At 34.3% G+C, this 72,089-nt stretch overlaps 1 protein-coding gene and 3 pseudogenes across 1 annotated transcript; all 4 read left to right on the top strand.

Annotated features, from left to right (window-relative positions):
• The first annotated feature begins 25,217 nt into the window (after positions 1–25,217).
• On the top strand, positions 25,218–26,363 carry LOC131618484 (F-box/LRR-repeat protein At4g14096-like). The gene is made up of 2 exons (XM_058889696.1): positions 25,218–26,105; positions 26,202–26,363. The coding sequence occupies exons 1-2, from the start codon at positions 25,218–25,220 to the stop codon at positions 26,361–26,363; spliced, it is 1,050 nt and encodes a 349-aa protein (XP_058745679.1).
• Positions 26,364–48,778: 22,415 nt separating this feature from the next.
• LOC131620129 (F-box/FBD/LRR-repeat protein At3g26920-like) lies at positions 48,779–56,153 on the top strand (annotated as a pseudogene).
• Positions 56,154–59,161: 3,008 nt separating this feature from the next.
• On the top strand, positions 59,162–60,307 carry LOC131618609 (F-box/FBD/LRR-repeat protein At3g26920-like; annotated as a pseudogene).
• Positions 60,308–67,410: 7,103 nt separating this feature from the next.
• Positions 67,411–68,557, top strand: LOC131620043 (putative F-box/FBD/LRR-repeat protein At4g13965; annotated as a pseudogene).
• Positions 68,558–72,089: the final 3,532 nt, after the last annotated feature.

The following is a 72,089-nucleotide window of genomic DNA, read 5'->3' as shown; positions in this document are numbered from 1 at the left end:
TACCTTTAGCAAATTTGAAGGGACGATCATCACTTTTCGTAGGCAACAATCGAGGGACGAGATCATATATTCGTAGGCAACATCGAGGGTCATCGAGGGACTATGATCTTTGTGATGATTTTGAATCGAGAGACTTTTTTCTAATGATACCCTTACGTTCGAGGGACGTGACCATTTTATTCGTAAGGCAACCAAGAGGGTGTTTACGAACAACCGCTAGTCCTCCAAATTATCAAATATAGTTTGGTTACTCGCAGGATCAACTAGATTGATCCTATGACATGTGTTGAAAAATTGCCTTTTATGATAGTTGAATTCATACTTTAGGGTTTTGCTTCTAAGGGAAATATCCTAATCTATGACTTGATGTAAAAAACAATGTAAAATACAATGCAACGAAAGAAATTGCAGAAAGTAATTCGAAATGACTGGGCTGTAAACGTAAATGATTCGATAGGGAGGTGAAATTGGGGCGTCGAAGCCCTGTCTTCAGGATATTATTGGCCATGATCCTTTCGATCAAGGTCGTTAGGTTATTCTCTGCCACCATGTTATCTTGCCTAACTCTGTGGATCATTTCGTCTGCATCTTGTTCCCTATTAACCATGACTACTCTCTTAGGCTGTTCTTCAGGGACTTGCTGCTGAACTCTTTGTTGTTCTACCCCTGCCCCCATGTCTCTTTCGATAACGTTTTGCCTGGGTGGCTGTACCTGGTTAATAGTTGGTTCCTATTGGGTTTCGACACGATTTCGCCTACCATGGCCTGTCGATTGAGGGGCCACAAAAAATCTGCTATACGCGCCATTTGCGCTGATAATTGTCGATATGACGCAATATTGTCCTAATTAGTCCTATTGATATTTTGGATTAAAGGAGAAAAGATTGTGTTCATTTCTCGAGCAAGTACTCCAACCATGTCATGGTTGCTTGCATCCATCTGTTGCCTAAACGCTGCCTGATGGTTAGTAGTCAATGTAGGCAATTTGTTCGACGACCCATGGTTTTGTGCACTTCGACCAACCGAACCTGCATTCTGAATTGGTGAAAAAGTGGCCATGGCAGGTTGCGTGTAAGTAGTTGTTTCGTTATGTAATCCTGCCGTATAAGTGGATGGCATTCCACACAGTTGTTCCCTCGAGGGTCTAAAACTCTCGAAACCTGGTGGCCTAGGGGTTGATGGTTGCACTTGATTTCCAAGATTTGTCGGAAAAAGGACCGCCTGAGTGTTTTGTGGGTTTTCTGTTGTACTCACAAAAGGAGGTGCTGTGGTCGAACTAATTTTGGGTATTGTCCCTGTGGACATTGGTATAGAGGTATTTGTAGCCATGGATCCCGTAGATGTGGGTATGGCTTGGGATCCAGACATAGAAGTCGAAGCATTGGTAGAACTTGCAACAACAGTGCCTGATCCTTGTGGAGGATTTTGTCCTCCTTGATCATTGGTTGAATTGACCATTTTTCTATTATATTTTCGTTTAGGAATTGGTTGTAAACTGTTTGTAGATTTACCACTCCTAAGGTTCATACAGGGTTTTGATATATTCTAAACCTATGAGACACTTCTATAAATACTTAAATGATAACTTTTGACACGGTCCCACTGGGCGTGCTAATTTGATTACGGTGATTTCCGGTAAACAACCACTAGTCCTCCAAATTATAAAATATACTTAGGTTACTCGCAGGATCGACTAGATTGATCCTAGGACATGTGTCGAAAAATTGCCTTGTATGATAGTTGAATTCATACTTCTGAGTTTTGCTTCTAGGGAAAATATCCTAATCTTTGACTTGATGTAAAAAACAATGTAAAATACAATGCAACGAAAGAAACTGCAGAAAGTAATTCGAAATGACTGGGTTGTAAACGTAAATGATTCGACAGGAAACATAAAGGTATTTAAATGACTTTGTGTTTATAAAACAAAAGATAAATATTGAAAATACAACGGTGCTACACGTACATTTCTTAGCGAAAAATATTTCTCTTACGCTTGATACTTGAGTGATTTGTGAGTAATTTGTACAAAATGAACACCCCTAGATCCTACCACTAAGACCCTTATTTATACTAATTTCGACCCTAACGGTCTTACTCTAATGAGATGCCACGTTACTTGTCTACATGCGCTTCGAATCCCTGGAGTTCCACGTGTCTATCTTAATTCAAACTAAACACCTTGAATTTCAAATATTCCCGCTCGAAAATGCTTTGACGCGAAACAACGTGTTTTCGCAAATGATGTCAAAATATCCTAAGTCTTTTAATCTTTTGACATCGAAGACAACTCATTCACCCCTTGCTTCGACTTAGCAACTAATTTTGACATATAGTAAATCTATGAATGGCCCTTAAAAGCCATTCTTCCTTCGAAGATAAATGACTTCGAAGAAAACATCATGTCGAAATCTCCAGCTAACAGAGGGGAGTACCCTAGAGGTGAGTGAGTGCAAGTGTGTTGGATTCGAATATTTTATCTTGAAATTAGTGAGCTAAGTCCAATTGATTAGTCTTGCCATACAATCCTCTGCATACATCTAACAGTTATAAGGTGCGTAAAGTAAAAAACAAAAAAGAAAGTCCTACGCTATTACAAGGCTTCGGGATGGGGGTTACATATCCAAAAACGGAGAATGCGGAAAAGTAAAAGTGCGAGGAAATAAATCTATGCTATTACAAAAATACCCTTGCGACCTATACATCGATTTCTAGAATTTAAATGTAAATGAAATAGTTTAAACAAAATATACAAACAAACATACGACAATCATTGAGGAGAAGACGGGGAGAAGAAGTTAGGGTTAAGAATCGAGCGTTAAAGAAATTAGGGTTAAAAGGTAGAAACCTAACTAATTATTTAATTAACCTAAACTTAAAAGTCTAAATTAAATTAAATTAATTAATCCCTAATTCCAAACTAATTAATCAATTATGGGTTAAAACCCAATTAATTAAATCGGCTAAAAAACCTAATCCTAATTAAATTATATATTTTTTTATGGTAAAAATCACTAAATTAATTATGTTAAAATGAATTTGTTAACTAAGTCTAAAAAATAAGAAGGACTAATCCTAGCTTAATGGGTAAATTGTTGTTAGTGGTTATTTTTTATTTTATATTCAATTATATGTTAATACGTTAGTTGTTAGTAAAGTGGATCGAACCCAGGCTTGGAAAGTCATTGGTCTTCATGCTCCACCATCTGAACCACGTGCTTGAGTTGTTATTAGAATGAGAACGATCGTTAAGTATTAAATAAAAAACTGACTAACACATAAAACAAGAACAAGTCAAACCGGTCCCACGCTTCCACTGATTGGCCAATTGGATGATGAGAGAAGGAGGAATTCGTTGACCATCCAATAGGAAGGAAACACACACGCAGTCCATTTGTCCAAGGCACTATTCATCACCTCCTTCCTTTGGACCTGCAGATTTTTCTATGGGATTTGCTGCAGATTCAGTTGCGATTTCTCTTAGCAAAAATCTGAAAAACATGAAAGCTCAAAATAACACGTTAGCTAAAGACCAAGAGTGCCCATATCTACTAATTTTGATGCTACAAATTCAATGGTGAGGTTTATAGGTCCTGGAATGGCCCGGATTGATGAACACGAAAGCTTCCATTCATGGTGCCCTAATAATGGCAACTCACGGTTTAGGCGCCCAAGCTTCGTTTTAATGATTCAATCTCGCCCCAATAGGCGTCCTTAACTCAACCAAACAATCAAAACGCATTAAAACACAAGAGTGCATGGAAAACGAAAATCAAGAATATGTAATGGATATGTTGAACATGGAATACGAATTAGGGATGCTTTCACATGCTACCAATCATGCATACTTACTCTAACTCACTTGAAAAGTGGAATGGAAGAGCTATTTGGCTTTGAGGACGCTTGAAACAAATATACAATTTTTTCTCTTTCTTTGAACTTTTGATTTTTGGAACCCTAGCCTTTCTCTCCAATTTTCGCCCCCCTTGAGGTCTGATGATGTTGTGAATATATAGTGGGATGAATTAGGGTTAATAGAATGGGAAATGAATCATTCTCTTGATTGGAAAAAATTTGATTTGATTCTTGAACTAAAACTTTCTTTTTTAGTCCAATTTTATTTCCATGCTTTCTTTCACGTTTTTCTCTCTTTGTTTTAGCCCTTGGATTGATTTAGAAGTTGATCATGACTTGGTGAATCAAATATATAATCTTTTAATATTTAATCATGATTTAATTTGATTTATTTTAAATTTAAATGAATAAATCCAAAGATAAATGAAATAAAATCATGAAATAAATAAAAATTGTTTTATGGTCCTCTTATAACCTTGTATCCACGTGGGAAGTTCAAAATTCTAGGCCCATTACTTAAAAATTCAAAATTTACCAATTAGGGTTTTGTGCATTTCTTGAATTTTGACCAACTTGTGAAATTCACAACTCTTTCAATTTTTATCACATGGAGGTGATCTAATACTTTTTGGAAATACCAAGATGTCCTCTACAACCCACTTTAGAACTTTTTTTGCATTTGAAGATTTTATTTTGGTGATATTAGCTTTGACAAAAAATGGCTTTTTGTGAACTTCTAGAAGGACATGTAATGTTTTGGCCCATATCTCTCAAATGAAACATTTCTTAGTCTTGAGCCCAACATCAAAGTTGTGGAGAATTACATTTCCTTGAGAATGAGTTTTTGTTGGAAATTTTTTGATAAAGTACGTGAAAGTTATGGCTGGTCAAAGTTTAATTGACTTTTAGTTTAAAAACCCTAATTTGGAAACTTTCAGTTTTGATGATCTTGGAGCTTTTCTTGATGAATCATGATCAATCCTTGATCAAATGATGAATGTGACCTCATATTATTGATGTTGACCAAAAATCCTAATTTTTGACTGTATTTTAACCATAGTTGACTTTTAGGTCAAACTAGTCAACTATTGATCAATTGAGCAGTTGACTGGGCAATCTGGTGAATCAAAGCTTGGAAGTTGATATGAGAATACTTTGAGAAATATGGGATACCATGAAGTCCTCCTAAATTCTCATATGTCCCATTTCCTTGAAGAACAACAAAACCTTAATTTAGAGGTTTATTTAGGAGAAGATAGGCATGCTTGCTTCTTGTGCCACTCTAGACAGTTGGAGAAGTGTTGAAATATAGTGGGAAAATTTTGGGGTATGACACTATACTTCAACAACATACTGATTCCACTCCAAATGCTATCCATCAGCTGCACATCAAAAACCCTCCCACTTCAGGCACTTCTAATGCATCCCTTAGCTCTATTGACATTGCCTAGATTATGGATATTAGGGCTACTAATCATGTCTCCCACCTCAGTTATGTTTTCACACACCTAATAGAGATTAATCCTATAACCATCAAGCTCCCCAATAGAGCCACCACTAAAACTCGCCAATCTGGCACCGTGTATTGAAACAATGATTTTTATCTTAAAAATGTCTTTTACATTCCTGAAATACATACTAATCTTATCTATATACCTAGATTAGCCTCTGCCCTCAATTGTACCATTCATTTCAACTCTTCTGATTGCTTAATACAGGAAATTCATACCTTGAAGATGATTGGTACAACTGAGTTATCCCATGGCTTATACATTCTCACTTACCCCACTATTCCCACAAACCACCACCTTAATCACCCAATAAATGACAACAAGATTCAATTTAATACTTGTAATAACATTGTGAATCCTTGAGACTTATGGCATAATCGCCTTGGTCACCCTTATGACATTTTGTCCCATATTAATAAAGTTTTTCCTCTACACATTAATTCTAAATCTGCTACTGTCTATGATACTTTTTTTTGGCTAAACAGAAAAGGCATCCTTTGTATAATAACATTAATACATCTTAATCCTATTTTGATCTTGTCCACATGGATATTTGGGGTCCTATTTCGACCCCCTCCCATTTTAGTTATAAATATTTTCTTACCATAGTGGACGATCACAAGAGATTCTGCTGGATTTATTTAATGAAATTCAAATCTGAAGCTTCCCATTAATTGAATGTTTTCTACCTTTTGTCAAAACTCAATTTCAAAAAACTACCAGGACAATAAAGTATGACAATGGCCCAGAATTTCTCATTAAAACCTTTTATCAATCAAATGAGATCATTCATCAAATCTCTTTTCCTGATACCCCTCAACAAAACGGAATTGCAGAGCGTAAGCACCAACATCTTCTCAATGTCACACGTGCTTTACTCCTACAATATCATCTACCTAAAACTTTTTGGGCTCATGCCTTTTTCCATGCTATATATCTCATTAACAGATTACCTTCCAAGCTTTTAAACTTCTCTACTCCCTTTCAAAAACTTTACAACACTAACCTTGTCTATTCCACTATTAAAGTCTTTTGATGCTTAGCCTTCACCTCTACCCCTAGACATAATAAATCGAAACATGATCCCAGGTCTTGCAAATGTTTACATATAGGTTTCAAACCAGGAGTCAAGGGTCATATCCTATTTTATCTCCAATCGAAACAAATCTTTGTTTCTAAGGACACCATTTTCTTTGAAACACGATTTCCCTACTTTCCACTCAACAAACCACTTCTCCTAAACCCACTCCTAGCACTAACCTTGACTTCACCTTTAATTATCGTTCCCCATATCCCTCATCTCCTCATATCACTATTGAACCTGCAACCTCTTCCCCCACACATCTGACACACACCTCTCTAGAGAAATTAAAGGAGTCTGATTTTGTTCCATCTATCCATATTCTATTTACTCCATTATAGTGCAAATATATATGACATCGTGATGATTAAATTGTTAATTAAACGCAAAACCATTGTGTGTTATCGGTGTGATGATTCAATTGCTAATTCTTTTATAAAAAATTATTAAATCTTATTAAACTACTGAATATAATATATTTTACTTTTGTAATTGTTATTTTGTCAAATACCTTCTTTGACAAGTGATTTCCATAATTCTTATTTAAAATAATCATATTTTGCAACTTAAATTTTAAAATAACTATCTTTCTCAACAGTTATAGTATATACTGAACTACTCATATTTTAGACAAAAAAACTCAACAAAGAGTATACGTTAGACTAATTAGCGCGTACTTTCAAAATTGTATTTTAGCATCAGACCAATTGACGCATGCATATAACAAATAAAATAACAATGAATACACATTGGCGTCAAACTAATTGATTCATGCGTATAATAAATATAGATAAATATAGATAAACGTTAATGAAACTGACACATGCATATAGACTCATACGTAGACACCAATTAATCTAACACATGCTTTTTATTATAAAAAAATATTTGAAACATAGATAGTTTAATATAAAATTTGAAAATTACTACTTAAATAAATAAGTCCCTCTTGCCGCCAACCAACACAAAGAAACATTGGAAAATCCCATTAACACTCTTGGACAGTGAAAAGTGTAACACCCCGATATCCGCTGCACGCATCAACCGTGTCGGCCAACCGAGCATGTTACCGGCTTAATCAATAATCCCCTTAGGTCCGCTTGTCGGCTGCCCAGGAAATATTGTTTTTGCCTCCCGCAGGAATCGAACCATGTACCTAGGGGTTAAGTACATATTCATAGCAATTCCTGCTACCAATTGACCATATAGCTCAAGTGGTAGCAGGAATTGCTATGAATATGTTCTTTGTTAGAACAAGATTTGTTCTGATCAATTATCTTAGTTTTGATGATAACAATAATATGAATTTTGCTTAAGATAATATGGTACTCTAATCCATTGCAATTTCCTTTTCAGGAAATATATAAAGAGTACGCATAATTCAGCGCTCAGAAGCTTTGTCTCAAGGGTTCAGCATGCAACATCAGAACATGGTCTGGCAAGACATCAGAAGATGGTCGAAGCAGAATCAGAACATGGGTTAAAACCCAATTAATTAAATCGGCTAAAAAACCTAATCCTAATTAAATTATATATTTTTTTATGGTAAAAATCACTAAATTAATTATGTTAAAATGAATTTGTTAACTAAGTCTAAAAAATAAGAAGGACTAATCCTAGCTTAATGGGTAAATTGTTGTTAGTGGTTATTTTTTATTTTATATTCAATTATATGTTAATACGTTAGTTGTTAGTAAAGTGGATCGAACCCAGGCTTGGAAAGTCATTGGTCTTCATGCTCCACCATCTGAACCACGTGCTTGAGTTGTTATTAGAATGAGAACGATCGTTAAGTATTAAATAAAAAACTGACTAACACATAAAACAAGAACAAGTCAAACCGGTCCCACGCTTCCACTGATTGGCCAATTGGATGATGAGAGAAGGAGGAATTCGTTGACCATCCAATAGGAAGGAAACACACACGCAGTCCATTTGTCCAAGGCACTATTCATCACCTCCTTCCTTTGGACCTGCAGATTTTTCTATGGGATTTGCTGCAGATTCAGTTGCGATTTCTCTTAGCAAAAATCTGAAAAACATGAAAGCTCAAAATAACACGTTAGCTAAAGACCAAGAGTGCCCATATCTACTAATTTTGATGCTACAAATTCAATGGTGAGGTTTATAGGTCCTGGAATGGCCCGGATTGATGAACACGAAAGCTTCCATTCATGGTGCCCTAATAATGGCAACTCACGGTTTAGGCGCCCAAGCTTCGTTTTAATGATTCAATCTCGCCCCAATAGGCGTCCTTAACTCAACCAAACAATCAAAACGCATTAAAACACAAGAGTGCATGGAAAACGAAAATCAAGAATATGTAATGGATATGTTGAACATGGAATACGAATTAGGGATGCTTTCACATGCTACCAATCATGCATACTTACTCTAACTCACTTGAAAAGTGGAATGGAAGAGCTATTTGGCTTTGAGGACGCTTGAAACAAATATACAATTTTTTCTCTTTCTTTGAACTTTTGATTTTTGGAACCCTAGCCTTTCTCTCCAATTTTCGCCCCCCTTGAGGTCTGATGATGTTGTGAATATATAGTGGGATGAATTAGGGTTAATAGAATGGGAAATGAATCATTCTCTTGATTGGAAAAAATTTGATTTGATTCTTGAACTAAAACTTTCTTTTTTAGTCCAATTTTATTTCCATGCTTTCTTTCACGTTTTTCTCTCTTTGTTTTAGCCCTTGGATTGATTTAGAAGTTGATCATGACTTGGTGAATCAAATATATAATCTTTTAATATTTAATCATGATTTAATTTGATTTATTTTAAATTTAAATGAATAAATCCAAAGATAAATGAAATAAAATCATGAAATAAATAAAAATTGTTTTATGGTCCTCTTATAACCTTGTATCCACGTGGGAAGTTCAAAATTCTAGGCCCATTACTTAAAAATTCAAAATTTACCAATTAGGGTTTTGTGCATTTCTTGAATTTTGACCAACTTGTGAAATTCACAACTCTTTCAATTTTTATCACATGGAGGTGATCTAATACTTTTTGGAAATACCAAGATGTCCTCTACAACCCACTTTAGAACTTTTTTTGCATTTGAAGATTTTATTTTGGTGATATTAGCTTTGACAAAAAATGGCTTTTTGTGAACTTCTAGAAGGACATGTAATGTTTTGGCCCATATCTCTCAAATGAAACATTTCTTAGTCTTGAGCCCAACATCAAAGTTGTGGAGAATTACATTTCCTTGAGAATGAGTTTTTGTTGGAAATTTTTTGATAAAGTACGTGAAAGTTATGGCTGGTCAAAGTTTAATTGACTTTTAGTTTAAAAACCCTAATTTGGAAACTTTCAGTTTTGATGATCTTGGAGCTTTTCTTGATGAATCATGATCAATCCTTGATCAAATGATGAATGTGACCTCATATTATTGATGTTGACCAAAAATCCTAATTTTTGACTGTATTTTAACCATAGTTGACTTTTAGGTCAAACTAGTCAACTATTGATCAATTGAGCAGTTGACTGGGCAATCTGGTGAATCAAAGCTTGGAAGTTGATATGAGAATACTTTGAGAAATATGGGATACCATGAAGTCCTCCTAAATTCTCATATGTCCCATTTCCTTGAAGAACAACAAAACCTTAATTTAGAGGTTTATTTAGGAGAAGATAGGCATGCTTGCTTCTTGTGCCACTCTAGACAGTTGGAGAAGTGTTGAAATATAGTGGGAAAATTTTGGGGTATGACACTATACTTCAACAACATACTGATTCCACTCCAAATGCTATCCATCAGCTGCACATCAAAAACCCTCCCACTTCAGGCACTTCTAATGCATCCCTTAGCTCTATTGACATTGCCTAGATTATGGATATTAGGGCTACTAATCATGTCTCCCACCTCAGTTATGTTTTCACACACCTAATAGAGATTAATCCTATAACCATCAAGCTCCCCAATAGAGCCACCACTAAAACTCGCCAATCTGGCACCGTGTATTGAAACAATGATTTTTATCTTAAAAATGTCTTTTACATTCCTGAAATACATACTAATCTTATCTATATACCTAGATTAGCCTCTGCCCTCAATTGTACCATTCATTTCAACTCTTCTGATTGCTTAATACAGGAAATTCATACCTTGAAGATGATTGGTACAACTGAGTTATCCCATGGCTTATACATTCTCACTTACCCCACTATTCCCACAAACCACCACCTTAATCACCCAATAAATGACAACAAGATTCAATTTAATACTTGTAATAACATTGTGAATCCTTGAGACTTATGGCATAATCGCCTTGGTCACCCTTATGACATTTTGTCCCATATTAATAAAGTTTTTCCTCTACACATTAATTCTAAATCTGCTACTGTCTATGATACTTTTTTTTGGCTAAACAGAAAAGGCATCCTTTGTATAATAACATTAATACATCTTAATCCTATTTTGATCTTGTCCACATGGATATTTGGGGTCCTATTTCGACCCCCTCCCATTTTAGTTATAAATATTTTCTTACCATAGTGGACGATCACAAGAGATTCTGCTGGATTTATTTAATGAAATTCAAATCTGAAGCTTCCCATTAATTGAATGTTTTCTACCTTTTGTCAAAACTCAATTTCAAAAAACTACCAGGACAATAAAGTATGACAATGGCCCAGAATTTCTCATTAAAACCTTTTATCAATCAAATGAGATCATTCATCAAATCTCTTTTCCTGATACCCCTCAACAAAACGGAATTGCAGAGCGTAAGCACCAACATCTTCTCAATGTCACACGTGCTTTACTCCTACAATATCATCTACCTAAAACTTTTTGGGCTCATGCCTTTTTCCATGCTATATATCTCATTAACAGATTACCTTCCAAGCTTTTAAACTTCTCTACTCCCTTTCAAAAACTTTACAACACTAACCTTGTCTATTCCACTATTAAAGTCTTTTGATGCTTAGCCTTCACCTCTACCCCTAGACATAATAAATCGAAACATGATCCCAGGTCTTGCAAATGTTTACATATAGGTTTCAAACCAGGAGTCAAGGGTCATATCCTATTTTATCTCCAATCGAAACAAATCTTTGTTTCTAAGGACACCATTTTCTTTGAAACACGATTTCCCTACTTTCCACTCAACAAACCACTTCTCCTAAACCCACTCCTAGCACTAACCTTGACTTCACCTTTAATTATCGTTCCCCATATCCCTCATCTCCTCATATCACTATTGAACCTGCAACCTCTTCCCCCACACATCTGACACACACCTCTCTAGAGAAATTAAAGGAGTCTGATTTTGTTCCATCTATCCATATTCTATTTACTCCATTATAGTGCAAATATATATGACATCGTGATGATTAAATTGTTAATTAAACGCAAAACCATTGTGTGTTATCGGTGTGATGATTCAATTGCTAATTCTTTTATAAAAAAATTATTAAATCTTATTAAACTACTGAATATAATATATTTTACTTTTGTAATTGTTATTTTGTCAAATACCTTCTTTGACAAGTGATTTCCATAATTCTTATTTAAAATAATTATATTTTGCAACTTAAATTTTAAAATAACTATCTTTCTCAACAGTTATAGTATATACTGAACTACTCATATTTTAGACAAAAAAACTCAACAAAGAGTATACGTTAGACTAATTAGCGCGTACTTTCAAAATTGTATTTTAGCATCAGACCAATTGACGCATGCATATAACAAATAAAATAACAATGAATACACATTGGCGTCAAACTAATTGATTCATGCGTATAATAAATATAGATAAATATAGATAAACGTTAATGAAACTGACACATGCATATAGACTCATACGTAGACACCAATTAATCTAACACATGCTTTTTATTATAAAAAAATATTTGAAACATAGATAGTTTAATATAAAATTTGAAAATTACTACTTAAATAAATAAGTCCCTCTTGCCGCCAACCAACACAAAGAAACATTGGAAAATCCCATTAACACTCTTGGACAGTGAAAAGTGTAACACCCCGATATCCGCTGCACGCATCAACCGTGTCGGCCAACCGAGCATGTTACCGGCTTAATCAATAATCCCCTTAGGTCCGCTTGTCGGCTGCCCAGGAAATATTGTTTTTGCCTCCCGCAGGAATCGAACCATGTACCTAGGGGTTAAGTACATATTCATAGCAATTCCTGCTACCAATTGACCATATAGCTCAAGTGGTAGCAGGAATTGCTATGAATATGTTCTTTGTTAGAACAAGAGTTGTTCTGATCAATTATCTTAGTTTTGATGATAACAATAATATGAATTTTGCTTAAGATAATATGGTACTCTAATCCATTGCAATTTCCTTTTCAGGAAATATATAAAGAGTACGCATAATTCAGCGCTCAGAAGCTTTGTCTCAAGGGTTCAGCATGCAACATCAGAACATGGTCTGGCAAGACATCAGAAGATGGTCGAAGCAGAATCAGAACATGGGTCTATGGAAGCATCAGAAGAACAAGAGAACAGAAGCACTGAAGTTCTGATGGAATCACGCTCAGAAGCACTTCAAGGTCAGAAGATCAGAAGATGCTATGCACCAAGCTGTTTGACTCTGATGATATTCAAACGTTATATTCACAAACATCAGATCAGAAGAAAGTACAAGTGGCAAGCTACGCTGACTGACAAAAGGAACGTTAAAAGCTATTCTAGGCTACGTCAGTAGACACAGCGTGAACAAGGCTCGAGGTAGTTGACAAAAGCGTATAACATTAAATGCGATGCTGTACGGAACACGCAAAGCATTAAATGCATTCAACGGTCATCTTCTCCAACGCCTATAAATATGAAGTTCTGATGAGAAGCAAGGTTAACGATCCTGAACAAAAACAACTCAAATTAACTTGCTCAAACGCTGTTCAAATCAAAACTCAGAATCTTCATCTTCATCAAAGCTCACTACATTGCTGTTGTAATATATTAGTGAGATTAAGCTTAAACGTTAAGAGAAATATCACAGTTGTGATTATCGCTTTTAAGAAGCATTTGTAATACTCTTAGAATTGATTACATTAAGTTGTAAGGAACTAGAGTGATCGTGTGGATCAGAATACTCTAGGAAGTCTTAGAGGTTATCTAAGCAGGTTGTAACTAGAGTGATCGTGTGGATCAGTAGACTCTAGAAAAGTCTTAGAGGGTATCTAAGCAGTTGTTCCTGGAGTGATCAGTGTGTGATCAGAAGACTCTGGAAGACTTAGTTGCTGACTAAGTGGAAAACCATTGTAATCCGTGCGATTAGTGGATTAAATCCTCAGTTGAGGTAAATCATCTCTGCGGGGGTGGACTGGAGTAGTTTAGTTAACAACGAACCAGGATAAAAATAACTGTGCAATTTATTTTTATCTGTCAAGTTTTTAAAGCTACACTTATTCAAACCCCCCCTTTCTAAGTGTTTTTCTATCCTTCAATTGGTATCAGAGCGCCGGTTCTAAGGTGAAAGCACTTAACCGTGTTTAGAAAAGATTCAGGAAGAGAAAAACGCTTCAGTAAAAGATGGTTGATGAAAGTGAAAAGTCTACACCTACACCTGCATCTACATCTGGCTCTGCTGAGCAATACAACGGTAACAATGGTTATACTAGACCGCCGGTATTTGATGGTGAAAACTTTGAATACTGGAAAGATAAACTGGAAAGTTACTTTCTTGGTCTAGATGGTGATCTATGGGATCTTCTGATGGATGGTTACAAACATCCAGTAAATGCCAGAGGCGTAAAGCTGACAAGGCAAGAAATGAATGATGATCAGAAAAAGCTATTCAGGAATCATCATAAATGCAGAACTGTTTTGCTGAATGCTATCTCTCATGCTGAGTATGAGAAGATATCTAACAGGGAAACGGCCTATGACATATATGAGTCCTTGAAAATGACTCATGAAGGAAATGCTCAAGTCAAGGAGACTAAAGCTCTAGCTTTAATCCAGAAGTATGAAGCCTTCAAGATGGAGGATGATGAAGACATTGAAAAGATGTTTTCAAGATTTCAAACTCTTACTGCTGGATTGAGAGTTCTTGACAAGGGATACACCAAGGCTGATCATGTAAAGAAGATCATCAGAAGCTTACCCAGAAGATGGGGTCCTATGGTGACTGCATTCAAGATTGCAAAGAATCTGAATGAAGTTTCTCTGGAAGAGCTTATCAGTGCCTTGAGAAGTCATGAAATAGAGCTGGACGCAAATGAGCCTCAAAAGAAAGGTAAGTCTATTGCATTAAAATCAAATATCAAGAAATGCACTAACGCTTTTCAGGCTAGAGAAGAAGATCCTGAGGAATCAGAATCTGAAGAAGAAGATGAACTGTCTTTGATCTCCAGAAGGCTAAATCAACTCTGGAAGACCAAGCAAAGGAAGTTCAGAGGCTTCAGAAGTTCAAAGAAATTTGAACGTGGAGAATCTTCTGATGACAGAAGATTTGACAAGAAGAAGGTCATGTGCTATGAATGCAATGAGCCTGGACACTACAAGAATGAATGTCCAAATCTTCAGAAGGAAAATCCCAAGAAGAAGTTTCATAAGAAGAAAGGTCTTATGGCAACCTGGGATGAGTCAGAAGATGATTCAGACTCTGAAGATGAGCAGGCCAACTGTGCGCTGATGGCGACAGAAGATGACGGATCAGAATCTACATCAGAATCAGATTCTGAAGAGGTATTTTCTGAACTTACTAGAGATGAGTTAGTTTCCGGTCTAACTGAACTTCTGGAACTCAAGTCTCAGATTAGTCTCAAATACAAAAAGCTGAAAAAGCTATTTGAATTTGAAACAAAGAAGCTTGAGTTGGAAAATTCTGAATTAAAAGAAAAACTTTTAAAATTATCCAATAATGTTGGATCTCCTTCTGATTCAGAAAAATCCACTCCTAGTCTAAACCATATTCTGAAAGAATATGATTTAAGTTTCAGGAAGTTCTTATCTAGAAGTATTGGCAGAAGTCAGCTAGCTTCTATGATATATGCTGTGTCTGGAAACAAAAGAGTTGGCATTGGTTTTGAGGGTGAAACCCCATACAAACTTGAACCTGTTGATGAAATGAAATTCACATACAAGCCATTGTATGATCAGTTCAAGTATGGCCACTCCCATGATATTAGGCACACTTCACATGCTCAAAGTTTTCACATAACACACACCAAAAAGCATGTGACACAACCTAGGAAATATCATGAAACTCACATTAAGAATTATCATGCTGTTCCTCCTATTGCTTATAATGTTAAACCCAAGTTCAATCAGAACTTGAGAAAATCTAACAAGAAAGGACCCAAGAAAATGTGGGTACCAAAGAAAAAGACTATTTCTTTTGCAGATTCTCTTGGTGACAAAGAAGATAAAAGTCAACATGACATGTCTCCTGGACTCAAGTTGGTCTCAACACTTGAAGGGAAGAAAGATTGTCTTCCAAGTTCTGGTTCTTAAATCTGTTGAAGAAACTATGCTTGTAGGAGATCAGAAAAGAAAGTTTGTTAGTCCTGGAACCATCTGTTTTGTTTGTTTCTATAGCAATGATGTTAAATGCTACAGAATAGACAACTTTGAAACATTGATTGTGGACGAATCAATAAATATCTGGTTTGATGATAAACTTGTTTCTAATGAAACAAAGCAGCTTAAGAATTTCTGCAGATACAATTTTGTCTTATCAGAAGCTGCAGAACAAAGAAGTGAATCTCCAGAAGTTGGTGGTCTCAAAAGCAATAGATCAGAAGATCAAGTTGCTGCATCTTTAGAGAATCTGAGAATTTCTGAAGAACCAACTAACAGAAGATCACTTAGACTTGCATCAGCTTATCCAGAAGATGTGATTCTTGGGAAGAAAGATGATCCTATCAGAACCAGATCATTTCTTAAGAATGACTATCAGAAGCAGTGATCAGAATCAAAAGGCGTAAAGCCTATTCATATTTTACAGCTGTCATCCATTATCTGATGGTGAACACGTGTCTGTGCGGTTAGTACGAAGCGTGCAGTTGAAAAGACGCCTACCTAGGTAACTGTATTTAATCATTTCATTTACCACGTTCTCTCTCCTCACGTCACTCATCATTTAATAAAATTGATTTCCTTTGATTCTGGAACTGTTCAGTTTATATTTCTTATTATTTTCTTTTTCAAATCCGTCTCTATATATTCTTTTCAAATCTCATCTTACATCTTTTTCGCTCCCTTGTCTCTCTCTCTCTCTCTCTCTCTCTCCTTGCATTCTCTTGTTTGAAAACTTCTTAGCCGTTTTCTAAAAACCCTAATCGAAAACCCAGTTCGCTTTTTCTTGTTCGTTTTTGTTCATTCTGCATCCATGGCTGCCTTCTCATCCCAAAATGCTGAGTCATCTGTTCCTCATCATCTCCAAGAAGAAACTTTGCAACTCACCCCTGTTGTTGCATGCTCCATTCCTAAAGATGAATTGGAAGTTCTGTGTGAACTCATGGTTGATTTTGACAACATTGAAGAAAACCAATTTCACCTTAAAGAAGACATCATCTTTCAAGGATGGACCTCGTTGTTTGCTGAGTTCGTTGGTCCAGTTTATCCGGATCTTGTCAAGGAGTTCTGGGCACATGCTGTGGTTGCTCCAAAACCTATACTTTCTTTCGTCCATGGAAAGTTTGTTGTTATTACTGAAAACATCCTAAGAATGATGTTTGATCTGAAAAACCCTGAAGGGGTTTATGAGTTTGATCAAAGGACAGATTTGGGAGATGTTCTATCCACTCTCTATCTAAATGTCAAGAAAACAAAATACGTCAAGGATTTGAAAGATGTCTACAGAATCTGGACAAAGATCCTTCTTGGGTGTTTCTACCATAGGAAATCAACACATGCCCCGGATTTCATCAATAATGATCAAAGGTACATTCTGTATTGCATTGCCACTCAGAAGAAGGTTGATGCGATTTACATTATCTTCAACCATATGTGGAAAGCAGTAAAGGATTCCAGAAACGCTTTCAGAAAAGAAAATGGTGGAACAATCATTCCTTTTGGTAGAATTATTACAAACCTTCTGGTGCATTCCAAGATTGTTGAGAGTCTGGAGTCTGAAGGTATTATCAAAAACCTTGCTGTCACCTCTGGAGCCTGTCTGAATGCTTTTTCTTTGAAGAAGATGAAAATTATTGACACTATCCTCAAAGTTCCTAAACCTCTAGCTGGAACAAGAATCAGAAGAAAACCAGTACTAGCTGACTTTGAAACCTTCTTCAATAGTGAGGTACCTGAAGTCAGAACTAAGTATCTGAAGTCACAAAAAGAGGATAAGAGTCTTAAAGATCAAGACAAAGGTGCTCCTATTAAAGTGAATCGTAAGAAGGAAGAAAGGACCAAAAGAAAGTTTGATCATCCTGCTGCTACCACCAATAAAGAAATGGTCCCAGAAGAAGTCATTGCAAAGGTTGCTAAGGCTGTCTCTGCTGATTTTGAGAAGAAAAAGAAGGAAGCTGAGAAAAAGAAGAAGAAGTCTAATAACAATGCTGAGATTGTTGGAGTTGTTGAGAAGAAGAAAATCGGAAAAAGAAAGATGATTCTTCAAGAATCTGATGAAGAAAATATCTCTCAAGAGGCTGAGAATCAACCAGAAGTTCTGGCATATGTCAGAAGGAAAGAAATCGCTAGCGGCAAAACAAAGATTTTTGAAGAGCCGAAGAGTAAGAAGCAGAAGAAGACTGAGGATGTGGCCAAAGCTTTTCTGAGAGGTTCCAAAGGTATATGCATTTCTGAACCTAATTCTGTTCCTGCTGTTTGTTCAGAAGGTGCACCAATAGAGGTTGTCCCTACACCTGAACCAGAAAAAGCCACATCAGAATCACCAGTCTTTGTCCATGTTCTTACACCTCCATCTTCTCCTATAACCATTCCTTCCTCTTCACCTACCATAAATCCTGTTCTGGATATACCACCCCTTCAAACTCTCTTTCCATCTCAACCTTCTCTCAATGCCACTCTTGAACATACTCCCCCCACCTCTCAAAACAATCCTTGTGATTCTCCTTTTCCAACCTCTGCATCACATGAGCAGCTGCTCCGTGATTGCAACTACACTCCCAAGCCTCGTCCTGAAGCTGAAGTGGTAGTGTTAGATTCTGATACTGAAGCAGAATCTTCTTATAGGTTGGATAGAGAACCTCATCCGTACTTCACTTCCAACCCTGCCTTTTCAAAAACCCAAATAAAATTCCGCCCTGTATATCCTATTGGTGTAGTTTTTTGAAAACATAAAGAGGAATCTCAGAAGTACCTTTGATACTCTCAGAATTGCTGAAAGTTCTGGATTGAATGATGTTGCTATGCGGAACTTCTGGAGGATTTTTCGAAGAAAATCAGATGCTCTATTTTTAGAACTTCAGGAAGCCTGTGTAGCTGCTGCCCCACGGCCTCGTGGAATTCTGAGGAATTATGAAGACTTCTGGTTTGCTAGTCTCAAAGGAAGACATCTGTTGGAAGAGAAGCCCTTCTTGGATGAGATGGAACAATTAAGATTGGCTGCTGCATTGGAAGCCAATCCTTGCAGGGAGATTGTGGTCTGGATACCTCAATATCCTGTTCTGCTAGGAGACTTCAAGACTCTCTTTGACTTTCTGAGGGAAAACCCTTCTAAGAAAGACCCAAGCTTGGTCATTCCAGAAGTTGTTGACCCACCAGAAGTTGAAGGTCCTTCTGCTCCAAGGAATCTAGCTGCCATTCTTCAGGCACTTGAGAATGGAGACTCAGAAATTCCTGCTGCAGAATATGGAGATGCTTCTATGCAAGAAGCAGATGCTGAAGATCATGTTGCTAAAACCGTTCCTGTTGAGGAAATCCCTGCAAATGATCTATCAATGGAAGCTGCAGATCAACATGCTATTCCTGTGGTTGAAAGCGGTGAAGCTTCTTCTGATGAATCTTCTCGTCTTGCAAGGACTCTGGAAGATATTTAGAAAATACAGGATGAGCAAAGCTCACTCAACGCTGAGTATAGCGCTTTCATGGTGAGGCAAGAAGGACACAACAATATGGTTCAAGAGATGCTGACCAAGATCTTGTCAAGACTAGGGCCATCTTAGATTGAGTCTGTGTTGTTTCTTTCTTTTCGTTGCATCTGTCTTTGTGCATCTGATCTTTCTCATCTTCATGTACTTCCATACCTGCTGTTTGAACTTCAATGAAATCATCTTCTTCCTCCGTGTGTTTCGTTTTGTTTGTCTCTGAATCTTTTTTGCTTTTTGATGATATGACAAAAAGGGGGAGAAGATAAATGATAAATGATCTGATTAATCTATCAGTTGCTGGGTAAAGCTCCCACACATTCACTAACAAGAACTGCAAGTTCTATATGGTTTAAGTGTTTTGCAGGTATAAAGAAGTGAAGAGAATCTTCAAAGCAAACACAAGAAGCAAAACCATGGAAACTGAAGCAAGCTGAATGCTATCAAGCTTCAGAAATCAGAAGCACTGATAATAGAATTTGATCCATATTTGTCTATTTGCTATGACAGAATTCTATTTGCTCTGATACATTATTTTAGCCTATATGGCTCTGATACATATTATGTGTTCAAATATACATTTTATGTTCTGACTCGTTCATGCTGACTTTTGTCGTTTAGTTTTTTGTTCTGTAACATTTCAGGATGTAGAGATGCTCAGATGATGCTCTGGTACATTCAACAATGTTCTGATACAAATCTAGCATGAAGTGATGTTGGTAGAAATTCAAAGCTCTGAAGCTATCCGAGGGAAGCAGAAATCAGAAGCTGCGAAGGTTCTAAAGATCCAGAAAACTCAAGTTCTGAAGCTGTCCTAAATGGAAGCAGAAATCAGAAGCTGTGAATGTTCAGAAGATCAAAGAAATTCAAGTTCTGAAGCTGTCCTAGATGGAAGCAGAAGTCAGAAGCTGTGAATGTTCAGAAGATCAAAGAAATTCAAGTTCTGAAGCTGTCCTAGATGGAAGCAGGAATCAGAAGCTGTGAGTGTTCTAAGGATCTAAGGAAATTCTAGTTCTGAAGCTGTCCAATGGAAGCAGAAGTCAGAAGCTATGAATTCTCTGAAGACAGAAGCTTATATGATCGTCTCTACCGAAATAATCAGGGAAGTCTTTTATTAAAGTTCTTCGAGTATTTATTTCAGGGGGAGATTATTTATCTCAGGGGGAGATTGTTAATCTCAGGGGGAGACATATTCATATGCTTATGCTATAGCTGTGTAATTTGTCTTTTGCCGTCTATTCTTTCTGATCGCAAATTCATATCATTTATATATGTTTTTGTCATCATCAAAAAGGGGGAGATTGTTAGAACAAGATTTGTTCTGATCAATTATCTTAGTTTTGATGATAACAATAATATGAATTTTGCTTAAGATAATATGGTACTCTAATCCATTGCAATTTCCTTTTCAGGAAATATATAAAGAGTACGCATAATTCAGCGCTCAGAAGCTTTGTCTCAAGGGTTCAGCATGCAACATCAGAACATGGTCTGGCAAGACATTAGAAGATGGTCGAAGCAGAATCAGAACATGGGTCTATGGAAGCATCAGAAGAACAAGAGAACAGAAGCACTGAAGTTCTGATGGAATCACGCTCAGAAGCACTTCAAGGTCAGAAGATCAGAAGATGCTATGCACCAAGCTGTTTGACTCTGATGATATTCAAACGTTATATTCACAAACATCAGATCAGAAGAAAGTACAAGTGGCAAGCTACGCTGACTGACAAAAGGAACGTTAAAAGCTATTCTAGGCTACGTCAGTAGACACAGCGTGAACAAGGCTCGAGGTAGTTGACAAAAGCGTATAACATTAAATGCGATGCTGTACGGAACACGCAAAGCATTAAATGCATTCAACGGTCATCTTTTCCAACGCCTATAAATATGAAGTTCTGATGAGAAGCAAGGTTAACGATCCTGAACAAAAACAACTCAAATTAACTTGCTCAAACGCTGTTCAAATCAAAACTCAGAATCTTCATCTTCATCAAAGCTCACTACATTGCTGTTGTAATATATTAGTGAGATTAAGCTTAAACGTTAAGAGAAATATCACAGTTGTGATTATCGCTTTTAAGAAGCATTTGTAATACTCTTAGAATTGATTACATTAAGTTGTAAGGAACTAGAGTGATCGTGTGGATCAGAATACTCTAGGAAGTCTTAGAGGTTATCTAAGCAGGTTGTAACTAGAGTGATCGTGTGGATCAGTAGACTCTAGAAAAGTCTTAGAGGGTATCTAAGCAGTTGTTCCTGGAGTGATCAGTGTGTGATCAGAAGACTCTGGAAGACTTAGTTGCTGACTAAGTGGAAAACCATTGTAATCCGTGCGATTAGTGGATTAAATCCTCAGTTGAGGTAAATCATCTCTGCGGGGGTGGACTGGAGTAGTTTAGTTAACAACGAACCAGGATAAAAATAACTGTGCAATTTATTTTTATCTGTCAAGTTTTTAAAGCTACACTTATTCAAACCCCCCCTTTCTAAGTGTTTTTCTATCCTTCAATTGGTATCAGAGCGCCGGTTCTAAGGTGCAAGCACTTAACCGTGTTTAGAAAAGATTCAGGAAGAGAAAAACGCTTCAGTAAAAGATGGTTGATGAAAGTGAAAAGTCTACACCTACACCTGCATCTACATCTGGCTCTGCTGAGCAATACAACGGTAACAATGGTTATACTAGACCGCCGGTATTTGATGGTGAAAACTTTGAATACTGGAAAGATAAACTGGAAAGTTACTTTCTTGGTCTAGATGGTGATCTATGGGATCTTCTGATGGATGGTTACAAACATCTAGTAAATGCCAGAGGCGTAAAGCTGACAAGGCAAGAAATGAATGATGATCAGAAAAAGCTATTCAGGAATCATCATAAATGCAGAACTGTTTTGCTGAATGCTATCTCTCATGCTGAGTATGAGAAGATATATAACAGGGAAACGGCCTATGACATATATGAGTCCTTGAAAATGACTCATGAAGGAAATGCTCAAGTCAAGGAGACTAAAGCTCTAGCTTTAATCCAGAAGTATGAAGCCTTCAAGATGGAGGATGATGAAGACATTGAAAAGATGTTTTCAAGATTTCAAACTCTTACTGCTGGATTGAGAGTTCTTGACAAGGGATACACCAAGGCTGATCATGTAAAGAAGATCATCAGAAGCTTACCCAGAAGATGGGGTCCTATGGTGACTGCATTCAAGATTGCAAAGAATCTGAATGAAGTTTCTCTGGAAGAGCTTATCAGTGCCTTGAGAAGTCATGAAATAGAGCTGGACGCAAATGAGCCTCAAAAGAAAGGTAAGTCTATTGCATTAAAATCAAATATCAAGAAATGCACTAACGCTTTTCAGGCTAGAGAAGAAGATCCTGAGGAATCAGAATCTGAAGAAGAAGATGAACTGTCTTTGATCTCCAGAAGGCTAAATCAACTCTGGAAGACCAAGCAAAGGAAGTTCAGAGGCTTCAGAAGTTCAAAGAAATTTGAACGTGGAGAATCTTCTGATGACAGAAGATTTGACAAGAAGAAGGTCATGTGCTATGAATGCAATGAGCCTGGACACTACAAGAATGAATGTCCAAATCTTCAGAAGGAAACACCCCGATATCCGCTGCACGCATCAACCGTGTCGGCCAACCGAGCATGTTACCCGGCTTAATCAATAATCCCCCCTAGGTCCGCTTATCGGCTGCCCAGGAAATATTGTTTTTGCCTCCCGCAGGAATCGAACCATGTACCTAGGGGTTAAGTACATATTCATAGCAATTCCTGCTACCAATTGACCATATGGTCAAGTGGTAGCAGGAATTGCTATGAATATGTACTTAACCCCTAGGTACATGGTTCGATTCCTGCGGGAGGCAAAAACAATATTTCCTGGGCAGCCGATAAGCGGACCTAGGGGGGATTATTGATTAAGCCGGGTAACATGCTCGGTTGGCCGACACGGTTGATGCGTGCAGCGGATATCGGGGTGTTACAGCCGACAAGCGGACCTATGGGGGATTATTGATTAAGCCGGTAACATGCTCGGTTGGCCGACATGGTTGATGCGTGCATCGGATATCGGGGTGTTACAAAAAGCAGCGGCAAAAGGTGTCTATCACAATTGCATTCTTTGAAATCCTATTAGGTTTATAGTATTCTTTTTAAAGCAAACATATGAACTGGATTCGGGCTTCAAAACATTTCATGAAGACTGCTAAATATCCACAACATCTTCTCCATAAAAATAGGTCTTCAATAATTAGTTTCCTAAATATTCTCCATATTTAGAAACTATGAAAACCTTCAAAACAGATAAAATATTTTATGCTCAAACTTTGTGTTATATTGGTTTGCATAATATTCTCCAAATATTTTGCATTTGCAATAACTTATGCTCAAACTTTGTGTTATATTGGTTTGCATAATATTCTCCAAATATTTTGCATTTGCAATAACTTAAATAGAATAAAAAAGCCCAACTTATCACTCAGTCACGATGTCGGATGATCCTGCATATGACATCTTGTTTGATATGTTATACCCGTTGCAGTTGGCAGAACATCTTGTTCAATATAATGTTTAGCATATATATTCTACATGTTGAAACATTCTATCTAACATGTTATTATCTAATTTATTTTACTAAAATTAATGTCAATCATACAAACTTAGAGAATTAATAAAGTTTTGAATGCTTAGCCTTCATCTCCACCCATAGACATAATAGATCGGAACTTGATCCTAGGTCTCGCAAATGTTTACATCTAGTTTTGAAACCAGAAGTTAAGGTTCATATCCTATCCTATTTAAACTCTAATCCAAACAAATATTTGTTTCTAGGGACACCATTTTGTTTGAAACACAATTTCCCTACCTTTTCACTCAACAAATCACTTTTCCCAAACCTCCTCATACCCTTGACCTTAACCTCACCTTTAATTATCTTCCCTCACATCCCTCATGTCCTTATATCAGTAGTGAGGTAATAAACGAGTCAGATTTTGTTCCATTTGTCCATATTCTATTTACTCCATTATATTGCATATATGTATGACATCATGATGATTAAATTGTTAATTAAAATGCAAAATCGTTGTATGTCATTGGTGTGATGATTCAATTGCTAATTTTTTATAAAACATTTATTAAATATTATAAACTACTAATACATTTAATAAAAGAGATATAAATAGTATAATATGGAGGAAAGGAATATAATTTACTTTTGTAATTATTATTTTGTCAAATACCTTCTTTGACAAACGATTTCCATATTCTTTTCTAAAATAATTATCTTTCTCAAAACTGTATTTTAAAAAACCTCAACAAAGAGTATACGTTAGACTAATTGGCGCGTACTTTCAAAACTGTATTTTGGATAAACCAATTGATTTATGCGTATAATAAATATAGATAAACGTTAATGAAACTGACACATACATATGACTCATACATAGACACAAATTAATCTAACGCATGATTTTTATTAAAAAAAAAATTGAAACATAGATAGTTTAATATAAAATTTGAAAATTACTACTTGTATAAATATTCCCTCTTGCCACCAAACAACACAAAGAAACATTGGAAAATCCCGTTAGCACTCTCAGACGGTGAAAAGCAGCGGCGAAAGGTGTCTATCAAGACTGTGTTCTTTGAAATCCTATTTTACCATTCATCACAGGTATTCTAATTTCTATAATCAATTAATCATCAACTTGCATAATAACACTTCATTGTTCTTGTTTCTTTTATTTCCCATTTTTCTTATAGAACTGTTCGTCAAAATGAAGAGAGAAAGGCTAGTGAGCAAAGACAGATTAAGTGATTTACCAGATTGCATTCTTCTTCTCATTCTATCATTTTTACCTTCGGAACGTGCAGTTCAAACTTGCATTCTTTCCCCAAGATGGAACCATCTCTGGAAGCATCTTCCTACTCTTCGATTAAACTCCTTCAACTTTAAGTATTTCAAGGATTTCACTCCATTAGTAACTCAGCTTTTGTCTCTTCGAGATAACTCAACCGCACTACATACTCTCACTTTTTACCGTGATGGTGGGGTCCAACCTCGCCTACTCAAAAGGGTCATTAATTACGGAATTTCACATAATGTCCAACACTTAGACATCTATGTCTCATATAACATTCAACATTTTCCTCCAACCTTATTTTCATCTCACACTTTGACATCTCTTAAAATTCTTCACCCTAACTTTTATTCTATCATAGAACTATTTCCTTATTCTCTGAATTTGCCATCATTAACTGAATTGCATCTGCATGCATTCGCCTTTCCTGTTGGCGATGATGGTCGTGCTGAGCCTTTTTCGGCATTACACAAGTTAAATACTTTGATCATTGATAATTGTTATTTAAAAAACCTCTGCATATTGAGTACCTCACTTGTCCGTTTAACTATAGTCACCCGTGATAATCCTCCCGATGATTGTTGTGAAATTGAGTTATCTACTCCAAATCTTTGTATTTTTTCTTTTATTGGTTGTCCTTTTCACAAACTCTATGGGAGGAAAAGCAATTTGTCTTCTATTGAACACATAGACATTGATCTAAGCTTGATGTTAGATTCTGCAAAATATTCAATTTTTCTACTCAACTTTCTGGTTGAGCTTGTTAATGTAAAGTCAATAACAGTTTCTTCACTAACTCTCCAGGTACTTTATGGTATATGTACTTTTCTATTATATTTATAAATTTTGTAAAAGATTTTACTTGTTTTAAACTCATACTAACTCACCTTGTTTGCTCAGGTTCTTTCTTTAGTTCCTGACTTATTAAAGGTTCATCTCCCTTCCTTGTGTAACTTGAAGTCGCTTAAAGTGAAAAAGAAACAATCTTCATTCATACCGGATTTACTAGTGGAATTTTTGCTTAAAAACTCTCCTTCAACAAAGGTTGACATCATAGATTGATTAAGGTTAGACGTGCATTCAATTTTTTGGAGAGATTATTTTTGGTTTAGTAATTTTATTTTTGTATGCATCCTTCAATGTCTTTGATTATAATTACTTTCAGTCAAAAAATTATAAAATTCTAATATCATAATTGTATTTATAAATATTTGTTCATTTTGACTTGTGCAGTGAAGGTATGCAGGCTGGTGAAATGATGACAGATAGATCTTCTTAGTTTTCTCCCTGGATCCCAACTGTGTTTTTGATGCTGCCTGCATAAAGGACTCACATTTAAATTTATTTCCAATGTAAAGATATAAACTACTGGGGTCATCGTGATGTTTAATATTTTGTCACAAATTTGAGCGGTTGAAAGGCTCGTGTGTGTTGGTTGTTCATGCTGAACATTGAAAGGGAGATTTCAAAGGGTTCTCATTTTGTAATCTTAATTCATATTTTATGATTGACAATGAATGAGTTGTTCTCTCCCTGTGAAGACTGAATTCCGTAATCAATTTTTGTGTTCTTGTTTTTCAATTTCTCTGTTGTGCCTGTGTTTTGATTTATGTTTTTGCATAGTCTGCACTTGTGCCTTTATGCTGTTGCGTGATTTTTTTGGTTTATACGATTCTGCATTGCTGCGTGATTAAATGTTTCTGGTTTACTAAATAATTTACGGTATTGGTTTAATGCATTTCTTATTTATGCATTTTTGGTCTGTGTGCGTTTCTTTACAATTGCATTGTGCACGCCGCATTTCTGATTGTGCATAATCTGTTTCATGCCGTGCGCGTAATATTAGAGTTTTATGTTTCATGCCGTGCGCGTAATCTTATAGTTTTGAATAGTGTTACAGTTTTGAATAATATTACATTATATTTTCTTATGGTAAATTCTTCAATATTCTGTCTGGGGTAGATTTTTTTTCCATTTGTACCCTTTAAATTGATTATTTGTAAGATCAAATTCCAAAACCTATAATTTAAATATTTCAAAAAGTAATTTATAGTTTGCAGACGTTAAATGGATATAAAATTTTGAGATGTATTATTAAAATTTTTGAATTGATATCAGTAAAAATTACTCCTGGACAATGAATTTCTAAGGGATTAGACAACAAAAATTTCCTATATTTTATCTTAGTACATGTTAAGCTTTTTTCTTACACAAGTAACTAGCAGAAATTGATTTCAATTAATGTGAACTTTTATTCATTTAGATTTTATTATCTCTCTTAACTTTTATTTTTATTAACTCCACTCATAATTTTGATCTCTTGAAATATCTATTTAAAGACTCTCAATATCTTAGTTCTTCTTAGCTTACTTATTAACTTGAGCAACAAAGTATTTGTGAATATCACCCGGTCATCAATATTAGGAGTTCAATAGTCCACTCACCATCCTTTAAAATCATTCACCAGTCAATATTAGAGCATTCTTTTTAAAGTGCTTTATTATTTTGAATGAATGGTACTAGACACTCGAATTGTGTAGAGATAAATAACTTATGATAAGTTTATTAATATGATTTCAAATAAATTCATATTTTTTTGACATCCTTATTCAAAATAAAAGTTAAATTAGTTTATTTTTTTAAAAAATATCTTAAATTATTTTTTAAAAAATAAATTTAGAAAAAAAATGTTTGTAGAAAGTTTTCTTTTCTTTCTGAAAAAAAAGTTTTAATTGTTTAAAAAATATATTTTCTGAAAATAAAAAAAAAGTTATATTTTTTGAGAAAATATAATTTTTTTACTTTTAGGAGAAAAAAATGTTCCAAAAAAAGTCAATTTTTTTGGAAAAGAAAAAATCTAAAAAAATTTCAAAAAAAAAAAAAATGCTTTTTTTAAAAAGATGTTTTTTTCCTAAAAATAAAATAAAAAATTCTTGATAAAAGTTATTAAAAGAAAAATAAAATCACAACTAATTATAAAATTGGTTGTGAATATAACAGTTATAAAATTATGACAATTGATTTTAATAATCGATTATTATCTAATTATAATTATATATGGTTATGGATTAGTAACGTGAATTAACGATGTATCCATACATATTTCCAATTTTTAATAAATTTAAAAAAGATTGTGATAAAGGAACAAAGCTTGCAAACTTTTCAACTTGTGATTTTCAATGTAATTTCACCATATAATTGATTGTGAGAAAGGTCTAGAAAAATAAGGTTAAGTTCTGTTAATTTAATTCATTATCTTATATATAAATGCAAGGTTGTCATGATGACAACCCTAGCCATGTGTCATCATGATAACAACTCTTGACAACTTTTGACACATGTCACTCTAATATCAATCCTAATTTTACTTTTTTAAAAATTGATTTTATATTAATAATTATTAATAAAAACTCTAATTATAAGTACAAACTTTAATTATACAAACTCTATATTAAGATAAATAATAATTATTATTATAATATTTATAATAATAATAATAATAATAATATAATAAAAATAATAATATTAAACCATCAGTATAATAATAATATAATATCTAACTAATAATAATAATATATTTAATTAACACTATTATATCTTATTATTCTAATTCTCATTTTTATACAAAAAGTCTTTAATTCTCCAATAATAATAATAATAATAAATATATATATTTAATTTAAATATAAATATCAAATAAGAATCATCTACTACAATATTGAATAAGGGGTTAGTCCCTGAAGTTAACTTATGTTTTTTGTGTAGGTACGTATTTTGAAGACAATTTAAAAAAAAAAAAGGAATCGTGAAAAATGGTGGATTAAAAGATGAATCTTATATTCAAGAGCACTTACATGATATGATAGTGATCTCTTTCACCTTAGTCAGAGGTCTTATGTTCGAATTCAATCATAACCACGAAACAATTTTCATTTTTTTTTGAATGTTTTGTCATCTAATAGAATTCTCATCGATTTGAGGGATTAGTCACTATAATTATCCCATTTTTTTCCTATTATTTTCTCTTAGTTTTTTTTCCAATCATTCATTTTACCTTATAATTCTTTATAGGTACAAATTTTTATAGATTTTTTTTTAAAAAATGAATTATAAAAAAATGGATGTTATATTGAAGAATACTTGCATGATATGATAAAGATCTCTTTCAACTTAATCGTAGATTTTTTATTCAAAATAAATCCTAACCACACATCAATGTTAAATTTTTTGAGAAAATTTAATCATCTACTACAATATCGGATCAAAGGATTAGTCGCTGAAGTTAACTAATGTTTTTTTCTATTATTATTTTTCAATAATTCATTTTACCATTTAGTTTTTCTTTTTCAGTGATTACATTATTATTAAAAAATATAATTATTTATCACAGACTAATATGTACTATATATAATTAATCAATAATCATGTAATTTTTTAACGTTCCACTATTATTCCACCTCTGCTATATATTTATTCATGCTAGCATAAGAATTAAACTTTTGAATATTAGGTTAACTTTTGAATATTAGGTTGAGACTATTTTAATCATTAACAAATTATTAAGAGCAAATTATACAAACTTACCCGTGCATCGCACGGGCAAACTACTAGTGAATGTAAAACTTAACTATTTACCTGACGCATTTGAATTATTACTAATTAATAATTATCATTAGAAACAAATATTGTACTATTTTAGCTTAATAAATTTGCATTTTATGTTAAAATTCTTAACCCTAAAAAACTTCTTGCAAAGAAAAGGAAAAAGAGACCATACAACTACTTCTACTTCTTCTTGAGAAAATAAATAAGGTTTAAATATTTTTTTTTTATCTATAAAATTATTAAAATTTATTTTTGGTCCTTATAAAAAAATGATATACGGTTTAACTGTGAAAATTTTGAAGTCATGTGCGGTAGTCCGCCTTGCACATCCTCAAAGACGGTCTTGCGTGTAGTTTTGTTCCTGGTATTAAATTAATATGTACTTTTAAATGATTATGTTACATTAAGATTTCTCTCGATTTCAATCTCAACTGAAACATTAGTTGTGTTATGCGCAACTTTATTTTCCTCTCTCTAAATGGGTAGAAATACGATTTTTCATCTCACACTTTGACATCTCTTAAAATTCTTCACCTTAAATATTATGCTATTAGAGAACTATTTTCTTATTCTCTCAATTTGCCATCATTAAGTGAATTGCATCTGCATGCGTTCGCCTTTCCTGTTTGCGACGATGATCGTGCCGAGCCTTTTTTTTCGGCATTACCCAAGTTGAATACTTTGATCATTGATAATTGTCAAGTACAAAACCTTTTCATATTGAGTACCTCACTTTTCCGTTTAACTATAGTCACCCGTGATTATCCTCCCGGTGATTGTTGTTAAATCGAGTTATCTACTCCAAATCTTTGTATTTTTTTCTTTTGTTGGTTCTCCTTTTCACAAACTCTATGGGAGCAAAAGCAATTTGTCTTCTATTGAACACATAGACATTGATCTTAGATGGATGTCAGACTCTGAGGATTATTCGTTGTTTCTACTCAACTGCCTGGTTGAGCTTGTAAATGTTGAGTCACTGGTGGGTTCTTCATCGACTCTTCTGGTACTTTATGGCATATGTACTTTTCTATTGTATTTATAAATTTTATAAAAGATTTTACTTGTTTTAAACTCATACTAATTCACCTTGTTTGCTTAGGATGTTTCTTTAGTTCTCGACTTATTCAAGGTTCATCTCCCCTCCTTGTGTAACCAGAAGTTGCTTAAAGTAAAAATGAAACAGTCTTCATCTATACCTGATTTACTAGTGGTTTGCTCCAAAACTCTCCTTCAACAAAGTTTCACATCATATCTTGTTGATAGATCTTTAAACTAGTAATAGATAACTTTTTTGTTTTACTTTAAAAGACACAAGTTTGAATTTCTTTTAAATGTAAAGACATAAACTATTGTTGTCATTGTGATGTTTAATAGTTTTGAAATGTGATGCTATCATTAGTTCCAAATTATACTTTTTGAAGCTTTAAATTCAATATGGTCGACGATGAATGTGTTTTTCTTTCCCCGTGAAGTCAGTCTTAATGGACTGAACTCCATAATCAATTCTCCTGCGTTCTTATTTTTCAATTTCTCTGTTAATTTCTCTGCTGTGTTTTGATTTCTGTTTCTGCATATTCTGCTCAACTTATATTGTGAACATACAATTCATGGGAGCAAGCTGGGGTAGCAACCATTGATGCATAATATATGAACATGACTGTATTCAATCTCAATTTGTTACATCAGTTACAAAGTGTATATATAATTAGCTTTTGGTGAGAACTAACTAAATAACAATATGACGTAACTAACTAACTAAACAACTAACTTGTATAAGTTGTACTACATTCTCTATTTTGTAGTATCATAATTATTACATGTACTATCATTCACAGCCCCCTCAAGATGGAGTGAATGTCAATCAATCCAAGCTTGAGTGCAAATGATTGAAAGGACCAGGATGCAAGGATTTTGTGAAGATATCTGCTACTTGTTCTTGAGTGGTGACTGGCATGAGGTGAATAGTTCCATTCAAGACCCTTTCACGAAACACATTGATTTCAATGTGTTTGGTCCTTTCGTGGAACACAGGATTAGCAGCAATATGCATTTCTGATTTGTTGTCACAATATAGCATGATAGGCAAGGCAATTGAAATCTGGAAATTATTGAGGAGAGACAATAATCAAACACTTTCACCAGTGGCATGAGCTAAGGCCCGATACTCAACTTCAGAAGAAGATCTATAAATCACAGCTTGCTTCTTACTTTTCCAAATGATTAGAGAGTCACCAAGAAAAAAACATGTGCCAGAAGTGGATCTTCTAGTGTCTGGGCATGCACCCTAGTCTGGATCTTCATGTTCCAGAATATTTGGAAAAAGTTTGGATCCAAGGAGTCCTTCATCATTGATCAAGTCAAGGGCATATTTCCTTTGGAAGATAGAAATTCCATGAATGTTGCAAGCAACTTCAAATCCAAGGAAATACTTCAGGGTGCCCAGGTATTCAGTGCTGAATTTGGCATCCAATATAGCTTTGGTATGTTGAATTTGTTGATGATCAGTACCACCAAGTACAAGGTCATCCACATAGACCAATATGAATGTAAAACCATGTTCAGTCTTCTTAGTGAAAAGAGAATAATCTGACTTGGATTGCAAGAAACCTGAATCCACAAGGGTATCTAACAACTTAGTATTCCACTGCCTGGTTGTCTGCTTTAAACCATAAAGTGACCTTTGTAATTGGCATACAAGATTTTGTTGGGGTAAATCAAAAATTGGAGGAGCCTTCATATACACTTCTTCATAGAGGTCCCTATGAATAAAAGTTATATTAACATCTAGCTGGAACAAGGGCCAGTTCTGCAAAGCTGCAACAGCCAAAAGAACCCTGATGGTTGTCATTTTTACCACTGGACTGAATGTATCAGTGTAATCCAAACCTTCATTTTGAGTGAAACCTTTAGAAACTAGTCGGGCTTTTTATCTTTCCATAATGCCATTTGTAACACCCTTCTAAACCCCCGCGGAAAATATATTATCATATAATATAATATAATATAATATAATATAATATAATATAATATAATCAAAGTAATAACGCATCAAGGATGCTACAATTATTAAAATAAATAAAAACGTCAAGTCGATTGTCATGCTTTATTAGAAATTAACCAACATCAACCATGTGTTTAGCACAGCGGAACTTAATTCAACAGTATTAGAAAACATCTCCACACAAATACTCAATACATAATCCCTAGCCAAAATGGCAACAAAGTATAACAAGTAACGCTAAGACTAGTCGATCCCAGTGTTACAATCAGAGCATGACTCGACACGAACTACGGGCTAGCCTACAAGCTATCTTCACCCAATCAAGACGCCGCTACATCCTTAATCTGAAATCATCAAAGTAAGGGTGAGTTTCATTCGAATTAATAACCATTATACAATCATAAGCAATAAAATCTCATAGCAATTATCATCCATTCAACATACATATAATCGGAAATTATTATAACAAGCAAACATCAGTACATAGGCATATTCTATCACACCACACAATCATTCAGTCATATCATAGTATAATGCAATGAATGAACTGACACTAATGCATGTGGTACCATCCATGGGATAAACCCATCCAACCGATCTTTTTCATCACCAAGATACAGTTTTAACCAGCACAAATTCCACACAATGGGAATTATGCCCACCATTTTGATCCACTTTCATCACCGGGATCCATCACCAAAAATGTATGCGAATGAATGCAACATATAACATGCTTACACATCACCAACCGATGTAACACATCGTCTCATTATCATCACCAAATCATCACCGATAGCATGTATATACATTCTTAGCATTCATACAAACATATCACACGCATACACGAAAGTCATCACCCAATAAATAATATAATCACAAATAAACAACTTGGACTTACGTCCCTACCACCTATTCATCGTATAGGCCATTAACTCAGCTTCACAATGCTCAAAACGGCGCATAAATCGGATACTCTGATCAAAAGTTATGGGATTTTGAAAATAAAACATTTTGTAGAAAAATGCAGCAGAACCCGGGTTGTCCCTACGTGGGAACCGGTTCCTGGCTGCTTCCAAAATCACGCCTCTGGTTTTTACTATGGGGAACCAGGTTGTCCCTATATGGGAACCGGTTCCCAGAAACCCAGAATCCACACCTCTCTGTTTTTATAAGGGGGAACCGGTTCGTCCCACATGGGAACCGGTTCCTACGTACCTGCACAGCCAATTTCACCATTCTGACAGCATCTACCCTATCCCATTTCCCAAATTTCAGGTACATACGAACATAGCACACAAATACCATCAATTTTCACATCATAACATATTTCAGACAAGTTTTATACAAGTATTAACAACATATATCATGAGTATTAACAAAATCATGTAATTCATACAAATTCATCAAAACCTAACAAAATTCCCAAATCCAACACATACGATTGAAATAGACAACAATCCTAATCAATTCTACTACCTACAATCGCATAAGGATTACTAACCCGAAGAATCCCCCCTTACCTCAGAGTCGAATCTTCGAAGGTCTTCTTCCCCTTTGGCTCTTCTCCCTTTCACGTGTTCTTCCTTTCTCAGAGTCTGTCTCCTTTTCTTCTCCTCCTCTTTTCCCAATTCCTTTTTATTTTATGAAAAATAAAATAAAATATTATAATGGGCTTGCTTAGTTAACACCCCCCCTTTTGCTAACCACCACTCTAGCCCAATGCCAATACTTCATCATTTTCCAAATAACTCCCAAAAATTATTAATTCTAATAATTTAATTAAAAAAAATAATTAAATTAATAAACAAGAATTAACGGGGTGTTACACCATTAGCATGTAAATTTACCTTGAACACCCATTTACGTCCAATAGCTTTCTTTTGTGTAGGTAATGCCACAAGATCCCAAGTCTTGTTTTTAACCAGAGCATCCAACTCAGCTTTGATTGCCTTCTTCCAGTTATCATCACAAATAGCCTGCTCATAGGTATGTGTTTCATGTATGGATGACAGATGCTGAATGAAATGCTTATGATCAGAAGATAATATGTCATAGTTGAGGACAGAGGATAAAGGGTACTTACATGTTGAAGAAAATGTGGCATCAGTTGAATTGGTGATTGTATTTGACATGAGATTGCAATGGTAGTCTTTGAGGTAGGATGGGGGTTTTACATGTTTAGATAAATGTTTGACTAGGCCAGGTGCATGGGACTTATTATTTGGAAGGATAGGGCTGGTATTAGATGAAACATTGGGACCAGGTATAAGGCTGGAACTGGTTTGAGATGTATTAGCAGAATTGGACTCAGTCATAAAGTGATGATCAAAAGTGTCATCTAGGAATTGAGTGGAATTAGGAGGATTTTGTGGTGTGTTATTGGGAGAGGGTTGGCTATGACTATATGGAAAATAATTTTCAGAGAAGCTAACATCTCTAGAAATGAACAATTACTTGAAGTGCAAGTCAAATAGTATGTGACCCTTGACACCTGTTTTGTATCCTAGGTAGATACATTTCCTGGACCTAGGATCCAACTTATTTTTATTTAATTTCAGTGTTCTGGCATACCCCAATGAACCAAAAACCTTAATATAGGACATGTCATGTAAGGTTTTATGGAGGATTTGGTAGGCTGACTTGTGTTTTAAGAAGAGTGTGGGAAGTCTATTTATGATGTGGACTGAATAGCTAACAACATGAGCCCAAAAAATGGAAGGTAATTGTTCTTGAAAGAGAAGGGATCTAGTGGTGCCAAGGATGTGTTGGTTTTTCCTCTCAACAATTCCATTTTGTTGAGGGGTGCCAAAACAGGAAGTTTGGTGTGTGATTCCATATTTTTGATAGAATGCAATGAGTTTAAACTCATGTCCATTGTCAGATCTTATACTTTTTACTTGACTATTTAATTGTGTTATAACCATAGTCACAAAGGATTGCACTAAAGAAGAGGTTTCATATTTCTGCCTCATAAGATATATCCATGTAAATATGCTTTTATCATAAACAATAGTAAGGAAATACATAAAACCTAACATAGAAGGGGTAGCTAATGGCCCTCACATGTCCATGTGTAATAGGTCAAAGGAAGATTGGGAAACATGATTACTTAGAGAAAATGGTAATCTTTTCTATTTAGCATAGAAGCATACATCACAGGGAAAATTCTCACAGACTGGTTTAATGAAAGGAAAGCTTTTATTTAGTTCAAGGATCTTGGCATTTGAAGCATGTTCAAGCCTAAAATGCCAAAGGCTACATTTCGAAACTATAGGAGTATGTACATTGGAGTTAACAAAGTGTGCGAATGGATTGTGAGGTAGGGTAACTGAGGGATTCTTGAGGAGATACAATCAACCATGTAATTCAGTTGTGCCAATCATCTTCTTGGATGACAAGTCCTGTATAACATAATCAATATTAGTGAACATCAATTGGCATTTGAGGGTTTTGGTTAGCTTAGGGACAAAAATGTAATTAAAGGAAAAATTTGGCATATTGAGAACATTTATAATGTAAGATGAATCAGTAAATTTAATAATGCCTGATAAGTTTGTAGAAACAAGGCTGCCATTTGGTAGTTTTATGGTTATGGGCTAAATAGTGTTAAGACATTGAAAGTAGCTTTTGGTGAAACAAACATGATTAGTAGCACATCTGTCTAGAATGAATGTTTCAGGATGAAAAGAATGAGGAAATGCACAAAAGATACCTGAGCTAAGCTTTGTGTTGCATCCTGAAGTAAGGCTAGCAAAGCTTTGTGTTGCTCTGGAGTAAAAGCCAAACTAGGAGACAAGTGAGCATTACCATCAAAATTGTCACTAGATTGTTCCTCTGATTTGTCAGGAACTGCAACATAGTTGTTGATGGATCCATCTGGTTTCCAATTGGGAGGATATCCATATTTTTTGAAACATGAATCAATGGTATGATTAGTCATCCCACAGAGAGTGCAAACACAATTTCCTCTACTCCTGCCACCATAAGATCTACCACCTCTATTGTTACCTCTGTCTCGAGTGTTGGAGTTGGTCTTGACTTTAGAGTCACGATTATTATGATGCCCAATGTTGGGTGTAGCAAGGACTTTGGATTCATCAAGAGGAAGGTTGGTTTGTCTTTCTTGTTGAACAAGCAAAGAATAAACCTTGCAGATGTTAGGCATAGGGTCCATTAACATGATCTTAGAATGAATTGTTGCATACTAATCATTCTGACCTTTGAGAAACCTAATAACTTGATCACTATCTTTATAAGCACGAATCTTAGTAATGGCAGAGCAAGTAACTTCACAATTGCAAATTGGAATAGGGCAAAAAATTATCAAGTTCTTGCCACAAAATCTTCAATTTCGTATAATAGGAAGAGATATATGTATCGTCTTGTTTTAGATTACAGATTTCATCATGAATATCTGAAATACGAAATACATCACCTTGGTAAAATCTTTCCTTCAATTTGTTCCACATATCTGCTGCATTGTCCATCCAAAGTATCATCTGAGCAATTTCCTGGTCTACTGAGTTCTTGATCCATGACATAATCATGGTGTTACACCTATCCCAAGCTATGTGAAGGTGGAGAAAAACACAAGAAAGTGGGGATTGAATTGTGTTCTTTATCAGTTTAAATTTCCCTTTCTTTAATTTCTTCTCTTTCTCTTAGTATCTCATCTTCGGGATATGCTTTTAATATTGCGGAAGCATGCTTGGAATGGAGTTGCATAGCCAATGAGATATTCAATTTAACTTCTTTGTATCATCAGAACTTCTGACTTGTCTCAGTACAGTTCTAAGGATATTCTGCGTGAATGTTCAGAGTAAATTGAACTATGCAGAAAGCAAAAGACACGTTTATTTTTATCCCGGTTCACCTTCTAAATAAGGCTACCTCCATTCCACCTTCTTCAGGTGATTTGCCTCTCAACAGAGGTCTTAATCCACTATAACCAAACCTGATTACATCTGCACGATCCTCCGCCGTGACTAACAACCTGTACAGCCAACTGTTGTGACTAACTCTGCACAAGCTACCCACAAGTGACTAACCCATAGATGACTGAACCGTTCAGTGATCCCATTTGGATATAACGTTCATCAATCTAGTAACCTGCACAACAACACGTTGTGACTAACTCCCTGCACAGCTCTCTGCTGTGACAAACTGCAATGATTTGTTCAGTGATCTCCAAGAGATATAACATCCATTGACTCCTGGAATTTTGACCATCACTTGGTCTCCAAGAGAATTTCCACAATAACCGCATCCACTATCTTCTCAAGCTTCTGACCTTAAATGGTCGCTCAAGGCATCTTCTGGAGATTACATGTGTGCGTGCTTCTGACCATCAATGAGCTGATATCTTTATAAAACCCCTTGCTGAAGATAGGTTTAAGTTCATTCTGAAGAACATTGTCATGGATTTATGCCCAGAATGAAGTTTTGTGATGATCTGATATGTGGATTAGTCTGAAGATTATGCTTTATTTATTTTTTGTATTTTTACCTATCAGATGTTCTGATTATGTATGTTCATATGGATACTCTGAAACTGTTATCACTAACGTTTCATGTGCCTAAGTATGACTCAGAACTTCTGTTAAAGCAAAACAACTGTCACCAGCTACCTCAAGATGATGACCACGTGTTCACTCATTCTGAAGGGACAAGCATGCGTGCAGTTGATGAGACGCCGCCCTAGGTAACTGTGCAAAATCTTTTCAAATATCAAGCTATCCTCCACTAACGTCTTTCAGCATTTATGATAATTGATTCAGATTCTATAACTGTCTCATTCATAACTCCATTGCATCTTCATTTCAAATCCGTCTCTATATATTCCATTTTAATTTCATCTTTTCCCTCTTTCCATTCTCTTTATTCATTTGTTTATGCATTCTCTGTCTCTCTTTTGTCTCTATCAAAATCCAAAACCCAGAAAGCTCAATTGTTCATCAATGGCTTCGTCTTCAGTTCAACCATCTTCGTCTTCTTCTCAGCAACAACAACAACAACCACCACCAACAGTCAACCCTCCCCTAAAAACATGTCTCATTCCTATGGCTGAATTGGAAGTTTTAGGGGAACTTATGGTAGATTTTGATAATCTTCAAGAACACAATTTCAACTTGAAGAACAACATGTTAGTTCAAGGCTGGGAAACGTTCTTTGATCGTCTCATTGGACCAGTTTACCCAGAATTGGTGAAAGAGTTTTGGGTTCATGCTACGTTAACTCCAAAAGCCATTCTCTCTTTAGTTTCGGGTAAAGAGATCTCTATTACAGAAAACCTAATTAGAAGGTTACTAAATCTGGACGGTTACTTTGGTGCTATTGGAGAAATTGTAGGCAGAACAGACTGGGATGCTGTTTATGCTGAAATCTTCGCCTCTGGAGAGATTTCTACAAATATCAAGGATCTAAAGCCTCCTTATAGAATCAAGGCCAAGATTCTTATGGGATGTATCTACCACAGAAAGGCTTTTGTCTCTCCAAACTACGTCAATCAAGATCAACAATACATTCTGTATTGCATTGGGAAAGGCCAAAGTGTTAACCTACCATACATTCTGTTCATCCACATGTGGAATCATGTGAAGGATTCTAGAGAACCAACAAGGCTGAAATCTCAGAAGATCAAAAGAAACATCACCCCTCTGGGAAGACTTATTTTTGATATTCTGACTGAGACTGGTATAATACAAGCTCTGGGAGAAGATGGAACTATTAAAGATCTGGAAGCAACGTGTGGGAGCACTATGAATGCTCACACTATGAAGAAAATGAAACTAATCCAGAGTATTACCTCTCCTCCCAAAGTGGTAAATGAGATTCTGTCCAAAAGGATTCCTGCTCTTGATGACTTTGAGTTATTCTTCAAGAATGAACATCCTAACACCATCCTCTTCTATCTGGAATCTTGCCTAAAAGATGGCTCAGGGTTTGATCCATCATGGCTAAGCAACAAAATCCTTCCTACTATAAATGATTCCGCTCCATCTAAGAAAAAAGAGAAGAAAAGAAAGTCCACTAGAGATGGTCCTTCAAAGCCTCTGAAGAAAAAGAAGAAAACTTTAGGTATCTCTATAGCTGAGTCTGTACCTCCTGAACAACCAGAACACCAACTTGACTCTGATAAACCTAATCATGAACCCCTCAAGGTTCCTAGATCATCTTAATCTCTTAGGCAACTAATAGATGACATAGATAATATAGATACCTCTATTCTTCATGATGACTCTGAACCAGAACAACCACCAGAACAATAACCTAAAACCACCAAACAATCCACTAAATCTCAACCTTTTGTTTCCATCCACTCTAAAGGAAAATAGCCTATCAATTCCTCTTAACCCATTCTAAATCCACAACCTCTGAACACCATTTTCCCACCTCTACCAAATGAAAACATTTTCTCCTCTGCTCAACCTCAACCTTCTGAAACTCAACCACAACCCACCTCTCCATTATCTGATCCCCACCCAGAAGTTGACATTCGCGTTTACTGTAACTTCTCTGACCCATCTTCACCCTCATCATCTGACTCCTTCTTTCACAAACAGCGCCCCTCTGAACCTACCCCCCAAAATCCTTCATCTGAACCAGTTGTTGTAGTCTTAGACTCTGACAACGAAGCAGAATCCTCACCCCTCACATCCTCTTCAAACACTTCACTTCTGTTTGAAAGACCCCCTGCACCATATCTCATCTCTCACCCAGATGAACAAATTTCCTTCATCAGACCCAACCTGTAACACCCTTCTAAAACCCCCACGGAAAAATATAATAAAAATTCAGAGTAAACATGAAATACAAGGATGTCACAACTTCTTTAATATAAAATACTATAGTCATTTGTCATGCCACACGAGGAACCATTTAACATAAATACAATTCATGTTCAACACAGCGGATTATAATTCATAACATTGCATATTCATCATCATTCATGCAAGTTCTCTAATACAATTATAAACAACAAAGACCGACATAATAATTCGTCTCTAAACTAGCGTTCCCCAGTGTTACAATCAGAGCATGACTCGACACGAACTAAGGGCTAGCCTATAAGCTATCTTCACCCAATCAAGACGCCGCTACATCCTTAATCTGAAATCATCAAAGTAAGGGTGAGTTTCATTCGAATTAATAAGCATTATGCAATCATAAGCAATAAAATCTCATAGTAATTATCATCCACTCAATCATACATATAATCAGAATTATTACAACAAGTAAACATCAATCCAACAATATTGGCCATCGGCCCACAACTCATCAATTATACCAATGATCAAGTTATATTAACAACATATTCTTAATACATCAATCATATAAACACACCAAGGCATAACACTGAATTCCATCCAATCATGTTATAACCAATGCATATGATTAAACTGACACTATGCATGTGGTACCATACATGGGATATACCCATCCAACTGATATCCTCATCACTGAGATACAGTTTAACCAGCACCGATTCCACACACAGGGAATCATGCTCACCAAATATCCAGCACCGATTCCACACACTGGGAATCATGCTCACCAAAATATCCAGCACCGATTCCACACACTGGGAATCATGCTCACCATTTTGATCCACTTTCATCACCGGGATCCATCACCAAAAATGTATGCCAATGAATGCAACATATAACATGCTTACAACATCACCAATCCGATGTAACACATCGTCTCATTATCATCACCAAATCATCACCAATAAGCATGTATATATTCTTAGCATTCATACAAACATATCACACATACATTCACCACAGTTCACATGTTAATATTAACAGTATATTAACTTTCATAAATCATCAATCATCACCACGTTCATACATCGTTACATCTAACATCATTGCACACAATGTAACCAATTATCAAAACAACCCAACAACATAATCACAAAACATGTATTCATTTACGACATGTTATAAACCAACATCACCCAATGAATATCACAATCTCATCACCAATACAGAACATGCATCAATAGTCATATATATAAGCACATATACATATACTATCTTTCAATTCATTAATAATTAAATCGAGTTTAAAAAGTAAAGTTGACTATTGTCCATTTTATCAATTCATCAGATAAAGCATCTCATTAGCTTCGCAACGCCCAAAACGGCACATAAATCGGATACTCAGATCAAAAGTTATGAGTTTTCAAAGATAAAACATTTTTAGGAAAAGTGCTGCAGGAACGGGGTTGTCCCTACGTGGGAACCGGTTCCTGGCAGCTTCAAAAGTCTCGTCTCTGGTTTTTACTATGGGGAACCGGGTTGTCCCTACATGGGAACCGGTTCCCAGCTACCCAGAACCCATATTTCTCTGTTTTTACAAGGGGGAACCGGTTCGTCCCACATGGGAACCGGTTCCTACGTACCTGCACAGCAAAAATCACCATTTTGACAGCATTTACCATATCCCAATACCCCAATTTCAGGTACATACGAACATACACACAAATATCATTGTTTTTCACACAATTACACATTTCAAACAAGTTATTGACATGTATTAACATCATATATCACAAGTATCAACAAAATCATGCCAATTCATACAAGATTATCAAAACCTAACAAAATTCCCAAACCCGACACGTACGATTGAACTAGACAACAATCCTAATCAATCATACTACCTACAATCACATAAGGAATACTAACCCGAAGAATCCCCCCTTACCTCAGAGTCGAACTTCGAAGGTTCTCTTCCCCTTTGGCTCTTCTCACTTTCACGTGTTCTCCTTTCTTCAGACTCAGTTCCTGCTTCTCCTTCCTCTTTTCCCCAAATTCCTTATTTTATGAAAAATAAAATAAATATTATAATGGGCTTGCTTAGTCAACACCCCCTCTTCTGCTAATCACCACTCTAGGCCCAAATGTCAATATTTCACCATTTTCCAAATAATTCCAAATAAAAATACTAAAATTCCAATTATTTAATTTAAATCCAAATTAAATTAGTAAACTGAAATTATGGGGTGTTACAACTCTCCCCCACTAAAAGAGTTTTCGTCCTCGAAAACATACCTTAGACGAAAAGTCTCGGGATAGGAGTACTTCATTTGACTCTCCCATTCTCCGTTAACACTTTCTTAGTCGAATCTCCAAGTTCATCTGACATAACCAACATAAGCATGTCTCATGCATTCAATCTCAGCTCTTACGTCGCATTTGACCATCCCCAGGTGTACCACTCGCTATAACTCCAACGGTTAACAACAATGAAACTTCGAGGTGCGTCCCATACAATACGCTCAACAACTGAATAATACAATTACACGATCCATGGTATGATCGCAACTGATCAACACTGTATTAATAGATTCCATTTACTCACGTACCAACCTTAGGCACACTCTTGCAATTGAGCGATAAAGTAATACTTACACTTACTCAGAGCAAATTCCCGAGTTACTTCATCTATTAAAAACATTCCCACTATCGGATCAAGCACACATCAGTAGTTATAATTACATAGCTCATCATCCTCAATATACCATTGCTTACAAGATAGCTCAACTGAGTCCCACTCTCCACTAAGAATCAAATCAACTTCGTCCTTCGTAGAGTATAATCCCTCATTATATTTAGAAATTTACATAACACCTTACAACAGTACAAAATTATTATGGCATTACATAGTATCAACTCGTTGTCTTAACTTCTCCGAACACATACTCATTAACTACATTCAACCATAATAGGATATCCATCATCTCGGCAATTATTCAAAAGGGTTCTAATCCTTTGGCACGACATCCTTATGTCTACGAGATTCCAAATCCAACCTATAGATCAACATATATTCTCCATGTAGAACCCCGACATATTAATTCTCACTGCTCACGAGTAGCACTCATAACACCACTTTACATCATACTTTCGCTGTACGACTACGACTACTCGTCTTAAGTCACCGTCCAATGCTTTGCACCCCTTCATAATCACTTCCTCATAAGTTCCCACAATATGGCGAGTGGTCATTCTCACATCTCAGCATTCATCACATCTTATACCATTAAGGTAACAAGCAATCTTATACTATCTTTATAATTCCGCCTATTATCAACAAGAGATTAAGGGTGATCAAGTCCTCAATTTGTCAATAGATAGCCGACAATCATATTTAAGCATAGACCGTTGTTACTACATAATAGCGTCTTTTCCGAGTTTGCACCCAAACTCATTAACATTGTCATAGTCTAATAATTCTCTATGGTGTCCTTCTTCTAGAATATTCTTTCTCAACCCGGTAACACGCGGAACACAACAGCGACCACCAACCTCATTATACCATCCTCGTCAATTCTGAGTCCGTCATCTTTACCTTGGTAATCCAAAGTCGACTTATCGATCAACTCAACATCAGCTTTCTGACTTTCTCTATTCTCGTCTAGAATACCATTAGTCAGTTTCAGTATACCCAATCTAACATTATTAGGAGCACCTTCTCATACCAAACTTAATTCTCTGAATTGTTCAATTAAATCCAACTCTTTCTCCATCAGCATCGATCTTTTTAGAGGTTCCCTACTCAGTGCATTGACACAACATCTTCCTCACCAAGATGATAATCCAAGAAAAATCTAACCATGTCTATTGCTTCACATTAAGCCCTTGCTGATCAAACAGGTACTCCAGACTCTTATGATCACTAAACACTTCCAATCTCAACCATACAAATAATGTCACTGCAACATCAAAACAAAACCATGGCTGCCAATTCTAAATCATGAGTCAGATAATTACTTTACTGCGCTTTCAATCGTCCCGACGCATAAGTTACTACTTACTGGTTTTACATCAATACACCATCCAAACCCATCAACGACGCATCACAATATACCACAGATGGTTCCAAAGTCTATTTCACTTTTTTTTCTACTGATTCCATCATCGCTCAAATCCATTAATACTTAAATCATCTTTATCATCTTATTCATCAACGACATATTCTACTCGACTTCGTTCCGAACAATCGCGGTAATAGGCATTCCTATTCAACACTTGTTCGTGCTTATTTAACCGACATCATCATATCTCCTCATAGGACCAGTCTATGGTATTTATAACTCTCCCATAAGGTAGAACATAATTTCACCTCTTCGTAGTCTCAAACGACACTCTAATCCGATACTTAGAGCTCAAGATATGAATGTTTCTAATTGTTATCCAAAATACAATACCGACACCATGCAGCGACACCTTAAATGATATTTCCAAAACTCCGCAAATGGTACACTTAATTCCTAAAATTGCTTCTCAACAAGCCTCCTCATTATTCCTTTATTCTGTTCAACTCTGACACTGACATCCCATGTCGCACCAACGAACAATCTAGTTCTAAGGACAAGTGTAACCGTAACTTCACCTCTTTCTAACATCATCCTGACACAATTAAACATGTTACAGCTGCTGCAACCATTTTTATAACAAAGTTCATCTCGTTAGCTTTCCGACGCTTCAAACGGAACTCAAATCGGATGTCCAGAACTCCAGTTATGAATTTTCGAAATTTCATAACAATTCAGCAATCTTCCTGCGATTTGCTTACGGAAATTCTACTCCAAAACTCATTCTTTTCAAATTAATCTCATTATTAACATCATCTTATCACATCTCTTCGCTTCCAAACTTCTTATAACTTAAACAACACATTTCATCGCTGAAGTTCGATTTCTGCAACATCCTGAAACCAAATTCATGTACGCCATCATCAACCTTCTTATCCTTGAGATCATATTCGTCTCTTTGCATTACTCGCACTTCGAAACTTTCTCAACAACATCGATAACCTCTCCCATCATCTCAATTACTTACTAGTAATCCTACGACAAGGTCTACGACAATACTTCTTTTAATCACTGCTTCAACAACAACCTTTTACATAGGGCTACTCATACAACAACATCGCAGTACGTCAGTAGCACTTGAGGCATCACAACTTCCAAATTCCATTTCTCAGAAATAACCATCATCTACTCCGAGACACTCCGACTGAACAACAACCACGGTCTTCAGTCCATGTCACCTTCGCTTCAGAAAACAATAACTCCACACTCTTGTACTACTGCCCCACGCATCTCTCTAACATCTTGCATCTGAGACATATCCGAGAAGCATGACTTCTCCCCCACTAGTTTCAATCCCACTTCAGCAAGCAACAGTTAGAACACACTGAGTACCGACAGTGTTTCACACACATGTCGCATACCGAAAGGAAAATAACAACAAGACTCTGGTCACAAGGACCGACTATGCTCTGATACCACTATTGTAACACCCTTCTAAAACCCCCACGGAAAAATATAATAAAAATTCAGAGTAAACATGAAATACAAGGATGTCACAACTTCTTTAATATAAAATACTATAGTCATTTGTCATGCCACACGAGGAACCATTTAACATAAATACAATTCATGTTCAACACAGCGGATTATAATTCATAACATTGCATATTCATCATCATTCATGCAAGTTCTCTAATACAATTATAAACAACAAAGACCGACATAATAATTCGTCTCTAAACTAGCGTTCCCCAGTGTTACAATCAAAGCATGACTCGACACGAACTAAGGGCTAGCCTATAAGCTATCTTCACCCAATCAAGACGCCGCTACATCCTTAATCTGAAATCATCAAAGTAAGGGTGAGTTTCATTCGAATTAATAAGCATTATGCAATCATAAGCAATAAAATCTCATAGTAATTATCATCCACTCAATCATACATATAATCAGAATTATTACAACAAGTAAACATCAATCCAACAATATTGGCCATCGGCCCACAACTCATCAATTATACCAATGATCAAGTTATATTAACAACATATTCTTAATACATCAATCATATAAACACACCAAGGCATAACACTGAATTCCATCCAATCATGTTATAACCAATGCATATGATTAAACTGACACTATGCATGTGGTACCATACATGGGATATACCCATCCAACTGATATCCTCATCACTGAGATACAGTTTAACCAGCACCGATTCCACACACAGGGAATCATGCTCACCAAATATCCAGCACCGATTCCACACACTGGGAATCATGCTCACCAAAATATCCAGCACCGATTCCACACACTGGGAATCATGCTCACCATTTTGATCCACTTTCATCACCGGGATCCATCACCAAAAATGTATGCCAATGAATGCAACATATAACATGCTTACAACATCACCAATCCGATGTAACACATCGTCTCATTATCATCACCAAATCATCACCAATAAGCATGTATATATTCTTAGCATTCATACAAACATATCACACATACATTCACCACAGTTCACATGTTAATATTAACAGTATATTAACTTTCATAAATCATCAATCATCACCACGTTCATACATCGTTACATCTAACATCATTGCACACAATGTAACCAATTATCAAAACAACCCAACAACATAATCACAAAACATGTATTCATTTACGACATGTTATAAACCAACATCACCCAATGAATATCACAATCTCATCACCAATACAGAACATGCATCAATAGTCATATATATAAGCACATATACATATACTATCTTTCAATTCATTAATAATTAAATCGAGTTTAAAAAGTAAAGTTGACTATTGTCCATTTTATCAATTCATCAGATAAAGCATCTCATTAGCTTCGCAACGCCCAAAACGGCACATAAATCGGATACTCAGATCAAAAGTTATGAGTTTTCAAAGATAAAACATTTTTAGGAAAAGTGCTGCAGGAACGGGGTTGTCCCTACGTGGGAACCGGTTCCTGGCAGCTTCAAAAGTCTCGTCTCTGGTTTTTACTATGGGGAACCGGGTTGTCCCTACATGGGAACCGGTTCCCAGCTACCCAGAACCCATATTTCTCTGTTTTTACAAGGGGGAACCGGTTCGTCCCACATGGGAACCGGTTCCTACGTACCTGCACAGCAAAAATCACCATTTTGACAGCATTTACCATATCCCAATACCCCAATTTCAGGTACATACGAACATACACACAAATATCATTGTTTTTCACACAATTACACATTTCAAACAAGTTATTGACATGTATTAACATCATATATCACAAGTATCAACAAAATCATGCCAATTCATACAAGATTATCAAAACCTAACAAAATTCCCAAACCCGACACGTACGATTGAACTAGACAACAATCCTAATCAATCATACTACCTACAATCACATAAGGAATACTAACCCGAAGAATCCCCCCTTACCTCAGAGTCGAACTTCGAAGGTTCTCTTCCCCTTTGGCTCTTCTCACTTTCACGTGTTCTCCTTTCTTCAGACTCAGTTCCTGCTTCTCCTTCCTCTTTTCCCCAAATTCCTTATTTTATGAAAAATAAAATAAATATTATAATGGGCTTGCTTAGTCAACACCCCCTCTTCTGCTAATCACCACTCTAGGCCCAAATGTCAATATTTCACCATTTTCCAAATAATTCCAAATAAAAATACTAAAATTCCAATTATTTAATTTAAATCCAAATTAAATTAGTAAACTGAAATTATGGGGTGTTACACAACCCACCCCCACCTTCTGTTGATATTCGTTTTCAATTGTTAAAACATAAGGTACAGTCTGGGTTAGATTATCTGAAGACTACCTATAAATCTAAGCTGGATCATGTGGCTGCTGGAAAGCTCTGGAAGGCTTTCTCTAAGGATGTGCAAACATATTTTTGGATCTCCAGAATGACTGTCTTGCCGCTGCTCCTGGTCCTGCTGGACTGCCTCTAGAGTATGGTGATGGCAAGTATTTTCACCCCATCTTGAACTAGAAACCTCTGGAGGAAGCTCAGTATGTTGATGAGATGGAGTTGGATTCTGATGATATAGAACTTGATAACCCTATCCCCTTGATAGTCTGGACTCCAAACAAGCCTCTGGTTACTCCTAAGGAATTTGCAGTTCTGACTGGAGAAATGGAGACGTTGTTCGATTGGTTCAAGGAGAACCCTGTTGCTGATCAAATTGTTCCAGCCTCTGCTCCAACTGTTGTCCCTTCAACTTCTGTAGTGTTGGATACTCTAAAGGAACTTCAGCAAAATCAAGCAACTGTATTCAGTCGTCTGGCACAGCAGGATGAAACAAATGCTGAGTTCAAGACTTGGATGCAAAGATATGAAGAAGCTTCCAAGAAGCAGGCAGAAGGCACTACTGAGATCAAGAATCTGCTAGCATCCTTAGCCTCTAAGCTTACCCAGACTTAATCTGTGTCTTGTGTCTTTAGTAGTTTTCTTTTCTTGTCTGTATCTGCTATGTACTTCCTTCTGATTTATCAATGAAATTTCTTCTTTCATATTTTGTGTCTTTCATCTGAATCTTTTATATATATGCTTTTTGATGTTATGACAAAAAGGGGGAGAAACGTATTATTTGAATTGATTTATTATATCAGTTGATGGGCATAAGTCTCAACATTCCTAACAAAAATTGCAAGTTTTTTGTCTCTGATAGTTTTGCAGGAATGTGATAATCTGAAAAAATTCAAAAAGGGGAGAAACGTATCTTGAGAAAATCTTCCAAAGATTTGAAACAAAAAAAGTTAATGCTCTGATACAAGAAATTGCAAAGTTCTGAAGCAATCTACTTTGATGCTCTGATAAGCTAAGTGTTCTAAAGAAAAATTCAAAGCTTTGAAGCTGTCCAATGGAAGCTCTGAAAGAAAGCTCTAAATCATCTGAAGATAAAGCTCAACGTGAAAGTCTCGTATGAAATGGAAAATACTCAGGGAAGTCTTTTATTTATAAATTATTCTAGTATTAATATCAGGGGAGATTGTTAATCTCAGGGGAGACATATTCACACACTCTGATTAATATGCTTTTATGCTATATCTGTGTATTGTCTTTTTCATCTGATATTCTGGATACAAATTCATATCAATTCTGTATGTTTTTGTCATCATCAAAAAGGGGGAGATTGTTAGAACATGAAATGTTCTGATCAATATTTCTAGTTTTGATGATAACATTATATATGAATTTTGTATAAGACAATGTGGTACTCTAATTATTCACGTTTTCCATTTCAGGAAAAGTCTAAAAGAGTATGCACTAAATCATCACTCAGAAGCTCTGACCCAGAAGATCTGGATGGCTTCATCAGAACATGGTCTAGAAGACATCAGAAAATGGTCTTGAGAAAATTAAAACATGATCTGGGAGGCATCAGAAGATGGCAAAAGGTACAACGTCAAATCTGTCTGACTGACAAAAGGAATGTTAGAAGCTACAAAAGGCAAAGTCAACAAGAGCAGTTGAAACAAGGCTCGAGGTAGTTGACAAAAGAGTAAAACATTAAATGTAGCAGTGTACTATTCACGTAAAGCATTTAATGCTATTCAACGGTCCCTTTTATCACTGCCTATAAATGAGAAGTTCTGCTTGTTGAAAACGTTACACAACACATGCGCTGAGAGTACTTACGTTGTCAAATTGATTCACAAAGTTTTCACACAAACATCAAAGAAACTTCATCTTCAACCTCACAAATATTGTAATATCTTAGTGAATGTTAGAACTTAATCTTGAGAGAAAAATCACTTTGTGATTATAGCTTATTAAGAAACACATTAAACTCTTGTAATATTGTTTACTATTTGTAAAAGGAAATTCCTAGAGTGATCAAGTTGTGATATGTATACTCTAGAAGACTTAGAAGTTGTCTAAGTGGAACATCATTGTAATCAAGGTTGATTAGTGGATTAAATCCTCAGTTGAGGTAAATCACTCTGTAAGGGGTGGACTGGAGTAGTTTGATTAACAACGAACCAAGATAAAAATAACTGTGTGATTATTTTTATCTGCCTTTTTTAGAAACAACCCTTATTCAATCCCCCTTTCTAAGTGTTTTTCACTCCTTCATCACCAAGGAGATATCTTCTGGATCTCAGGACTTCAAGAGGAAATATATTATCTTCGAAAAGGTGACCAAAACACCACTTAGTACTTCACTATGCTCAAGAAAATATGGCAGGAGCTTGACAAATTTTTCCATCTACCTACTTGTATATGTACCATTATCTGCTCAAGTTTGATTTTTTCCAAAATCAAATGCTACAAAGACAATGATCAGGTCATCTGATTCTTAAAAGGGTTCAATGAACAATATGCCGCAGTTCGGTCCCAAATAATGGTGATGCAGCCTCTTCCCCTATCAATAAAGTCTTCTCCATGTTGATCTTTCCGGAACTGCAATATACTCTTCCTATTGAAAATGACAAACTCGTGGCTCAATTCAACAAATCTGCTTCCAAACATCAGTCTTAAGAGACTACTTCCAAAAAATACAGCTCATGTCATGGCAAAGGCTTCAAAATTTTCTCATACTGCAAAAAATTGGGTCATACGATTGAAGTGTGTTTTAAGAAGCATGACCTCCCTCCACATGTGAAGAAGATGCACCTTACTTAAGCCTCTGATGATTCTCTAAATCTTAGTGCAGATGAAGCCTCTGCTTCAACATCTTCAGAGACGATTGCGGCCATATTTACCACAGACCAACAAAAATATCTGCTGGTTATGCTTCAATAACATACTGGTGCCACTCCAAATACTATCCCTCAGTTGCACATAAAAAACCCTCCCACTTCAGGCACTTCTAACGTATCCCTTAGTTCTATTAATACTACCTACATTTTGGATACTAGGGCTACTAATCATGTCTCCCACCTCAATTATGTTTTCACACACCTAATAGAGATTAATCATATAACCATCAAGCTCCCTAATGGAGCCACAACTAAAACTCACCAATCTGGCATCGTGTATTGAAACAATTATTTTCATCTTAATAATGTCTTTTACATTTCTGAAATACATACTAATCTTATCTCTATGCCTAGATTAGCCTCTTCCCTCAACTGTACCATTCATTTCAACTCTTCTGATTGTTTAATACATGAAATTCTTATCTTGAAGATGATTGGAACAATTGAGTAATCCCGTGGCTTATACATTCTCACTTACCCCACTATTCCCACAAATCACCACCTTAATCACCCAATAAATGACAACAAGATTCAATTTAATACTTGTAATAACATTGTGAATCCTTGAGACTTATGGCATAATCGCCTTGGTCACCCTTATGACATTTTGTCCCATATTAATAAAGTTTTTCCTCTACACATTAATTCTAAATCTGCTACTGTCTATGATACTTTTTTTTGGCTAAACAGAAAAGGCATCCTTTGTATAATAACATTAATACATCTTAATCATATTTTGATCTTGTCCACATGGATATTTGGGGTCCTATTTCGACCCCCTCCCATTTTAGTTATAAATATTTTCTTACCATAGTGGACGATCCCAACAGATTATGCTGGATTTTTTTAATGAAATTCAAATCGGAAGCTTCCCATTTAATTGAATGTTTTCTAAAATTTCTCAAAACTCAATTTCAAAAAACTACCAGGATAATAAAGTACGACAATGGCCTCGAATTTCTCATGAAAAACTTTTGTCAATCAAATGGGATCATTCATCAAACCTCTTTTCGTGATACCCCTAACAAAATGGAATTGCAGAACGTAAGCACCAACATCTTTTCAATGTCATACGTGCTTTACTCCTAGAATCTCATCTACCTAAACCTTTTTGGGCTCATGCCCTTTTCCGTGCTATTCATCTCATCAACAGATTACCTTTCAAGCTTTTAAACTTCTCTACCCCTTTCAAAACCTTTACAACACTAAACTTGACTATTCCATAATTAAAGTCTTCAGATGCTTAGACTTCACCTCTACCCCTAGACATAATAGATTGAAACTTGATCCTAGATTTCGCAAATGTTTACATATATGTTTCAAACCAGGAGTCAAGGGTCATATCCTATTTTATCTCCAATCGAAACAAATATTTGTTTCTAAGAACACCATTTTCTTTGAAACACGATTTCCCTACCTTTCCACTCAACAAACCACTTCTTCTAAACCTCCTCCTACCACTTAGCTTGACTTCACCTTTAATTATCTTTTCCCACACCCCTCATATCCTCATATCACTACTGAACTTGCAACCCCCCCCCCCCCCCACATCTGACATACACCTTTCTAGAGAAATTAAAGGAGTCTGATTTTGTTCCATCTATCCATATTCTATTTACTCCATTATAGTGAAAATATGTATGACATCATGATGATTAAATTGTTAATTAAAATGCAAAACCATTGTGTGTTATTGGTGTGATGATTCAATTGCTAATTCTTTTATAAAAATTTACTAAATTTTATTAAACTATTGAATATAATATATTTTATATATAAGAGAAGAAGAATGTATATTTTAATATGAATCTCTAAGGGAGGAAAGAAATATAATTTACTTTTTTAATAATTATTTTGTCAAATACCTTCTTTGACAAGCAATTTTCATTATACGTTTTTAAAATAATCATAATCCGCACTTAAATTTTAAAATACCTATCTTTCTCAACAAATATAGTATATACTGAACTACTCATATTTTAAACAAAAAAATTTCAACAAAGAGTATACGTTAGACTAATTGGCGCGTACTTTCAAAACTATATTTTAGCATCAGACCAATTGACGCATGCATATAACAAATAAAATAAAAATAAATACACATTGGCGTCAAACCAATTGATTCATGCGTATAATAAATACACGATTGCGTTCTATGAAATCCTATTAGATTTGTAGTCTTCTATTTAAAGCACACATCTAAACTAGATTTTAGCATATATATTCTACATGTTGAAACAATCTATCTAACATGTTGTTGTCTAATTTGTTTTACTTAATATTAACGCCAATCATAGAAACTTAAAGAATTAACAAAGTTTTCGGATGCTTAGCCTTAACCTCCACCCCTAGACATAATAGACCGGAACTTGATCCCAGGCCTCGCAAATGTTTACATCTAGTTTTAAAACCAAGAGTTAAGGGTCATATTCTATCTAATCTCCAATCTAAACAAATCTTTGTTTCTAGGAACACCATTTTCTTTGAAACACAATTTCCCTACCTTTCCACTCAACAAGCCACTTCTCTAAAACCTCCTCATACCCTTGACCTCACCTTTAATTATCTTCCCCCACATCCCTCATCTCCTTATATCACTACTGAGGTAATAAAGGAGTCCAACTTTGTTCCATCAATCCATATTCTATTTACTCCATTATATTGCATATATGTATGACATCGTGATGATTAAATTGTTAATTAAAATGCAAATTTTTTAAATATTATTAAATTTATTAAATATTATTAAAATACTGAATATAATATATTTTATATAAAAGAGAAGAATAATGTATATTTTAATACAAGAGATATAAATAGTATAATATGGAAGAAAAGAATAAAATTTACTTTTGTAATTATTATTTTGTCAAATACCTTCTTTTACAAACGATTTCCATAATTCTTTTATAAAATAATCATATTTCACAACTTAAATTTTAAAATAACTATCTTTCTCAACAACTACAGTATATACTAAACTACTCATATTTTAAACAAAAAAAGTTAAACAAAGAGTATACGTTAGACAAATTGGCGCGTACTTTCAAAAGTGTCTTTTAGCATTAGACCAACTGATGCATGCATATAAGAAATAAAATAAAAATGAATACACATTGGCGTCAAACCAATTGATTTATGCATTTAATAAATATAGATAAATGTCAATGAAATTGACACATGCATATGACTCATACATTGACACCAATTAATCTAACACATGCTTTTTTATTTAAAAAAAAGAATATTTGAAACATAGAATGTTTAGTATAAAATTTGAAATTTACTACTTAAATAAATAAGTCCCTCTTGCCGCACACCAACACAAAGAAACACTGGAAAATCCCATTAGCACTCTCGGACGGTGAAAAGCAGCGGCGAAAGGTGACTATCACGATTGCGTTCTTTAAAATCCTATTTCACCATTCATCATATGTATTCTTATTTCTCTAATCAATTTCATTTCCAAGATAATTATCAGTTTTCTTAATAACACCTCAAAGTTATTGTTTTTATTTCCCATTTTTCTTATAGAACTGTTGGTCAGAAAAGAGAGAGAAAGGCTAGAGAGCAAAGACAGATTAAGTGATTTACCAGGTTGCGTTCTTCTTCTCATTCTATCCTTTTTACCTTCCAAACGTGCAGTTCAAACTTGCATTCTGTCCCCAAGATGGCACCATCTTTGGAAGATTCTTCCCACTCTTTGATTAAACTCCTTAACCTTTAAGTATTTCAAGGATTTCACTCCATTAGTAACTCAGATATTGTCTCTTCGAGTTAATTCAACCGCACTACATACTCTCACTTTTTACCGTAATGGTGGAGTCCAACCTCGCCTACTCAAAAGGGTCATTAATTATGGCATTTCACATAATGTCCAACACTTAGACATCTATGTCTCATGTAACATTCAACATTTTCCTCGGACATTATTTTCATCTCACACTTTGACATCTTTTAAACTTTTTCACCCTAACTTTTATTCTATCAGAGAACTATTTCCTTATTCTCTGAATTTGCCATCATTAACGGAATAGCATCTGCATGCGTTTGCCTTTCCTGTTGGCGATGATGGTCGTGTTGAGCCTTTTTCGACATTACATAAGTTGAATACTTTGATCATTGATGATTGTCACCTAGAAAACCTCTGCATATTGAGTACCTCACTTTTCCGTTTAACTATAGTCACCCGTGATAATCCTCCCGATGCTTGTTGTGAAATTGAGTTATCTACTCCAAATCTTTGTATTTTTTCTTTTATTGGTTCTCCTTTTCACAAACTCTATGGGAGCAAAAGCAATTTGTCTTCTATTAAACACATAGATATTGATCTAAGCTTGATGTTAGACTTTACAAAATGTCCGTTGTTTCTACTCAACTGTCTGGTTGAGCTTGTTAATGTTAAGTCAATAACAGTTTCTTCACCAACTCTTCAGGTACTTTTTGGCATATGTATTTTTCTATTGTATTTATAAATTTTGTAAAAGATTTTACTTGTTTTAATCTCACACTAACACACCTTGTTTGCTCAGGTTTTTTCATTAGTTCCTGACTTATTCAAGATTCATCTGCCTTCCTTGTGTAAGTTGAAGTCGCTTAAAGTGAAAAAGAAACAATCTTCATTCATACCTGATTTACTAGTGGACTTTTTGCTCCAAAATTCTCCGTCAACAAAGTTTGACATCATAGATTGATTAAGGTTAGACGTGCATTCAATTTTTTGAAGAAACAGTTTTTGGTTTAGTAATTTTGTTTTTGTATGCATTCTTTTATGTCTTTGGTTATAATTACTTTCAGTGAAAAAAATTATAAAAATCTTATATTATAATTGAACTTATAATTTTTTTTGTTCATTTTGACTTGTGTAGTGAATGTATATAGGCCGGTAAAATGATGACTCATAGATCTTTTTTGTTTTCTCGCGGGATCCCAACTGTGTGTTTGGTGCTGCCTACATAAAGAACAAAAATTTAAAGTTCTATTCAATGTCAAGACATAAACTACTGGAGTCATCGTGATGTTTAATATTTTGTCAAAAATTTGAGCGGTTAAAAGGGTTGTGTGTGTTGATTGTTCATGATGGGTTGTTCAAAGGGTTCTCATTTTGAAATCTTAATTCATATTTTATGATTGACAATGAATGAGTTGTTCTCTCCCTTTGTAGACTGAATTCCGTAATCAATTCTTGTGTTCTTGTTTTTCAATTTTCCTGTTGCGTGCTTGCAATTTGATTTTTGTTTATGTTGTTGCATGATTTTTCTGGTTTATGTGATTTTGCACTTCTGCGTGATTAAATGTTTCTGGTTTACTACATAACTCACAGTACTGGTTCAATGCATTTGTGATTTATGCATTTTTAGTTTGTGCGCGTTTCTCTATAATTGCATTGTGCACGCCGCATTTCTAGTTGTGCATAATCTATTTCGTGTCGTATGCTTAAAATTACAGTTTTGTATGATTATGTGCAAGTGTATTCCCACACTGTTACAATTCTATTTTCTTAGGGTCAAGTCTTCAATATTTTGGGGTAGGTTGTTTCCCATTTGTACCCTCTAAATTGATTATTAGAAAGATCATATTGCAAAACCTATAAATTTGAATATTTCAAAAAGAAATTTATAATTTGCAGATGTTAAATGGATATAAAACTTTGAGATATATTATTAGAAATTTTGAATTTGATATCAGTAAAAATTAATCCTGGACAATAGGTTTCTAAGGGATTAGACAATGAAAAATTTCCTCTATTTTATCTTAATATATGTTAAAGCTTTTTTCCTACACAAGTAACTAGCAGAAATTGATTTCTATTAATGTGAACTTTTATTCATTTGCATTATTATCTCTCTTGTGTATTTATTTTAACTTTTATTTTTATTAACTCCACTCATAATCTTGACCTCTTTGAAATATCTATTAAAGACTTATTAACTTAGTTCTTCTTAGCTTACTATAAGAAAACATCTAAACTGGATTTGTAGTTCTTCTTAGCTTATTAATATATGTGCATTCTTATTAGATTTGTAGTCTTATATTTAAAGAAAACATTTAAACTGGATTTGGGCATCAAAACACATCATGAAGACTGCTAAATATCTTTAACATCTTCTCCATAAAAATAGGTCTTTAATAATTAGTTTCCTAAATATTCTCCATATTTAGAAACTATGAAAATCTTAAAAAAAGATAAAATCTTTTATGCTCAAACTTGGCGCCAGATTGGATTGCATAATATTCTCCAAATTTTGTTTATTTGTAATGACTTAAGAGAAATCCGAAAGCCCAGCTTATCACTCAGTCACGATGTCGGATGATCTTGCATAGGACATGTGTTTTGATATGTTATACCAGTTGCAGTTGGTAGAACATCTTGTTCAATATAATGATTAGCATATATATTCTACATGTTGAAACAATCTATCTAACATGTTGTTGTCTAATTTGTTTTACTAAAATTAATTCCCATCATAGAAACTTAAAGAATTAACAATGTTTTGGGATGTTTAGCCTTAACCTCCACCCCTAGACATAATAGTTCAGAACTTGATCCTAGGCCTCACAAATGGTTACATCTAGTTTTGAAACCAGGAGTTATGGGTCATATCCTATTTAATCTCCAATCCAAACAAATCTTTGTTTCTAGGAACACCGTTTTCTTTGAAACACAATTTCCCTACCTTTCCACTCAACAAGTCACTTCTCCCAAATCTCCTCATACCTTTGACCTCACCTTTAATTATCTTCCCCCACATCCCTCATCTCCTTATATCACTTCTGAGGTAATAAAGGAGTCCAATTTTGTTCCATCTATCCATATTCTATTTACTCCATTATATAGCATATATGTATGACATCGTGATGATTAAATTGTTAATTAAAATGCAAATTTTTTAAATATTATTAAACTACTGAATATAATATATTTTATATATAAGAGAAGAAGAATGTATATTTTAATACAAGAGATATAAATAGTATAATATGGAAGAAAAGAATATAATTTACTTTTGTAATTATTATTTTGTCAAATACCTTCTTTGACAAACGATTTCCATAATTCTTTTCTAAAATAATCATATTTCACAACTTAAATTTTAAAATAACTATCTTTCTCAACAACTACGGTATATACTAAACTACTCATATTTTAAACTAAAGAAATTAAACAAAGAGTATACGTTAGACTAATTGGCACGTACTTTCAAAACTGTCTTTTAGCATCAGACCAACTGACGCATGCATATATCAAAGAAAATAAAAATGAATACACATTTGCGTCAAACCAATTGATTCATGCATTTAATAAATATAGATAAACGTCAATGAAACTGACACATGCATATGACTCATACATAGACACCAATTAATCTAACACATGCTTTTTTATTAAAAACAAGAATATTTGAAACATAGAAAGTTTAATATAAATTTTGAAAATTACTACTTAAATAAATAAGTCCCTCTTGCCGCCAACCAACACCAAGAAACACTGGAAAAACTCATTAGCACTCTCGGACGATGAAAAGCAGCGGCGAAAGGTGACTATCACGATTGCGTTCTTTGAAATCCTATTACACCATTCATCATATGTATTCTTATTTCTCTAATCAATTTCATTTCCAAGATAATTATCAGTTTGCTTAATAACACCTCAAAGTTCTTGTATTTATTTCCCATTTTTCTTTTAGAATTGTTCGTCAGAATGAAGAGAGAAAGGCTAGAGAGCAAAGACAGGTTAAGTGATTTACCAGATTGCATTCTTCTTCTCATTATATCCATTTTACCTTCCGAACGTGCAGTTCAAACATGCATTTTGTCCCCAAGATGGAATCATCTTTGGAAGATTCTTCCCACTCTTCGATTAAACTCCTTCAACTTTAAGTATTTCACGGATTTCACTCCATTAAAAACTCAGATTTTGTCTCTTCGAGATAATTCAACCGCACTACATACTCTCACTTTTTACCGTGATGGTGGAGTCCAGCCTCGCCTACTCAAAAGGGTCATTAATTATGGCATTTCACATAATGTCCAACGGTTAGACATCTATGTCTCATGTAACATTCAACATTTTCCTCAGACATTATTTCATCTCACACTTTGACATCTCTTAAACTTATTTACCCTAACTTTTATGTTATCAGAGAACTATTTCCTTATTCTCTGAATTTGCCATCATTAACTGAATTGCATCTGCATGCGTTTTCCTTTCCTGTTGGCGATAATGGTCGTGTTGAGCCTTTTTCGACATTACATAAGTTGAATACTTTGATCATTGATGATTGTCCCATACAAAACCTCTTCATATTGAGTACCTCACTTGTCCCTTTAACTATAGTCACCCGTGATAATACTCCCGATGCTTGTTATGAAATTGAGTTATCTACTCCAAATATTTGTATTTTTTTCTTTTATTGGTTCTCCTTTTCACAAACTCTATGGGAGAAAAAGCAATTTGCCTTCTGTTAAACACATAGACATTGATCTATGCTTGATGTTATACTCTACAAAATGTTTGTTGTTTCTACTCAACTGTCTGGTTGAGCTTGTTACTGTTAAGTCAATAACAGTTTCTTCACCAACTCTTCAGGTACTTTATGGCTTATGTATTTTTCTAGTGTATTTATAAATTTTGTAAAATATTTTACTTGTTTTAATCCCACACTAACTCACCATGTTTGCTCAGGTTCTTTCTTTAGTTCCTGACTTATTCAAGATTCATCTTCCTTCCTTGTCTAAGTTGAAGTCGCTTAAAGTGAAAAAGAAACAATCTTCATTCGTACCTGATTTACTATTGGAATTTTTGCTCCAAAATTCTCCTTCAACAAAGGTTGACATCATAGATTGATTAAGGTTAGACGTGCATTCAATTTTTTGAAGAGATAATTTTTGGTTTAGTAATTTTGTTTTTGTATGCATCCTTTTATGTCTTTGGTTATAATTACTTTCAGTGAAAAAATTATAAAACTCTTATATCAGAATTGTACTTATAATTTTTATGTTCATTTTGACTTGTGTAGTGAAGGTATATAGGCCAGTGAAATGACGACTCATAGATTTTTTTTGTTTTCTCGCGGGATTTCAACTGTGTGTTTTATGCTTCCTGCATAAAGAACACAAATTTAAATTTCTTTTTAATGTAAAGACATAAACTACTCGAGTCATCGTGATGTTTAATATTTTGTCAAAAATTTGAGCGGTTAAAAGGCTTTTGTGTGTTGATTGTTCATGCTGAGTTGTTCAAAAGGTTCTCATTTTGTATTCTTAATTCATATTTTATGATTGACAATGAATGAGTTGCTCTCTCCCTTTGAAGACCGAATTTCGTAATCAATTCTTGTGTTCTTGTCTTTCAATTTTTCTGCTGCGTGCCTGTGTTTTGATTTATGTTTCTGATGTTGCATGATTTTTCTGGTTTATGTGATTTTGCACTTCTGTGTGATTAAATGTTTCTGGTTTACTACATAACTAACGGTACTGGTTCAATTCATTTGTGATTTATGCATTTTTGGTCTGTGCGCGTTTCTCTATAATTGCATTGTGTACACCGCATTTCTAGTTGGGCTAATCTATTTCATGTCATGTGAGTAAAATTACAGTTTTGTATGATTATGTGAAAGTACATTCCCACACTATTACAATTGTATTTTCTTATAGTCAAGTCTTCAATATGTTGGGGTAGGTTGTTTCCCATTTGTACCCTCTAAATTGATTATTAGTAAGATCATATTGCGAAACCAATGATTATGAATATTTCAAAAAGCAATTTATAATTTGCAGATGTGAAATGGACATAAAACTTTGAGATATATTATTAGAAATTTTGAATTGATATCAGTAAAAGTTACTCCAGGACAATGGGTTTCTAAGGGATAAGACAATGAAAATTTTCCTCTATTTTATCTTAATATATGTTAAAGCTTTTTTCCGACACAAGTAACTTGCAGAAATTGATTTCTATTAATGCGAACTTTTATTCATTTGGATTTTATTATTTCTCTTGTGTATTTATTTTAACTTTTATTTTTATTAACTCCGCTCATAATTTTGACCTCTTTGAAATATCTATTAAATACTTATTAACTTAGTTCTTCTTAGCTTACTATAATTGCGTTCTATGAAATCCTATTAGATTTGTAGTCTTCTAATTAAAACACACATCTAAACTAGATTTGGGCTTCAAAACACATCATGAAGACTGCTAAATATCTACAACATCTTCTCCAAAAAAATAGGTCTTTAATAATTAGTTTCCTAAATATTCTCCATATTTAGAAACTATGAAAATCTTCAAAATAGATAAAATCTTTTATGCTCAAACTTGGCGCCAGATTGGATTGCATAATATCTCCAAATTTTCTGCATTTATAATAACTTAAGCAGAATCCAAATGCCCAGCTTATTACTCAGTCACGATGTCAAATGATCCTGCATAGGACGTCTTATTTGATATGTTATACCAGTTACAATTGGTAGAACATCTTGTTCAATATAATGTTTAGCATATATATTCTACATGTTAAAACAATCTATCTAACATGTTGTTGTCTAATTTTTTTTACTAAAATTAATTTCCCTCAAAGAAACATAGAGAATTAACAAAGTTTTCGAATGCTTATCCTTAATCTCCACCCCTAGACATAATAGATCGAAACTTGATCCTAGGCCTCACAAATGTTTACATTTAGTTTTGAAACCAGGAGTTATTGGTCATATCCTATTTAATATCCAATCCAAACAAGTCTTTGTTTCAGGAACACCATTATCATTGAAACGCAATTTCCCTACCTTTCCACTCAACAAGTCACTACTCTCAAACCTCCTCATACCCTTGACATCACCTTTAGTTATCTTCCCCCACATCCCTCATCTCCTTATATCAATAATGAGGTAATAAAGGAGTCCAATTTTGTTCCATCTATCCATATTCTATTTACTCCATTATATTGCATATATGTATGACATCGTGATGATTAAATTGTTAATTAAAATGCAAATTTTTTAAATATTATTAAATTTTATTAAACTACTTAATATAATATATTTTATAAATAAGAGAAGAAGAATGTATATTTTAATACAAAAGATATAAATAGTATAATATGGAAGAAAAGAATATAATTTACTTTTGTAATTATTATTTTGTCAAATACCTTCTTTGACAAACGATTTCCATAAGTCTTTTCTAAAATAATCATATTTCACAACTTAAATTTTAAAATAACAATCTTTCTCAACAACTACATTATATACTAAACTACTCATATTTTAAACAAAAAAATTAAACAAAGAGTATACTTAGACTAATTGGCGCGTACTTTCAAAACTGTCTTTTAGCATGAGACCAACTGACGCATGCATATAGCAAATAAAAAAAATAATTACACATTGGCGTCAAACCAATTGATTCATGCATATAATAAATATAGATAAACGTCATTGAAACAGACACATGCATATAACTCATGCATAGACACCATTTAATCTAACATGTGCTTTTTTATTAAAAAAAAAGAATATTTGAAACATTGAAAGTTCAATATAAAATTTGAAAATTACTACTTAAATAAATAAGTCCCTCTTGCCGCCAACCAACACAAAGAAACACTGGAAAATCCCATTAGCACTCTCGGACGGTGAAAAGCAACAGCGAAAGGTGAATATCACGATTGCGTTCTTTGAAATCCTATTTCACCATTCATCATATGTATTCTTATTTCTCTATTCAATTTCATTTTCAAGATAATTATTAGTATGCTTAATAACACCTCAAAGTTCTTGTTTTTATTTCCCATTTTTCTTATAGAATTGTTCGTCAGAATGAAGAGAGAAAGGCTAGAGAGCAAAGACAGGTTAAGTGATTTACCAGATTGCATTCTTCTTCTCATTCTATCCATTTTACCTTCCGAACGTGCAAGTCAAACCTGCATTATGTCCCCCAAGATGGAACCATCTTTGGAAGATTCTTCCCACTCTTCAATTAAACTCCTTCAACTTTAAGTATTTCAAGGATTTCACTCCATTAGTAACTCAGATTTTGTCTCTTCGAGATAATTCAACCGCACTACATACTCTCAGTTTTTACCGTGATGGTAGAGTCTAGCCTCGCCTACTCAAAAGGGCCATTAATTATGGCATTTTACATAATGTCCAACACTAAGACATCTATGTCTCATGTAATATTCAACATTTTCCTCGGACGTTATTTTCATCTCACCCTCTGATTTCTCTTAAACTTCTTCACCCTAACTTTTATTCTGTCAGAGAACTATATCCTTATTCTCTGAATTTGCCATCATTAACTAAATTGCATCTGCATGTGTTTGCCTTTCCTGTTGGCGATGATGGTCGTGTTGAGCCTTTTTCGACATTACATAAGTTGAATACTTTGATCATTGATGATTGTCACCTAAAACACCTGTGCATATTGAGTACCTCACTTGTCCGTTTAACTATAGTCACCTGTGATAATCCCCTCGATGCTTGTTGTGAAATTGAGTTATCTACTCCAAATCTTTGTATTTTTTCTTTTATTGGTTCACCTTTTCACAAACTCTATGGGAGCAAAATAAATTTGTCTTCTATTAAACACATAGACATTTATCTAAGCTTGATGTTAGAATCTACAAAATGTTCATTGTTTCTACCCAAATTCTGGTTGAGCTTGTTAATGTTAAGTTAATAACAGTTTCTTCACCAACTCTTCAGGTACTTTATGGCATATGTATTTTCCTATTGTATTTATAAATTTTGTAAAAGATTTTACTTTTTTTAATCTCACACTAACTCACCCTTTTTGCTCAAAGTCTTTCTTTAGTTCCCGACTTATTCAAGATTCATCTTCCTTCCTTGTGTAAGTTGAAGTCGCTTAAAGAGAAAAAAGAAACAATCTTCATTCAAACCTGATTTACTAGTGGAATATTAGCTCCAAAATTCTCCTTCAACAAAGGTTGACATCATAGTTTGATGAAGGTTAGACGTGCATTCAATGTTTTGAAGAGACAATTTTTGGTTTAGTAATTTTGTTTTTGTATGGATCCTTTTATGTCTTTGGTTATAATTACTTTCAGTGAAAAAAATTATAAAACTCTTATATCATAATTGTACTTATAATTTTTTTGTTCATTTTGACTTGTGTAGTGCAGGTATATAGGCCGGTGAAATGATGACTCATAGATCTTTTTTGTTTTCTCGCGGGATCCCAACTGTGTTTGATGCTGCCTGCATAAAGAACACAAATTTAAATTTCTTTCCAATGTAAAGACATAAACTACTGGAGTCATCGTGATGTTTAATATTTTGTCAAAAATTTGAGCGGTTAAAAGGTTGTGTGTGTTGATTGTTCATGCTGAGTTGTTCAAAGGGTTCTCATTTTGTAATCTTAATTCATATTTTATGATTGACAATGAATGAGTTGTTCTCTCCCTTTAAAAACTGAATTCTGAAATCAATTCTTGTGTTCTTGTTTTTCAATTTTTCTGCTGCGTGCATGCGTTTTGATTTATGTTTCTGCTGTTGTATGATTTTTCTGGTTTATGTGATTTTTCACTTCTGCGTGATTAAATGTTTCTGGTTTACTACATAACTCACGGTGCTGATTTAATTCATTTGTGATTTATGCATTTTTGGTGTCTGTGCGCGTTTTTCTATAATTGCATTGTGCACACCGCATTTCTAGTTGTGCATAATCTATTTCATGTCGTGTGCGTAAAATTACAATTTTGTATGATTATGTGCAAGTACATTCCCACACTGTTACAATTGTATTTTCTTATGGTCAAGTCTTCAATATTTTGGGGTAGGTTGTTTCCTATTTGTACCCTCTAAATTTATTATTAGTAAGATCATATTGCAAAACCTGTAATTTTGAATATTTCAAAAAGCAATTTATAATTTGCAGATGTTAAATGGATATAAAACTTTGAGATATATTATTAGAAATTTTGAATTGATATCAGTAAAAATTACTCCTAGACAATGGGTTTCTAAGGGATTAGACAATGAAAAATTTCCTATATTTTATCTTAATATATGTTAAAGCTTTTTTCCCACACAAGTAACTCGCAGAAATTGATTTCTATTAATGTGAACTTTTATTCATTTGGATTATATTATTTCTCTTGTGTATTTATTTTAACTTTTATTTTTATTAACTTCACTCATAATTTTGACTTCTTTGAAATATCTTTTAAAGACTTATTAACGTTGTTCTTCTTAGCTTACTATAATTGCGTTCTATGAAATCCTATTAGATTTGCAGTCTTCTATTTAAAGCACACATCTAAACTGGATTTGGGCTTCAAAACAGATCATGAAGACTTCTAAATATCTACAACATATTCTCCATAAAAATAGGTCTTTAATAATTAATTTCCTAAATATTCTCCATATTTAGAAACTATGAAAATCTTCAAAACTGATAAAATCTCTTATGCTCAAACTTGGTGCCAGATTGGATTGCATAATATTCTCCAAATTTTCTGCATTTTTAATAACTTACAGAATCCAAAAGCCCGTCTTATCACTCAGTCACGATGTCGGATGATCCTGCATAGGACATCTTGTTTGATATGTTATACCAGTTGCAGTTGGTAGAACATCTTGTTCAATATAATGTTTAGCTTATATTTCTACATGTTGAAACAATCTATCTAACATGTTATTGTCTAATTTGTTTTACTAAAATTAACGCCAATCATAGAATCTTAAAGAAATAACAAAGTTTTCGAATGCTTAGCCTTAACCTCCACCACTAGACATAATAGATCGGAACTTGACCCTAGGCCTCGCAAATGTTTACATCTAGTTTTGAAACTAGGAGTTAAGGGTCATATTCTATTTAATCTCCAATCCAAACAAATCTTTGTTTCTAGGAACACCATTTTCTTTGAAACACAATCTCCCTACCTTTCCACTCAACAAGCCACTTCTCCCAAACCTCCTCATACCCTTGACCTCACCTTTAATTATCTTCCCCCACATCCCTCATCTCCTTATATCACTACTGAGGTAATAAAGGAGTCTAATTTTGTTCCATCTATCCATATTTTGTTTACTCCATTATATTGCATATATGTATGACATCGTGATGATTAAATTGTTAATTAATATGCAAATTTTTAAAATATTATTAAATTTATTAAATATTATTAAACTACTAAATATAATATATTTTATATATAAGAGAAGAAGAATGTATATTTTAATCCAAGAGATATAAATAGTATAATATGGAAGAAAAGAATATAATTTACTTTTGTAATTATTATTTTGTCAAATACCTTCTTTGACAAACGATTTCCATAATTCTTTTCTAAAATAATCATATTTCACAGCATAAATTTTAAAATAACTATCTTTCTCAACAACTACAGTATATACTAAACTACACATATTTTAAACAAAAAAAATTAAACAAAGAGTATACGTTAGACTAATTGGCCCGTACTTTCAAAATTGTCTTTTAGCATCAGACCAACTGACGCATGCATATAACAAATAAAATAAAAATGAATACACATTGGCGTCAAACCAATTGATTCATGCATTTAATAAATATAGATAAACGTCAATGATACTGACACATGTATATGACTCATACATAGACACCAATTAATCTAACACATGCTTTTTTATTTTAAAAAAGAATATTTGAAACATATAATGTTTAATATAAAATTTGAAATTTACTACTTAAATAAATAAGTCCCTCTTGCTGCACACCAACACAAAGAAACACTGGAAAATCCCATTAGCACTCTCGGACGGTGAAAAGGAGCGGCGAAAGGTGACTATCACAATTGCGTTCTTTGAAATCCTATTTCACCATTCATCATATGTAGACTTATTTCTCCAATCAATTTTATTTCCAAGATAATTATCAGTTTTCTTAATAACACCTCAAAGTTCTTGTTTTTATTTCCCATTTTTCTTATTAAATTGTTCGTCAGAATGAAGAGAGAAAGGCTAGAGAGCAAAGACAGATTAAGTGATTTACCAGATTGCATTCTTCTTCTCATTCTATCCTTTTTACTTTCTGAACATGCAATTCAAACTTGCATTCTGTCCCCCAAGATGGAACCATCTTTCGAAGATTCTTCCCACTCTTTGATTAAACTCCTTCAACTTTAAGTATTTCAAGGATTTCACTCCATTAGTAACTCAGATTTTGTCTCATCGAGATAATTCAACAGCACTACATACTCTCACTTGTTACCGTGATGGTGGAATCCAGCCTCGCCTACTCAAAAAGGTCATTAATTATGGCATTTCACATAATGTCCAACACTTAGACATCTATGTGTCATGTAACATTCAACTTTTTACTCAGGCGTTATTTTCATCTCAGACTTTGACATCTCTTAAACTTCTTCACCCTAACTTTTATTCTATCAGAGAAATATTTCCTTATTCTTTGAATTTTCCATCATTAACTGAATTGCATCTGCATGTGTTTGCCTTTCCTGTTGGCGATGATGGTCGTGTTGAGCCTTTTTCGACATTACATAAGTTGAATACTTTGAACATTGATTATTTTCACCTACAAAACCTTTGCATATTAAGTACCTCACTTGTCCGTTTAACTATAGTCACCCGTGATAATCCTCTCGATGCTTGTTGTGAAATTGAGTTATCTACTCCAAATCTTTGTATTTTTTCTTTTATTGGTTCTCCCTTTCACATACTCTATGGGAGCAAAAACAATTTGTCTTCTATTAAACACATTGACATTGATCTAAGCTTGATGTTAGACTCTACAAAATGTTCGTTGTTTCTACTCAATTGTCTGGTTGAGCTTGTTAATGTTAAGTCAATAACAGTTTCTTCACCAACTCTTCAAGTACTTTATGGCATATGTATTTTTCTATTGTATTTATAAATTTTGTAAAAGATTTTACTTGTTTTAATATCACACTAACTCACCTTGTTTGCTCAGGTTCTTTCTTTAGGTCCTGAATTATTCAAGATTCATCTGTCTTCCTTGTGTAAGTTGAAGTCGCTTAAAATGAAAAAGAAACAATCTTCATTCATACCTGATTTACTAGTGGAAATTTTGCTCCAAAATTCTCCTTCAACAAAGGTTTACATCATAGATTGATTAAGGTTAGACGTGCATTCAATTTTTTGAAGAGACAATTTTTGGTTTAGTAATTTTGTTTTTGTATGCATCCTTTTATGTCTTTGGTTATAATTACTTTCAGTGAAAAAATTTTATAAAACTCTTATATCATAATTGTACTTATAATTTTTTTTTTCATTTTGACTTGTGTAGTGAAGGTATATAGGCCGGTGAAATGATGGCTCATAGATATTTTTTGTTTTCTCGCGGGATCCCAACTGTGTGTTTGATGCTGCCTGCATAAAGAACACAAATTTAAATTTTTTTCAATGTAAAGACATAAACTACTGGAATCATCGTGATATTTAATATTTTGTCAAAAATTTGAGCGGTTAAAAGGCTTCTGTGTGTTGATTGTTCATGCTGAGTTGTTCAAAGGGTTCACATTTTGCAATCTTAATTCATTTTTCTGCTGTGTGCCTGCGTTTTGATTTCTGTTTCTGTTGTTGCATGATTTTTCTGGTTTATGTGATTTTGCACTTCTGCGTGATTAAATGTTTTTGGTTTACTACATAACTCACGGTACTGGCTTAATGCATTTGTGATTTATGCATTTTTGGTCTGTGCGCGTTTCTCTATAATTGCATTGTACATACCGCATTTATAGTTGTGCATAATCTATTTCATGTTGTGTGCGTAAAATTACAGTTTTGTATGATTATGTGCATTTACATTCCCACACCGTTACAATTGGATTTTCTTATGGTCAAGTCTTCAATATTTTGGGGTAGGTTGTTTCCCATTTGTACCCTCTAAAATGATTATCAGTAAGATCATATTGCAAAACCTGTAATTTTGAATATTTCAAAAAGCAATTTATAATTTGCAGATGTTAATTGGATATAAAACATTGAGATATATTATTAGAAATTTTGAATTGATATCAGTAAAAATTACTCCTGGACAATGGGTTTCTAAGGGATTAGACAGTGAAATTTTTTCTCTATTTTATCTTAATATATGTTAAAGCTTTTTTCCCACAAAAGTAACTAGCAGAAATTGATTTTTATTAATGTGAACTTTTATTCTTTTGGATTTTATTATTTCTCTTGTGTATTTATTTTAACTTTTATTTTTATTAACTCCACTCATAATTTTGACCTCTTTGAAATATCTATTAAAGACTTATTAACTTAGTTCTTCTTAACTTACTTATTAACTTGAGCAACCAAGTGTTTGTGAATATCACTATCAATATTAGGAGTTCAATAGTCCACTCACCATACTTCAAAATCATTTATCTAGATCTAACTCAATCAGTGAATTTAAATTAATTAGAGCATTCATTTGAAAGTGCCTAATTATTTTGAATGAATGGTACTAGACACTCGAATTGTGTTAGAGATCAATAACTTATGATTAAGTTTATTAATATGATTTCAACTAAATTCATATATTTTTGGACATCCTTATTCAAAATAAAAATTAAATTAGTTTATTTTAAAAAATATATATCTTAAATTGTTTTTTTTTTAATTTAGAAAAAAAAACGTTTTTTTAATAGTTTTAAGTTTTTTGTTAAAAATTTATTTTCTAAAAATAAAAAAAAAAGTTATATTTTTTTAGAAAATATAATTTTTTACTTTTAGGAGAAAAACATGTTCCAAAAAAATTAATTTTTTTTGGAAATAAAAAATTCAAAAAACAAGAAATATGTTTTTTTTTAAAAAGATGTTTTTTTCCTTAAAAAAATAAAAGTTTTTTTTTGCAAAAACAGAAAACACGTTTTTAAAACAAAAGGATTTTTCCTAAAAATTAAAAAAATATATTGAAAAAAATTATTTATAAAAAATTAAATCACAACTAATTATAACATTGGTTTTGAAGATAACAGTTATAAAATTATGACAATTGATTTTAATAATCGCTTATTATATAATTATAATTATATACTAGTAAGATACCCGTGCTATCGCACGGGTTCCGTATGAATTGATATTACACATAGTCATATCTCATTTTTCAGCTTTGAAATTTATTTTATAGATTATAAACATTCACAAAATCACAAATATAAACTAATAATATGTATCAACTTTTATGTATTGATTCAAGTAGTATTTTCTAAATATTTGTAACAACAATACATTTATTTGATACAATAACAACAATACATTTATTTGATACAATATAAGCGTTTATAAATATTTGTAACTTTTTTTTAGAGGAAAAGGCAATTACTTCATTTCATTAATAATAAGAGAATGTATACATGTTGGTACATCATTGAAAACCTGAAAACTAGCGAAAGATGTAGCCGCCCTAGCCAAGACATGAGCAACTTCATTTGCTTGTCTCCTAATGAACTTAACATGAGAGTTCCTAAATGACAATGCTAGAGACCGTTTGCACTCGAGAGTAATAGCACCACAATCCGTATTATTAGGATGAGATCTATACACATTATCCACAACACTTTTAGCATCCATCTCAAAATCCACATTATCATAACCAAGTGAATGAACCCATTTAATAGCTGATAGCAGCCCCATTGCTTCTCCCACAGCAACTTCAGTGACAGGAGAGAACCATTCTGTCCTGGCTCCTACAAAAAAGCCTTTATCGTCCCTAATGCAAGCACCTATGCCCACTTTATTATTAGAAAAAGAAGCATCAACGTTGCATTTGATACGATCAGCCGACGGTTTGCTCCAAGTAAGATCAACGGAGGGGCGGATATGGGAATTATAAGAAGAATTGGGTTGCTGCGCGTTTCTCCACCCGAGTAATAAGTGCATGGCTCGATTACAAATATCATCTTTAGTATCTTCTATATGGTTCCATACCAGATTATTTCTACATTTCCATAGACTCCAAAGAATAGTAGAAAAAGTGGCTTGATCCTTTATGTTAGCAACCTGCAAAAAGGAGTACAATCGAAGCAACAGGTACCTGTGAAATATGGGAGTGATGTAACTTCGGCCATAAACCCACATTTTCCCAGCATTCAACGCTTTTAGGACAATGGAAGAATAGATGATGGTTAGATTCTTCTGCGATCCCACAGATACCACAGGTAGTCGGGCAATCAATACCTTTGTCATGAAGACGCCCTCTGGTAGGGATAGAGTTTCTGCACAACCGCCATAAAAAAAATTTTACTCTTGGCGGAATTTTTAAGTTCCAAATCAAATTCCAATTACCTTCAGCTCTGAGATGAGAAGTGTCAATAACATCATTAACACAATAGCGGTACGCACTTCTCACGGAGTAATTACCGTTACCATCAAACTTCCATATGAGATTATCCGAATGGACAGCTTCAAATAACGGTGTTTTGAGAACTTTATCTGCGGCGCCTCTCCCAACTAAAGGAAAAATCAAATCAGGGAGCCAAGATTTGGAATACGGACTCATTAAGTCCGCCACTTTCAGCCTGGATATCTCCGGATTATTCGGCCACGGATTACATAAGGAGGTGCCATCATGTAACCAATTATGCCCCCAAGCAGGAATATTTTCTCCCGTCCCAATACTCCATTTACACCCTCCTCTAACCACAAATTTGGAA

Source organism: Vicia villosa, linkage group LG7 (genome assembly GCF_029867415.1).
Source record: "Vicia villosa cultivar HV-30 ecotype Madison, WI linkage group LG7, Vvil1.0, whole genome shotgun sequence".
Lineage (NCBI taxonomy): Eukaryota > Viridiplantae > Streptophyta > Magnoliopsida > Fabales > Fabaceae > Vicia > Vicia villosa.
This window is presented reverse-complemented; position numbering and strand designations above follow the sequence as displayed.

What these genes read in the sequence shown, in the direction of transcription:
- LOC131618484 (XM_058889696.1), top strand. Translation starts at nt 25,218, where the DNA reads ATGAAGAGAGAAAGGCTAGTGAGCAAAGACAGATTAAGTGATTTACCA. An exon ending in TTTCTTCACTAACTCTCCAG is followed by an intron (nt 26,106 to 26,201) that starts GTACTTTATGGT and finishes TTGTTTGCTCAG; the next exon opens with GTTCTTTCTTTAGTTCCTGA.